Source organism: Cajanus cajan, chromosome 8 (genome assembly GCF_000230855.2).
Source record: "Cajanus cajan strain Asha chromosome 8, NIPB_CcT2T_4, whole genome shotgun sequence".
NCBI lineage: Eukaryota > Viridiplantae > Streptophyta > Magnoliopsida > Fabales > Fabaceae > Cajanus > Cajanus cajan.
Window position 1 is genome coordinate 10,096,475 of NC_138524.1, and position 57,253 is coordinate 10,153,727.

General features: G+C 32.9%; 6 protein-coding genes across 9 annotated transcripts in view; 4 read left to right on the top strand and 2 right to left on the bottom strand.

Moving 5' to 3' along the window:
* LOC109798271 (uncharacterized) overlaps positions 1-1,955 on the top strand; it is a 2,743-nt gene extending 788 nt beyond the window's left edge. The window contains exons 2-3 of one of the 2 annotated variants that reach the window (XM_020358479.3): positions 226-307; positions 1,265-1,955. In XM_020358479.3, the coding sequence (XP_020214068.2) occupies positions 276-307; positions 1,265-1,739 (507 nt within the window). In that variant the 5' untranslated portion in view covers positions 226-275 and the 3' untranslated portion in view covers positions 1,740-1,955. The remainder of the gene's footprint in view (positions 1-225; positions 308-1,264) is intronic. The other variant, XM_020358480.3, reaches the window with a different exon arrangement.
* Positions 1,956-10,232: 8,277 nt separating this feature from the next.
* On the top strand, positions 10,233-15,737 carry LOC109798347 (glucan endo-1,3-beta-glucosidase 14). Its single transcript, XM_020358575.3, has 4 exons — positions 10,233-10,455; positions 10,820-11,847; positions 12,006-12,151; positions 15,383-15,737. Exons 1-3 carry the CDS (start codon positions 10,269-10,271, stop codon positions 12,072-12,074), a joined length of 1,284 nt encoding a protein of 427 aa, XP_020214164.2. The 5' UTR covers positions 10,233-10,268; the 3' UTR covers positions 12,075-12,151; positions 15,383-15,737.
* Positions 15,738-17,592: 1,855 nt separating this feature from the next.
* NF-YB11 (nuclear factor Y, subunit B11) lies at positions 17,593-19,579 on the top strand. The gene is made up of 3 exons (XM_020358576.3): positions 17,593-17,866; positions 18,139-18,257; positions 19,162-19,579. The coding sequence occupies exons 1-3, from the start codon at positions 17,706-17,708 to the stop codon at positions 19,347-19,349; spliced, it is 468 nt and encodes a 155-aa protein (XP_020214165.1). The 5' UTR covers positions 17,593-17,705; the 3' UTR covers positions 19,350-19,579.
* A 1,118-nt stretch (positions 19,580-20,697) lies between these two features.
* On the bottom strand, positions 20,698-27,069 carry LOC109798435 (heterogeneous nuclear ribonucleoprotein Q). Of its 3 annotated transcripts, XM_020358717.3 has the most exons (10): positions 26,859-27,069; positions 26,654-26,669; positions 25,696-26,151; positions 25,499-25,615; positions 25,196-25,336; positions 24,896-25,069; positions 21,941-22,148; positions 21,676-21,854; positions 21,239-21,324; positions 20,698-21,067 (listed from the first exon to the last, which is right to left on the bottom strand). In XM_020358717.3, exons 3-10 carry the CDS (start codon positions 26,140-26,142, stop codon positions 20,914-20,916), a joined length of 1,506 nt encoding a protein of 501 aa, XP_020214306.1. In that variant the 5' UTR covers positions 26,143-26,151; positions 26,654-26,669; positions 26,859-27,069; the 3' UTR covers positions 20,698-20,913. The 3 variants fall into 3 exon arrangements, with proteins under 3 accessions (XP_020214306.1, XP_020214304.1, XP_020214305.1); XM_020358715.3 differs by lacking the exon at positions 26,654-26,669; XM_020358716.3 differs by lacking the exon at positions 26,654-26,669 and having other exon boundaries at positions 25,696-26,208.
* A 7,056-nt stretch (positions 27,070-34,125) lies between these two features.
* LOC109798705 (sec23/sec24 transport family protein) lies at positions 34,126-43,805 on the bottom strand. The gene is made up of 14 exons (XM_020359067.3): positions 43,342-43,805; positions 43,178-43,243; positions 42,091-42,144; positions 41,826-41,998; positions 41,535-41,721; positions 41,270-41,415; positions 41,042-41,196; positions 40,484-40,565; positions 40,283-40,398; positions 38,233-38,331; positions 36,648-36,771; positions 35,706-35,983; positions 34,733-34,947; positions 34,126-34,647 (listed from the first exon to the last, which is right to left on the bottom strand). Exons 1-14 carry the CDS (start codon positions 43,670-43,672, stop codon positions 34,436-34,438), a joined length of 2,238 nt encoding a protein of 745 aa, XP_020214656.1. The 5' UTR covers positions 43,673-43,805; the 3' UTR covers positions 34,126-34,435.
* A 7,642-nt stretch (positions 43,806-51,447) lies between these two features.
* On the top strand, positions 51,448-55,236 carry LOC109798318 (Rho GTPase activating protein with PAK-box/P21-Rho-binding domain-containing protein). The gene is made up of 5 exons (XM_020358536.3): positions 51,448-52,001; positions 53,215-53,335; positions 53,548-53,667; positions 53,779-54,009; positions 54,483-55,236. Exons 1-5 carry the CDS (start codon positions 51,640-51,642, stop codon positions 55,011-55,013), a joined length of 1,365 nt encoding a protein of 454 aa, XP_020214125.1. The 5' UTR covers positions 51,448-51,639; the 3' UTR covers positions 55,014-55,236.
* The last annotated feature ends 2,017 nt before the right edge of the window (positions 55,237-57,253 follow it).

A 57,253-nucleotide genomic window follows, 5' to 3' on the forward strand; every position in this document is an offset into this window, starting at 1 on the left:
CGTAGAACAGGAATTGAATTGGTTCCATTCTTGTTAAACTTTTATGGCATAAATTTATTCAAATGTTGTGGTGTGAACTGTGAAGTTACATTTACAATTTTCTTTAGGATTAAAACTATTTTACTGACTTACCTGCCTACCTTTGATGTAGTTGTGATAGTTCTGTTGTTCTCTTCTCTGGTTCTGTAATGTGAAATCTACAACTTTAATGTCATTGCCTACCAGATAGTTGAATATTCACTAGTAAAGGGGTCTTAGCATTATGACACAATGGGATGGGAAGAACTAAGCAAAAGGAAGTATCAAAGTTACTCTCCATTCAATCATTTTTGTGTGTTGAATGTGTGGGCTATTGATTGACATAATTGAGTGACATGAAATAATAAGAATAAACTATCAGATGTTTCTACAAAATGTGGTGCTGTGTCTTGCTGTGTTTTGTCGGTTGGTTGAGTATTGTGGGTCAAATCTCGAAGAGAAAATCCTTTGTTCCTACTATTAAGGGCTATTAACCTGTTTTGATATAAGTTAAAAACACTTTCAGAGTTTCTCTACTGAAAATAAAAAGTATTTTTCAGTAGAGAAGCTTTTAAAAGTGTTTATAAGATTGTATCCAAATAGGTTCTGAGGCCTAGGTCTCCTATAAACTTAAATTGATAGGTGAAGACATAGGATTGGTTTTACATCTCTAACGCATATATCATGATTAAGACATTTTTAACAATGTAGTGGCACAGTAAAAAATCTAAAGATTACTTGTGGAGATAAAAGATAGTTTATTGCACATTCCATTTCAACACTTGCACCATAATTTTATACTGTGTTTTTATCCATATCAATGATGCAAGGGTATTTCAAAATCGATGACACACCTAAATCTACACTAAATGGATACCTAAAGAACTCAAAAGTAACAACAATGTTAAAATTACCACATTCCACGTACTCATGTCGTACACAATTTCTGTACTTGTGCAACATAGATCAGCAATGATTCTTGTATAGTCTTTGTCCTTCATACAATTATAATCCAGGAAATTTTATTCTTTCAGTTTCTTCTGAAGGTTATTGTTATTTGATGAATGCATTTGCCAAGCAATGACAGTCTTGTAGAACTTTAATTGAATCCAGTTGGATTTGAAGTCTTAATTTTTATTCATTAGTAATAGTATATACAACATATCTTAACCGTCATTGCCCTTTGTGAAATAGATAATCACTTATCCCACAAAAGGTAAATTTTGAAGTGTTGATTTATTTTCAGGCTAATCATGGCAACCTTGTCAACTGTGAATCTCTCTCCCCATTGCATGTTTCAAACTCCAAGCAAAAATCAATCCACTATTTCCACCACAGTGAAGTGCCCTTCTTCTCTGGGTTCTGTGAGGAGCGTTTCCAGATCTTTTGGCCTGAAGTCATCCTCTTCATTCAGAGTCACTGCCATGGCGTCTTACAAGGTTAAGCTGATCGGCCCGGATGGAAAAGAGAACGAGTTTGAAGCTGCTGACGACACTTACATCTTGGATGCAGCAGAGAATGCTGGAATTGAACTTCCTTACTCTTGCCGTGCTGGAGCATGCTCCACTTGTGCTGGGAAGATTGTTGCTGGTGCAGTGGATCAGTCTGATGGCTCATTCCTTGATGACAACCAACTGAAGGAAGGATTTCTGCTTACCTGTGTCTCATATCCAACTGCAGACTGTGTTATTGAAACTCACAAGGAAGGAGATCTCTACTGAGTGACCAATGCTGGCCTTGAAGTTGGGAAGTGGGAATTTGAGGTAGACTTTGCAACTAGGTTGCTTGTTCTGCTTTAGAATCAATTTTTCTTTTGGGGTTATTCCTTATTAGTGATTTGGGGTAATGATTTTTGTTTGTGCAAGCAAGCACTGTGATCTTAAGTCGATAAGCACCTTCGGTTGGTTTTGAAATGTGATAGTTTTTACGTGTCTTTACTCATTGAGTATATTAAAAAACATGTTTGGTTACATTCTAATATTCTTAAAAATATATTTAAAATTTTAAATAAAAATAAAAGTTGCAAGGGTATTAAAAAAGATCTTCTCATATTTTCATGAGAATATTATTTTGAGTATATTAAAAAACATGTACCATATTTTCTTAAGTTGCGAAGCTTTAGAACATTAGTGAAATAAATAAAAAAAATTTGAGCATCTTTGAATAAATTAATGAATGTATGTTTCATACGGCGCATTTAAATAGTTATGTTACAGTTTTTGAATCCTTGAATAATTTAATAAACGTTAGTTCCATATGGCACATTTAAATAGTTAAAATACAATTTTTGTTTGATTAACATTTTGCTCGCCTAAGCATAAGGGATATCTATTGACACGTTCTCTATTCCTTTTGACTATAAAATATGTTAATCTAGATATGACTATGAAGCTGTTGACACATATATATATATATATATATATATATATATATATATATATATATGAAGAAGGTTATAATAATATCAGTATAACTTTTACTAAGTATTACACTGCTTAATAACTTGTATTAAATTTGAATTTTGTAAATTTAAACGTTAGATTGAAAGTTCTTTACTTTTAGATTATATATACAAAATTTTATATTAATACAAGATAATTTAATACTTCATTCTTATAAAATAAAATTGACGTAATATATATATTTTAAAATATATTAAAATATGAATATTTTGATTATCTTCAAGTTCTTGTTCAATTTTAACAAAATTTGATATACACGTATAAAGTGATATGAACTTTCAATCTAATGATTGAATTTATAAAATTCATATTTAATATAAAGTTATTGAGCGGTATAATACTTAGTAAAAATTACACTGGTGTTATTATAACCCTTCTCTTTATATATATATATATATATATATATATATATATATATATATATATATATATATATATATATATATATTAAACAATATATATGTATTAAACAATAGGCATTAACATGTTTTAATGACTTCTATCTACCTTATTGTTAAAGTATTTCGGATGTATTTTTTAACAATTATTCTCGTGTGAGCTTTATAGTTCCATACGTTTGTAGCTTTACTGATTCATATAATCATATCGTTATCATTTATATATAGGTGTAATTTTAAGAATGTTTCTATTTACTTACTTATTGAAATACTTAAAAAAAAGACTTGTGCAAAACACAGTTATCTTTCCTAGTAATGTAATAAAAATAACTAAAGCTCCTACAACGCAATTAATTAGTTATATTGCATCAACTTGTTTGATTAATTTTTGTTCACCTAAACAAAGGAGGGAGCCAGTGTTTATACTACTATAGTACCTATTCTCTTTTTATTATTTTTATTTTAAAATAAATAAATTAGGGGAAAAAATTCCCATTTATCCGTCCATACTCCATATCGAGTTTCAACTTGCGTGAACTTATAATAAAGTGTTCTTCGAAAGAAAAAGAAAACACTGCAAATTTCTGTTTTAAAACTTAAACTGCGAATTTCTGTATTTAAAACTTTAGTTCATCAAGTTTACTCAAATTCCATATGTCAATAGTGGATTTATAAAAAATTGTGAAATATTGGCTAGCCAATAACTATAACTTAATAAAGGGGATAACCTTTTTTTTTATATATATGATATTTTCTTTTCAATTTTATCCTTCTAATTTTTAAAAATCATTCTACAAATTATCCACATCAATCAATTAACTATTCATTAATATATAATTTTTACATTTTTTTTAAATAAAGAGACACGAAATACCTCTATTTCTTATTAGTAAATATAGAGACAATGATAAATTAAGTAAATTTAAATTTAACCAAATAAATATGATTGTTTAGCCAAACATGATTTATATTTAGAGTATGATTGTGTTGATTATAATTTTATTCCTATTTTTTTTTTTATTTACCTCTCTTAGGGATGTACTTTTTCACATGGATTTTAAATAAATTTGTTGGCAAGAGTTAGACCCTTCCATTTAAAAAAAATGATATATTTATTTGTTACAGAGCTAATAAAATCTAGTATATTCTGGGTCAAAAATATGTTTTCTTGACATAATTTTTTTAAAAGACTTGGTTAAACATATATAAAAGTGTAGCCTAGTTATAAGCTTGTTTAAAAACATACTCTATGATAAATTAACATAAAAAAAGGTAAAAATAAGTATGTTAGACTTTATGGGAATAAGTCTAACTTATTTATATGATATAAATATATTTTAAAATTTAATATGACATTCATGATAACTTATTTAAAAAATATTTTATAATAAAACTTCTAAATTGAAAATGAATTTCTTTCAATAAACTTAAGATTGACTCTTAATGTAGGTGGACATGCTTAATATTTAAAAAGATAAATAAATTATGATTTATATATATTATAAAAATTTTGATATAATAATAATACTAATAACAAATATTTTTATTTATTTAAATAGGTTAGTGTGTTAAGCTTTAAATAATTTTTTAAATGACTTAGAGTATGATTTTTTAAACTAAAAAAGTTTTACTTAAAGTTATAGCCTAATTTATTTTCCATGTAAGTCTGGTCTAGCTTGAACACAATATAGACTAGATAAAAAATCCTTATAAATGACCAGACATATTTCCACCCTATACATGAACGAAATGCTATACCAATTTTTGGGATGCATTATGCATAGCACAAGAAGATTTATAATAGCTTCATAGTTGAGTAATGGATCCATTGTTTGCAGAGGAAAATATTGACTTTACTCTAAATGGGTTCTCAGAGCCCAAATTCCATTCGTTCATTGTGTAATGACAAAGGCTGAGCTAGGAGGCATGGCCCAACTATAATAAACTGAACAAGAGGATTAAACCTTAGTTGAGGTATGAATTGAAGTGGAATATACATTGATGAAAAAAATTATAAAGAATTATGAATGCTCTAAATCACGTATATATCTTTTTTCCAACCAATGAAATCATGGTTGTCTCTCTTGATTATTTTAGGTGGGGTTCCATTATTTCTATTGTCTGATTAGGTGAAGCCAAGTTGAGAGTTTCAAAAGCTGTTTGTTACTACATAAGTTTTTGTATAGAGAGATTTGTAGGGTAGGGTAGAGGGTGCATGCATGATGGTTGATGGTAGTTGTTGCTACCCACCAACCCTTTCTAATGAATAGAAGGATTGGTAATTGGTAAGGGCACTAAGGTGAGTGAAAATGGGTCTCATAACATAACATAACATTTCACGTAGCTTTGGAAAAGCACAAGCTGAGATGCAACTTTTTGTTATTTTCCTACTTTTCCAAAGCAAACAAATTTTATCTTTTTTCTTCCCAAGTCATTATTACAAAAAATATCATATTGATACCACTCAGTAAGATTTAATAAGAATTATAAATGTATGCATTTTAAAACAGCACATTTTAAATGTAAAATCGGTTTAAAAAATTCAAATTAAAAATTGAAAGAAAAAAAACATTTTTACAGTATATAATATAATTTAAGTTGATATCATTAAAAATGAATGACACAGTTTTTATTTTTATTTTTACAAAACTTGGATACAATTTCTTATATATGGTTAGTGTTGTTCTCACTTTAACAATATGTACTTGCATTTAATGTAGGTCTCATTATTATACATTTATACGTATTAATAAGTTAAAATTTTAATTCTGATTGGAGAACAACACCAACTATACCTAAATTTAAGTTTTTCTTTTTCCTTTTTTGTATTCATATTAATTTGTAGGCACCATAAACTCACATGATGTTAGACAATTTATGTAGGGAGAAGTCATGTCCAATCTCTATCACAACAGTTACAGAATCATGAGCAAGATTAATTTTTAGTCCAATGAGTTCAAGATGCTCATGATAAGACAAAAACAATAGTAATATTTGAAAAGTTTGATTTGATTTATAAAATAAATTAAGATGAATTAAGTAATATTAGAATTTGTTTGGATAAAGTTTTTCATAAGTATTTCTTATGGAGAAAAATGAGAAGAAAGATTGAAATAAGTTTAACACTAACTTACTGTGGCAAACCTTTTAAGGGATAAGGGGGAGCCACGGCTCCCCCAAACTTTTTTTTAAATATTTTTATATATATTCATATATATATAGATTATTTTATAAAATGACTAATGATAGTATTTTTTTTAAAATTTTATTATCATGCATATTTATTTTGAGTAGAGAAAATAAAATAATTTGTTATTTTTTAATTAGTAAAAAAATTAATATATATAAAAAAATTAATTTGGCACCCTCAAATTTTTTATTGATGTTCCGTCACTGCTAACTTATGCATGAGTTAAAAATAAGATTTTGAAGAAGTTAATAAAAAAAGTACTTATGCATGAATTAATTTTAGCTCAATGCATCTGTAACGAGGATGCTTAATCCTCAGAGATGCTTACTTGTATCTCCCCTCCTTAGATCTACTATCGCATGGAGAATCATCTAAGATTAGTGGCTTTAAGCATTGCAACTTCAAATTTTTAATTAAAAATTAATATTATAATATATATTTTAAGTTAATAAATAAATTATTAATGATATGTAAAAATGTAAGATTTTTTGAGGGACTTAAATATATGCTAAATTGGAAAGGAGAACATTGATAAAGATGCTTGAATTAAAAAAAGTAAAAAATAAGTAATATGTACATGTAGGTTCCACTTAAGAACCTAAAAAATATCTCTAATGGAGATATCCTATAAAAAAAATGTCATCTATCCTTCTTAATTTTCTCTTCTAAAAGTGCTTTTGACAAATTTTACCAAATATATATATAGACCCTTAATCATTCATTAAAAAATCTAACGATTAATATTTAATCTCGTACATGATTTGTTATGTACACTATTCACTATCAATTTCTTATGAATGAGTTATATTATTTTCTTAACTTTCTAAACTCATTTTAGAGGAGCATGTTCCTTAAAAAAAAAATTGTATAAATTACAAATATTCTTCATAAAAAGTAATTTGTTCGAATTGAGTAAAATCATTATAAGTAAAAAGTTTTTTCTTCTAATATTCAATGCAATTATATTACATATCTAAAATTCAAATTTTCAATCACTGTTAAATTAGAATAATTTCACACTTAATTCATACATTTGATGGTAGATTTTTTTTGGAGTTTTAATAATGATACTGTATGATTTCATGTATGTTAGAAATTTTAATTTTATTAAATTATGAAATTATCACATTAATAATATATAGTTAGTAGCCTATAGAAGTTCTATAATGCAACTTTATATATATATATATAAAGTTTGCAACTAGGTTATTATAATTTATCATGTGTAATGTTATAATGCTCAAAGACTTATGATTATGCAAATGTTCTTTTTAAGACTTTATTGATCAATTGGTTATTAAATTACGAGTTATTTTATTAATTATTTAATTTAAAACGTTTGAATATCATAAAAAAAACAAATTAAAAAGAATCAAATCCAACTAAATTGAAACCTAAGAAGTTGGATTCATTCAATATTATACTCAAATGGAATCATATATTATTTTTTTAATGATTGAGAGATGCTTTTTAATGTAAAAATTGAACTAAAAATAGAAGTTGTTAACTTCAGAGATATAATACTTAAATTCCTTAATTAAAGATTGAGCTTGAATCCTCATTTTAGGTATAGAATACACCATTTTATTTCGATAGATGTGGATTCGATGATACATCTAAATCTTGAAAAGAAAAATAAAAAGAAAACCAAACCAAACTTCAAATGATGATAATTCATGCATTGCATCTTCTTTGTTGATCAATTCTGATGGGTATATAATTCGAATCCAATTATTATTCTCATTGATATTGTCATCATTAGCAATAACATAAGATAAGCAGCACAATTAAAAATGGAGTTATTTATAAAAGAAAATAAGTAATTGTTTGCATATTTTTGAGTTTTTATAACTGTTAATGATAGATCCAACAAGGTGAGTGATTCCGAAGATCGAAAATTCATTTTTGTGAAAACAGCAAGCACGTGCCATCTCAGAGGTTTATCAGCCGCCTTTCATGGAGGACTTCATGCACAACACGTGCGCTTCACTAACATCTCTGCAACCATTTTATTTTACTATAAAATTATTAATTATTTCATCATATTAATTATATTCATTAATTTATTTCTGCCCATTTTGGTGGCAGATTTACCGTTCAAAGTTTTCGGACTTTTCGTCTCTTCCCAGCTCATTTTTTTAATATAATATAATTAAAAACCTTGAGAGTTAATCATATAGTCATCATCATCATATTCAATAAAAGAAACTAACCCCTAAGTTTGAGTTAATCATATAGTCATCATCATCATATTCAAAATCTCAATTGTAAGTTAAGCACAGTTGATATCATATTATATTATGATTTATTTATCTATATACTGTGAGTATAAAATAGCAAGTGTCATGTTATTTATTTATTTAATTAAATAAAAATAAAATAAAATAATTTTAAAAATATAATTAGTTGTTGATAAAAAAACTTTATATTAAAATTGCATGAATGATTAGTTATTATATTATTTGATAATTAAAAAAGTATAAACTTACATGTTACCATCAAATCATTAAAAGTAATATATAATAATTCAGTATTAAGATTGTGCTGCTATCTACACCAAAGTTAGAGAGAGAATAAAATTAGAGGTGTTTAGCTAGGTTAGTATTAACATACTTAGAATATAGTGAATACTCTTTCTTTATGAAATGAGGAAGACAATAAATACATCACTATTCTTCACGATATCATGGTCCACATTACATCCAGGTCATGATTGTTTCAATGTGAGAGGGTATTTAATTTTGTATAACGCAATTTGTCATAAATAAATGAATGAATGAATAATAATCATAAATAAAATAAAATAAAAATATAGTCATAACAGATCATTAAAGATTTTGATGTGGCCAAATTAGTCTTAGCATATAAGCTTTCGTAATTAGTTAAAAGATGTAATTCAGGAGTACTATTTTTTTTTTTTTGAGAGCTGTAATAAATTTTCTTAAGAGGCCTGTTAATTTTTTTTCTTTCTTAAAAGACTATTTTATTCCAGTAGAAGGGTAAAATTGAGTTAATCTTTTTATTACAGAATTTTCATTAGTAAACCAGCTTAAACCAATTAAATAATTTTGAAGGCCTAAAATATTTAAATAAACTAATAAGCATACAATCTAAAAATATCATAGTAAAAATTATTGTTGTATATTTTATTTATTTCAATTAATTAACTTTTAAAGTTAATTTTTTTACTAAGATATAATATTTTTAATTATTAAGGAAGTATAACCTAATTGATTGAGTATGTTAAGATGCGTGAGTGTTTTAAACCTTTTTTTAGTATTATCTTTAATCCCCCACTTATCATACTTTTTAATTAAATATATTTTCTTAAAATTAACTTGTTTAATAAATAGATCTTACTATCAATATTGATTGATACAAGTGACAAGAATTTGTGTTTATTAATCGAGTTGTTCCTAATCTTATATATAAAATAAATTATCTTAAGGAAGAATACTCACCATGTAACATGGTTAAAAAAACTCACTTAACCTATGCCTAACCAGAAATGAGAAATAGACTCAAGGATAAAAAAATTACTAATATAGTGTCAATTAATTATTTATATACTTATTAATTACTTGAATAATAATTAGTTATTCCTTTTTTTTTGTGTAATCACTGTAACGATATTTCTAGATTAATCTTAGTGGATTTTAAAATTCTTTTTATTATGGTGTAAAAAAATATTTTTACTATCTAATTTTCTCTTAGTAAAGTCTATAATAATTCAAAAAATATAAAAAGTCAAATACCTTCTTTTACATAAAAGAAAAACTTGTGATATAATTAAAACGATGAATTTACAACACATTAAATAATCACTGTATGTGTGGTCCTCACATTTGGAATGAGTGGGATCAGCGATCAGGGGTCCACACTTACAATGAGAGTAGGCTTCACCAACAGAGTCTGTATTTTCATTTGTTTTGTTGTACTTTGTGTATAACTATAATGTATATATTATCTTTACAAGTCTTACATGAAAGCAAAATCATCTGTACATCATTTTTTTACATTACTTTTTACGTCATACTTATTCAGGGAAAAAAAAACAAAGAGGTAGTGTAATAAAATGCACATTTATTTTTGTTTTATTATCGATTTTAGTAACAGTACTTTCAGAATGATGTAAATAAACTGAAATAGTAATAATAGCATTGCTCTTGAAAACAGAGTTTCCCTGATCCTCACTGGACAATGATTAATATATATGTATATATACATCAAGGGTCACACGTTATGAAAAGTTTTATTAGGTGGCCAACTTTTGCATCATCTCAGTTTCTGTGCCTACAAGCGTGGTGCTCTCAGTTGTGGTCTATGGCCATCATGATCAGATCCTTCTCCTTCATGTCAATGCTTTTGTTTCTTCTCACCGTTTCGGGTTCGTTATCTACTTCTGCTTGATTCCATTTGATTCCTAGGAAAGTGGATGAATAAGAAAAGAAACAATATATGTTATCTAAGATAGTCTTATTCTATTCATACTCATCTTGGAAATGGAACATTCTAATTCTATCTATCTACCCTTGTTTAGTGTGATCAGAATAGCTTCACAAGAATGAAAAACCATGTTGATAAGAGGAATCAACTATCTCAACTTGGAAGTAGTATATATTCTCCTAATGATATGTATAATCTGACTTAAAGGACCATTTTGATTCAATGTTTGATCATTTGTGCAAGTTAAACTGCATTAACCAGATATTTCTCTTGAAAACGTGCTGATTTTTAAATTTTGGTTTCAGATATGTTTGTGCCAATCCATGGCGATGGCTTTGGAATCAACTATGGACAGATAGCCAACAATTTACCTCTTCCATCTCAAGTGGCTGTTCTTATAAAATCCATGAACGTGAGTAGGATCAAACTCTATGATGCTGATCCAAATGTTCTAGTAGCCTTCTCCCAATCCAATGTGGAATTCGTTATAGGACTTGGAAATGAGTTCCTACAGAACATGACAAATCTATCCAAAGCACAAACTTGGATTCAACAGCATGTTCAACCTTACCTCTCACAAACAAAAATCACTAGCATCACTGTGGGAAATGAGGTTTTCAATAGCAATGATACTCAACTAATGCTGAACCTCCTCCCAGCAATGCAAAATGTGCATGATGCCCTTGTTAATCTTGGACTAGACCAACAAGTTTCTGTCACCACTGCACATTCCTTCAACATAATATCCAATTCCTACCCTCCTTCATCTGGTGCTTTTAGGCAAGATCTTGTGCAATACATCCAACCCCTTCTAGATTTTCATGCTCAAATCAACACACCTTTCCTAATCAATGCATACCCTTTCTTTGCATACAAAGACAACCCAAATGAAGTGTCCTTAAACTACGTACTTTTTCAACCAAACCAAGGCTTGGTTGATCCAAACACTAACTTGCATTATGACAACATGTTGTATGCTCAAATTGATTCTGTCTATGCTGCCATCAAAGCAATGGGGCATAGTGATATTCAAGTGAGGATTTCTGAGACTGGTTGGCCTTCTAGTGGTGACCCAGAAGAGGTTGGAGCCACACCACAGAATGCAGCATTGTATAATGGTAACTTGCTCAAAAGAATAGAGCAGAGACAAGGCACTCCTGCAAATCCTTCTGTTCCAATTGACATATATGTCTTTGCACTTTTTAATGAGAATTTGAAGCCTGGTCCAGCATCAGAGAGAAACTATGGCCTTTACTATCCTAATGGTGTTCCAGTTTATAACATTGGATTGAAGGGTTATCTCCCACAGATGCCTATGGCAGCTAAATCCAATGTAAGTAGACACATGATGGAAGTTTCATATACTTTTTAAAATTCTCTCTATCTTTTTTCTTCCTTAATATTTGCCTATTTGGCTTGCAGATTATATATTTTGATCGAGTAGTTTTTAATATATATCTAATTAATGATTCCATCGCTCTTAATCTGCAGACTTTGTGTGTCAATTTTCTTGCATGTATAGTTACATGCTTGATCTTTGCTTTGGAGCTTTCAAGATGATGATCAGAAGAAGGAAGAACTCAAAGGAAACAGAGGAATTCCCATACTTATTCCCTTGCAATCGAAAGTTATTCGAGGTGAGGAAAAAATTAATTTTTCCATATATTTTTCTCCTTTTTAATAATTTTCCTTGCATTTTATCCGCAAGGTACTTGGTTTTTTCTGCGATTACTGTTTTCAGTCTTAGTGGGATACTTGAGTACCGAAACTATAATATGTTTAGATAAATTCCTCTAAAAGTATATAAGAGAAGACAATGAAAAGAAAAAAATAAAATAAGTTTATGTATTACTAATTTTAACTTAAGAAAAAGTTAACTTTATTTTTTCTTCTCTTATTTTTGGAAAAGTTTATTTAAACGGTTTGTTTAAAAAGCTAGAATGATAATATACAAGTAAAGGGATGTAGATTTTTCTTTTCCTTTATTCAAGTCTTATAGGACACATGTTAGATAAGAAGATGATTACTGAACATGTTATGGATTCATTCTACCATGTCACAGTAAATTAGAAATGATATGGTTGTGTTAGAAAGTTCTGTCAGAGGCTCAAAGAGGAAAGCCTTTTTTCATGTTACCACTTTAATCTTCACTTTCTAATAGTATTTTTCAAAATAGAACAGTTTAAAAATTGCCAATGGGAAAAGTTTTGGAACCATACTGTAGAAAGGTTCTGCCTAAATGTCAATTAAAGCAGAACCTGTCAAATGCTGTCCATTTTGTGCATGCCCCAAGTGGACTCTTGTGCCGACTTTAACCACCCCAACAAAACCTTCATTACTCTTTTGAATATTAAAATTTGGTAATGAGTCTCCATCTTCCTTATCTCCCACTTGCAATCATGCATATGAATCTTCCTGTGGATGAAATTCTTCTTGTCTTCAGCTATACAAAAGTCCAAATCAGTTGCATCACACTAAACAGAAAAGCCCTCAGAACCTCATTTCAGAAATTCAAACCCCACAAGTTTTTTCCATGGTTATGATTTGTGAACCTTATATCATATATATCTCCATCTTGTTCCAATAATTACCTCCTTTTAATTCCCAAAAAAAAAATTTAAAATTATTTTGAGATATTACACACTTTGAAACTGATATGTGATCATGATTTTATTCTTAAAAAATGTCTTGATGAGTTAATAAAAAAAATGCTTTTCTAAATTGATCTCCACTCTCAACTCTCAAGTAATATGAAATTTTTGGTACGCCGAAATATTATTTAATTAATGAAAGTGTGAAATAAGTAGTTAATGAGAAGGGTATTATAAAAGAGATGCTTGAAATGGTTAAGAATTTATACTATCTTTAACGGTGAGTCATGTTCATGCTCATGCAGTAGGAATTTCTAGCTGTGAATTATTCCGATGTCAAAAAACGTGTTGGAAAATTATGTGCTTGCGTATATGACATAATAAGTATAGTATATATCTCATAAAATGGAAAGGGTTATGAGCATATGAGTGGCTAAAACCTTTTATGAAGGAACCTGATTTAGAATTTTTGGTGCATCTTTTTAGGACAAAAACCACGTGTAATATATTGACATGAATATAGCATGGTCCATGCCCTTGAAACTTGAAAGTGAATTTTTGTATTCATTCATCACTTAAGTTAAAGGTCTAAACAGGATAAGATAATTGACAGGTAAAAAAGCATCCACTTGAAAATTTCTAGCTTAAAGAGTGATTTCATGATTCATAGGGGTGTTCATGGATCGGTTTTTTCAAAAAACCGATCCGAAAAAACCGATCCAAACCGAATCGAACCGTTTTATAAAAGTGGATCGGTTAACCGATCCATTTTTTATAAAGTGGATCGGTTTGGTTTTCTTAAAATATGGATCGGTTTTTTTTAAATTGGATCGGTTCGGTGCGGTGCAGTTATCCACTTTTTACTCATATATGGATCAGTTTTTTTAAAAAACCAAACCGAACCGAACCGATCCACTTTGTAAAAATGGATCGGATAACTGAACCGGTTTTATAAAATGGTTCGGTTCGGATTTTTTTTCAAAATGGATCGGATTTTTCAATATGGATCGGATCGGTTATGGATCGGTTCGGATCAATTTGGATTTTTTGCACACCCCTATTCCTACAGTACTGCATTAAAGAGGCACTTTTTTTTTCTTCCTGATTTAGTACTACATTGACAAACAAAATATTGTTATACCATGTTTTAATTAAATAGAGTTGAAATAAAAAATAAAAATAAAAATAAAAAAAAGCCACAAGAACGTGTTTTGAAAGTGTAGTTTTTCTTTTTTTCCCTTTTTTCCTTGCAAGTAAGCGACTGTGAAAGCATTATTATAATATGAGAAATTATATTTATGGTTAGCTCAAGAATAAGATTACTAAAACTCAAGTTTTAATTTTATGAACAAAGGTTTATTTGCTATTAAATATTACTTCCTTTATTCTTTATTATGAGAAAAATAATAATTTTATACTTATTAAAAAAATTAATTATTTGAATTAAATTTTACTAATTTCATAACATTATTTTTAAATAAGATAAAAGTAGTTAAAATTTACTTATATTTTAAAATAAAAAAGTTTATTTTTTATTTATAATAAAAAAAAGGAAGTAAAAATAAACAGGTCATATAATTTGACAGAAAAAACTCAACATATAATACCCGTTTAAAATAAATAAAATAAAATTATAATTACGTCTCAGTCATGGTATCATATTTAGAAAATTTAAGGATTTTTTAGTGTTGAATTCTCTCTTTTTGATTTCTCTATATTTAATTATTAATTAATTTAAAATATAATTGTACTAAAATTCATTAAAAAAAAGTATTAGCGTAGCAACTCACTTATGATATTAGTTGGTTCTTTTGTTTAAAGCAAATGAGATAAAATGAGATCCACAAAAAATAAATTAAAAACTTAAGTTGGATTCAAACATAGGAGTAAAAGTTAATGAATGTTTTTAAATCTTGTATAATAACAAAATATTAACTAAAAAAGTTAAAATTTCAAATTAAATTATTGCAAATGGAGTATAATAACCATTTAATTTATTAAACAAGGTTTAAGAGTAATATATATGGTGTAATAGTGACATTTCTATCAATTTTGAGATATCTTTCAAACTGTGCTTTCAGAATTTGAGTGGGAAAGGTGTGGACCTAAATCCAGAACTTTAAATCTATGCTTCAAATTTGATATATATTAAGATCAAAATTTAAACCATTCAAGTGCTGACTGCACTAAATGCATCATTTTCTACTGCATTGATATAAATCCCTAAATGTAATACTTATTTGATTGCATGTTATTGACTTTGATATATCCTTGCAGGGAGAAGGAAACTAAAACAGCACAACTTTCTCTTCATTTGTCTAAGGAAAATCCTCACTTTGAATGAAGAAGTTGGCGTTTGGTTCATATAATCTAAAACATATATCATCATTCATATAGACATTGATTTAACAGTTGTAGCAATGATCAAAATAAATCCCCGAAATTGGAGGTTTAACAACAAGGAGTATAGTAATATTATAAAATTTTAAATAAAAAAAAAAAAAGGACTACCGTGTTTTTTTGTAACATTTAAAAATTATCTTATTTTTTAATTTTCGGAAATTGTGAGAGCTATGATGTATATGAACAATTCCAAAGATTGTATCCATAAAAATATTGAATTTTGAGGTAATCGTCTTTTTTTTATTCGCTTAATCTCGATATTCAATACTGGTTAAGGTATCACATTATATATAAATTTATTAAAATAATTTTAATTGTGTTAGTTGAATAATTTATGAAATGGTGAATTAAAAAATATTATATTAAAAATGATAACATCATTTATTTATAATTTTTTTAAATATTAAAATTGTAGTTATTATGAAATTGATGAAGTATATAATATTACAAGAATACGCTTTTCATATGAAAGAGAGTATAACCACTTCACGGTATCAACAAACGCTTAGATCAATCAATATAAAGTTATTCCAACTTAATCAACTATATTAAATATTTGGGAAAAAATTGTTACCCGTAATGAATCTTGCTCGAAGTATCATACATGTGATCGATGCTAAATAAATTTTAGGTTTAAATATGTTTTGTTGTATCAGATTTAGAATAATTTTGTTTTTAATTTTTTAAATTTAAAAATTGATATTTTTAGTTTCATAATTTTAAAAGATCTTACTTTAATTCTTATACTCAAATTTTGTTAATAACTCTACCAAATTTTGTTGAACAAATATATTAGTATTCTTATAAGTGAAAACATTACATTAAATTTGTAATACTTTGCATTTTATTAATGATTGGTGTTTTTTATTAATTGTTTTATGTTGTGATTAGTTAATTAGTTGTAAAATTCTAAGGGTTTATAAATTGTAATGAATTTTTGTTGTTTAGGAGGTTAATATGAGCAAAGGTTAGATTGACCAATCTCAAAAAAGTATTTCATATTTTTTTCAAAATTTGAGATTCATAAATTCATTTTTTAAAGAAAACTAGAGAGAGAAGCTTTGAAGTAAAAAATTCTTCCTCTATCTTTCGAGTTTTCTAGAAAGTGCAGAAATCCTTCTCTTAAAATTAGTGAGTGACTGAACTAAGATTCAAGTCACTAGAGTTGAGATTTGGAGTCTTATAGTCATCGTATGAAGTTTTGAAGGAATCCATTTTCCTCCTTTTCTGATTGATTTTTAGGTAAGGGAGGCTTTTTGGTTGAACTGTTGTTGAATTTTTGTTTGATTTATTTCTCATTGTGGCTATGTTGTTGTGAATTTAAGAGTTGATTCCTTATTCGTAGGGTTTTTGGTGTTTTGAAGAAAAATTTGGTGAGCTTGATTTATTAGTAGTTGCATGTTGTGTTTTGTTGATGAAAATGGATTTGTAGTGATGCATAAATGTTATTTAGTATTTTGTATGTTGAAAATTTGTTAATTTTCAAGTGATTGAGTCAAAGTATCAAGTACAAAATTCATTATCATGTCAGATGTAACTTTAAGGCCTCAAACTTAATGTAGGTCAAAAACTCTCTATTATAAGCTAACAAATAATTAGTCATTAAAACCTCTTAATCAAATAATGTTAAAGATAAAAATATTATCCAACTAACATTAATAATTATTGTATCTTAGAAGAATTTTTAATGAAAATTATTTAAACTTATATATGAAATTCATGATAGAAAAATAATCATTTTATAAACTTCTATCATTTAAGTAAACTTAAAAGAAAAATTACTATTCAATTAATATTAAAAATTATTGCATGAGTTATAAAATTCTTATTTTTATTTAAAATCCTAAAAACCCTAAATGATTCTACTAATTAAATAATAAAAAAAAATGGCACTCAAACGTGAATTTCTTAACATATAAATATAAAGACCTGAATTTCTTAACACCACTAATTAATATTAATATGTTATGTTAAAATATTATATTAATCCAATCTGGTCCTACATATTTTTGATAAGTTTAGAATTAGATCGGATTATATGCCTTAGTCTCATTCGATGTGGCAATTGTAAAACTTTGTTTTCACTTTTGACGCGCTTACAAAATTGAAATAAAAGATTGGGTAATGGCGGGAAAATAAACCTAACTACAAAACCCTAACCCTAAATCCATTCCAATTCCAAGAATTGAAGAAGAGAATGGCGGCGGAGGCGGAGGAGCTGCCACGGGCCATCGTGCGGCGCGTGGTGAAGGATAAGCTGTCTCGTTGCTCCGAAGACGGAGACATTTCCGTCAGCAAAGACGGTCTTCTCGCATTCTCCGAAAGCGCCAGAATCTTCATCCACTACCTTTCTGCCACGTAAGCCCTCGAAATCTCGATTCAATTTCACTCAACAGTCTCAATTTTTAAGTTTGAAACCCTTCTCCCCTAATTACAAAAACTAGGATTCAGATCGGATGATCGGTTAATAGATGATGAAATTAATCCGTGGGAGGAAATAAAAATGTGAAATTATTTAGATAGAAGAAGCAGATCGGTAATGGGGTACATGTGTTATATTTGTATGTATATGTAATGTATACATATATGTGTGTGTATTGTATGGTATGTGATGTGATGGTGTGATGCAGGGCTAATGACATATGTAAGGAGTCAAAGAGGCAGATTATCAATGCTGAGGATGTTTTCAAAGCTCTTGAAGATACTGAGTTTCCCGAGTTTATTCGCCCTCTAAAAGCTTCTCTTGAAGGTTGGTCACTTTCACTTACAATCTTCAGTTCAGACCAAAGATCAGGGTCTACTAGCTCTGATTTATCTTTAGTAACATGTCAAGTTCTTGTGAAATCACCTTGTTCTAAAAGTTAGCAAGAAAACATTGTGACATTATGAAGAGAGTTAGAAGATTAAATCTAGATCATACGACCATATATAGATGGTTATGATTGAAAGTTTAATAATTGCATGACCACTTTAAAAAGCCGTTTGACTTTATGATTTAATATCAATCTATCGTGATTTGATTCAATGGTCATGATTCAGTCCTCTCTCTCTCATCATCTTGATATACCCCTTCTCTCTGTGTGTATCAGTGTATGCATATATATATATATATATATATATATATATATATATATATATATATATATATATATATATATATAGAGAGAGAGAGAGAGAGAGAGAGAGAGAGAGAGAGAGAGGCGTACAAGGTGAGAGGTGAGAGCATGTGATGAGTGAATCTCAAATGTATGTTCAACTCGGAGATGGCTATTGTTTTGATGCATTCATTGATTCTGCTGCTAAGACTGAGTTTGTTTTTTCATAAGACAATATATGATCCTGGTTTGTTAATTACTTTGTTCTTTGTTGTTGTGCTAACTGCTAAATAAACATGCATGATCAGCTAGTGTAGTGGGAAATATTTGGTTCAAAACTATAAACAGGAGCTGGAGGATCTCTTATTTTATTCATATTGAGTTACATATGTATAGTAGGAGACTAGAGGGAGAACATTTTTGAAGCAAACAAGCCATCACTTTGTAGTGTTTTGCATTAGTAAATCGGCACCTGGCAGACAGTTTGTTTTGGAAGAATTCATTTACAGTGTCTGCATAGTTTCTAGCCCACCTCACTCTTGCTTCATTGTCTAACAGAGTTTAGAAAGAAGAATGCTGGAAAGAAAGCAGCAGGGTCAAAGGGAAAGGAAGATGAGGCAAGAAAGAAAAGGAAGTTGGAAGGTGAGTCACCTGGTAAAGGTGAGGGTTCTAATAAAGGTGAGGATGCTGATAAAGATGAGTGTTCCGACAAAGGTGAGGGTGGTGATGACCAAATGGACGAATGATTCAAAGGGATGACTGAAGTTGCACTAGTTGTGACTGAGCCAGGGCTTTATATTTTGTTATGTTGATAATGTGCATGAGTCCTTGTTAATTGGATGATGTTCTTACTAGGTACTAACGTCGCAAATATAGCTTTTGATTGTTTGTCAGTAAAGCATATTCCTAACCCGTGATGTAAGGAGTATATTTGGAAAGAAATGATATTCCATCTTAAATATTGATTAGTTGCAAATTTGCAATCTTTCACGACGGGTGTGGAGAGTAAACAAAGAGGTTGTATACAAACTTACCTGTTAGATGAGATGCATTAAAAAGTCAGCAGTTTTACTGCATTTAGTTACGAATACCTGGATTGTATCTGAGTTAAATTAGGACCAAACTTATTTAAGACAAGAATGGATTGCTATAACCATGAGTAACATAACTTTTCACTTATTAATGAGATTGAAATTTGAAGAATAAATTAAATGATAGTTACTCGTAACAACCAAAATAGTTTTGGCATCGGTCCAAAAAAAATAGAAAAAAAAAGAAAGTTAACAGACTAGAGCTTTTTCGGTGAAACGAAACAAAATGAAATGTATTGTAAATATGTAACATTGACTAGTAGGTTAGACAAGCAAAATGATGAATTGAGTTGGCTTATATTTGATCCTAACTCGCCTCTAGATTTCCACCAGTTAATTTTTCAGATTTTCACTTGCCTCTTAACCCAAATGAATCTCGTTGTCTACTAGTTAAATTAGGATGAGTTAGTTCAAGTCATCAAGTTGGGTTTTGCACACTTTCCTGCATATCATCTTGTTAGGAGTATTCATGGACAGCTTTATTTTGTTACTCGCACCCAATAACTCTTGGGTCGATATGGATTAAATGAAATAATTGCCCCTACAATCGTAGGTCGTAGCCTTTCCAAATCCATGAGATTAGACTAGTTATAATCGCCATGGGTTGGTGAATTAAACCAAAATTCTTGAAGTTGACACTAATCAATCACTGAGCTTTGTGCATCATTTTAATAGTAATGATTTTGTATTTCAAGTCTTATAAGTCCATACGAGTGTAAAGTATAAATCCATGGGAAAATGAATAAGTGGGCTGGTTAGTGATATTTGTCGGTTACTTAAATAACAATGGGATGGGTGAGTTCCCTTTATTATCTCTATTATGGAACAGACAAAGGACTTCATGAGGTTTCCTCCGTTAAAAAAAGGTGAAAATATACTCCAAAACTTGTTCCAAATTATTAAAAATTTGATTTAAATAATAAAATATTAAATTAAATAATTATTTTATAATAAACTTATTAAAAAATGTTAATATTTTAATGATTCGGATGTTGATTCGGAATTTGTTTCGACTTATATAGCAATGCTCATATTATAAACATAGGAAGAATTCAACTTACACATAAAATACCCTGACAACATGAATGAAATCAGGACTGAATCTACAGAACAATTTTTTAATAAAAAAAATGTAGCATATTTTGATGCATTAAATGAGCTTGTAAAGCCTTAAGTACACATTTGAGAGAAGAGGATGCTACAATCTATAACAAGACCACTAATATGGACGGTATCTGCGCCCTTGACCACCATCATTGTTGTGCCTTCCCTTATTTGAAGGGCCACCACTCCTGTTACCACTCCAACTGCTACCACTCCTGCCACCTCTATGATGTGAGGGTGGGGCTTGTGGCTGCATTCCTGGTTGTTGCCTGCAGAATAAAATAAATTCTCAGCCTCTGGATTCAGGCAACTAGGGTTTCATATAAGGTCATTGGAATATTAATATTTTATATAAAACATCATTGCAGAATCTTCCAATTTACCAAATGTCAATGATAAAACAAGTTAAACATTTAGAGAAACAGTTCTGTTCTACTTACAAGACATAGCCAATCCGTCCATCAGCCAAAAGCATAGGCATCATGGCCATTCCAGCGGGAGTTTGACCTCCTCCATATAGCAAAGGCTGCAAAAGATACAATTCCAGCCATCAGAATCTCAGGTTAATAGATAGTGAATGTGATAGGGAATCAATAGCACATATATAGTACATAGATCACCTAGCAAGAAAATAAACTTCCTGTAGCAATTATAGTATATATGCATGATTTTAGTAAAATATAAAATATATAAAACATATCTAAATGTAATGCAATATGGATGTAGATTCTATAGAAGTTGGTAGCTCTAGAATTCCATTATTTAGCATCAACATAATGATTTATTTTCACAAAAGCTGAAGACCATACAAGAACAATTTTGGGTCTGGAAACAAGCTTAAAGGTATCAAGTGGAAATGGAAATACAAGCATGTCACCTGCGCAAGACCTGGAGCAGCATATCCTGCACCAAGTGCTCCATAGGCACCCCCAACCAAACCATAACCAACATTTGGTGGATAGCTTGGAAGCAATCCAGGTCCTGGCTTCTGTGTGTGTGATCCTCCGGACTTTTGATCAGACTGTGGTTTTGCCAGAGAGCACTCTAAAATTTGACCTGAAACATGAAAAAAGCCTAAATAATATCGACCACATTCAAATAAAATAATCATAAAAGGCTGGATATTTGGATAATATGCTTACCTTCTAATTCATATCTTTCAGGGCTTTTCAATGCTTTCATGGCATTTGACCTCTCTGCAAAATGTACAAATCCAATTCTGTTCTTTTCCTGTCCAGACTTTGTTGGTGGAAGAACCACCTTTGTAATCTTCCCATGGCGTTCAAAAAGCTTCTTTAACTGCTCTTGAGTTACATTCTTCGGCAGATTCTTCACATATACTGCCTTCACCTGTTCACATATGCAAAACAATTCACTAAATTCAATGTTTGTTTACAGAGTAATGCATCTAGGATAGAAATTGTTAAAATATGACTTACATTTAACAGCTTAGTAGTCATATATTCAGTAGCATATAATAGCATATGATAGAATATTAGTCACTTATACCTATTTTTAGTAACCATTAATTAGCGCATACACTTAATGTACTTGATAATATACACTAGCACCCCCTAAGATACTGCAAAATTACACAAAAAACCACGTGCTTTTATAACATCTACCTTATAAGGGAACATGGAGCAATGTTTTCCAAACAATTAATGGAGATTAATGTAATATCTAAGAGGCGTCAGTATCATGTTAATCTAACAATTAAGGAGAGTTAGCATAGGGGTAGAAAAAACCAAGGGATTTATCCGTAATCTCGCAAAACCTTGTCAGTGTAATTTACTCTAATATATATATTAGACAAAGCTCTTGCAAGCTAAACACACTATTTCAATATCCATTAACATAATTAGTTCATGTTAGGACATTAGTCAACTATAGTTTCAGACACAGTTTGTAGCTGTTAATTGGCTCTGTAATTAATCCTTGATTAGCTCTTGTACTTATTACTCGATGCATTCATTATATATATATATATATATATATATATATATATATAAACTGAGCCAAAAAAAAAGCATTTCTCTACCAAACAATATTTCTCTCTTTTGCCAACAAAGTATCAAAGCAGCCAGAGTCTCCATGACCATAACCTGTCACTATTTTGCTGCTAAGTTCCTAAAGTCTGGAACTCCTCTCCTATGGTGTCCCAGTTACTCTCTTCTTGTTGGCTGTGCATCAAAGCTAAAAGTTCTGGAGGAGGAAGATTTGACAGCATACATGAGATCCAAAGGTCACTCATCATTGATGATCCATTAGCCTGCTTGGGTGAGTCCAAGTCTCGGGATTTTGACAGTGGTGAGTTGATCAGACTGCATGAGACCCAAACCTCCATAGCTATCACTTGCTCCTTTCCCCTCTCTGATCCACCATTGCCCTGTCACTAGGGACGGTTTCCCTCTCCATTTTCTGTTGAAGATGGTCTTTTTAGCCCAAATTCTCCACTGAGTTTCTCCCTTTCCACTGGTTGGTGTTGATCTTCCTGAACTGTAAATATTTCAATATCTGTTTCTCAGACTGATTTGACTTCATTTGAGGTTGCTTCGCTGCTACAATGATTGTGGGTCTTGGTCAATGGTCATTGCATCAGATGCTGCATTTTTGTTTTCTGGCTCTAATGGTTGCAATGAGTAACAACCACACTGCTACCCTAGTTCTCCTCCACCCTCTTGGTTGAGTGCAGCATTGTATTCTTTTGTTGAGTTGCCTCTCCATCCTCAAGATAGACTCCTTGCTTTTTAAGAAACTTATGCCACATTTGCTTAAGTTCTTGAATTCCATCAACTCTCCCCTTCTTGATCTTCAAAACATTGGAATCCAATAACATTGATAGAAATTCGATTGACAAACCAATAAAATATGCCAAGCATAGAAATGACATAAAAACTTTTGCCTAATTCACACCATGCTGTTAAATAACTGATATCAGTTATTCTCTATGAATAATTGTCATCGTGGTAGTTTCTAATTCTAACACAACTGCCGATGCAGGATATGTATTTCCTATCACATATTCTAATAATGCATTATCATTCCCTAATTTCTACCCATAACTGCCATGACAGTTATTACACTGCCATATAAGAGTTATTATCAAATCCCATTTAAAGGTGGTTGTAATCCCCGATCACTGGTCACCTTTTTCAAGAAAACTATCATATCCGCCATTTCTTTCCCAATAAGCGAACCTTAATTTCCATATCTCCAACAACAATCCAGCACCAAATTATTATGAACCAAAAAATGGAAATCTGAATTCCAAAATTGATAAGAGTGCTAGCAACATATTCTTTAACACTTTTTTTTACCACATACCCTACTATTGGTTAAAATAAATTGAAAACTGTACAATTAGGAGAGACTCATTAAATGAGAAATGGGACAGCCAAAATTTGTGATTTCCAATAAATTATAGTCAATAGTAAAGAGTGTAAGAGTTAGAGTTAGAGAGTATATTGTTAGCATTTCTCTTGATAAAAATCTAAAAAAGAAACTAAAAAATTTTATTGAATGATTGGGAATATATCGAGTCACTTTCCACTTCAACATGCCTTTAAGCATGTTGCCAACACCCAGGCCCTCTTATCCAACCTCATCAAAAAATTTGCAAAGTTCTCCTCCTTCCTCAGGCTGCCAGACTCTATCTAGTCCTTCAAGTGCCACTCCAACAAGCCCCAAACTGGCTTCAGCATCATCAGCGATGAACACTACCTCAGGATGATGACGGTTTTGCCTTTTTTTTTTCCTTGATTGTCTTTTTTGTGGCAGTCGGATTTGTAGGGATTGGTCCTAATATGGTCGCTGATAGTTCAGTTGGGTGTTGTGTCATTGTGTGGTCAGTGTTGCTGGAGGGGGCAGGAAAAGAGGGATGCCAAAGTAGATAATGGCTGTTGTGGATGGAGAAAACTCATTTTAGGAACATTTCTTTTAGTTTTTTCTGTTATCCTTCCCTTTTTCCCCTTAATATAATGATACACAAAAGATAACTTGTGTACCAGATACGCCACCTAAATAGTTTCTTGGCACATTAACATAACTACCAATTATCAACTAAGCTTAAAATAGGAAGACACGTGAGTCAAAACCTGAGATGTAGCAGAGGAATCAGCATTTTTAGGATCAGCCCAGCTAACTGTAGGAGTATTGTCATCTAGCTTAAATGATGGGCTCATCATCTTTTGCTTTGAATACTCGGCACATGCATGATTATGATAGTCAATAAAAGCAAAGCCACGGTTATTGTTGGTGTTCTTCAAATCCTGAAACAAAGGATTGAACAAATATTAACATTGTTGTTGTAATACATCACTATAACAAAAAAAAAGAAACTAGACACTTTTATTAAAAGTGGAAAACTAAAGCAAGCACAACAGAAAAATACATACCCTGACTAGTTCTACACCAGTAACCCCAGGTCCAACCTCAGTTACAATCTTCCTCAGATCTTCCTCGCCCCAGCTTCTTGGAACATTGCCAATAAAAAGACGGTGTTTGGCTTGAGATGTCGAACATTTTATTTTTTTACCCTGGAGAGAATTGATAATTGACAAGGTCAGGATACAAAATTTCACTAAGAATTTCTGCATCTTCAATGTTTGTAATACTAGAGTAGCAATAAAAAAGCCACCAACTTAAAGGAGAATCAGTATTGACTTTTGAATGCAGAGTGACTGAGATTATCATATTACCCTAAATTCTGTATGATTCAGCTCTTCAATGGCTTTAGAAGCTAATTCCACACTTCTAAAGGTCACAAAACCAAAGCCCTTGTTCTCGGAAGAACCCTTTCCCTTCATTACTCGAACCTGTTTCCTCAAAATTCAAGTTAATAGATGACATTGTATATAAGCATAAGCACAGTACAATAACAATGACAGGGGTTTACCTCTGCAACTTCCCCAATACGCTCACAAAATGATTTCAAATCATCATTTGAGATACCATGAGGAATGCCACCAATGTATACTTCCGAACCATGAGGAGGAAGAGAAAGAAGTTTGGCATGCATTTTCTTTTCATCCTCATCTTCCACCTTTGCATCATCACTGCTATGGTTTTGAATGGAATCATCTTCTTCCACTTCTTCAACCTCTTCTTCTTCTTCCTCCTCGTCTTCCTCTTCTTCCTCCTCTTCTTCTTCTTCCACCTCCACCTCCTCGTCTATTTCTTCCACTTCCTCTTCTTCTTCTACTTCTTCATACTCAATTTCTTCTTCCATTGCTTCCTCGGTATCATTTGCCTCCTTAAAATCAACCTTCTCATCGGATTCAACCGGCTTTTCAGGCTTGGATGGCTTAGCAGCTGTCGAAGAATTTGCTTTTCCCCGGGGCATCTTATGAAACTAATGAAACAAGCTTGTGAGGCAACTGTGAAGAAGGCACAGAGGCCAGAAGAATTCCTGGGAAGAAGTATACACATATCGAAAGGAAAGAAAGAAAGGCCAAACAAGGGGGGTACAGTGAATGAATGAATCTCAGAAGAAGCCGTGCAATGAGATAAGACTTACAAGGCCGCACCGCCAAAGATGTTTATTAAAGGGAAAGTGATAACTTAATTAGCAGCATTGACAGGCAAGTCAAAAACAAGAACAAAAAATGATTAATGAAGGCAGAGAAACCCAAAGGGATCCGAGGTCAACTGGCATGTTGGCGAGCACAAGCTCTTATATAACACAAAGCGCCAATCGAGGGGCAATGAAAATCCATATTCACGGAACATGAAAATGTAAACATGAAAATTTTCCACTCAAATGCAAGGTGAACAAACAATTAGGCATGAAAGGAATGAGAAGGCAGAACAAAAAGGAGAATCTCAAGTGCCCAATCTCACAAAAATAAACGTACCAATCTGTGCACCTTCCTGCCACAAATTTACAGATACGCACTAAGATAGGGTTCGTTACACACTTCTAACAGCTAATCATAAAGCAACCGTAACCGTAACCACAACACGTTAAATTTCAGCAATAAAAAACCCAAAGACAGAAAAATAAATAAATAACAAATTGTCTTGGCGCGGTATTTTAGGGCGAGAAAGAAAGGAGAATACCTTAGGGTAAACGGTGGAAGCTAATGAAATTGGAGAGAAGGGGAGAAGAAGGGAGCAACACGATATCGAAAATTTGTGGTGCGAAAAGGAAATTAGAGGAAAGTTGGGAAGAAATTGAATGCGAATAACGAACCCTAGAGTGGTGTCTCAGTGCGCTCGCAAAAGCCAATTTTGGTGCCGCCGTTAATTAGAGTTTTGGATTTTTCTTGTTTGTTTATGCGACGAGCCGTTTCTCATTTTCCGTCCAATGCCATCCATACATAGAGAGAGTCATGTCTTAATATAAGGGTATTATGGTAAATGGAACATTTAGATTTTCAAAAATCTCTTTCTCTTTCTCCTCCTATATTATTCTTATTTTTTCTTTTAATTTTTCTATTTAAATTTTGTTCTACAAATTGAATGAGAATAATGAGAATGAGAATCTACGACAAACCATGTCTGAAAGTTACAATGCGTGTCATCCGACCAATTATAACCAAATAATTTAATATGAATCTAAATATAAAATAGTGCAAAAAGAATTGGGACTTTATTTCTTTTCTACATGACTTTGACCGAGAATATTCCACCTAAAGGCTTTGGACTAATAAATAGATTTCTCAAATCATGTTTGGAATATAAAAAAATTAATTGTCATGTTGAAAATTATATTATTAATTAAATAAAAATTATCTCTAAATACTTTTATAAAATAATTTCATTGTGATTTTCAAAATAATAATTTTTAAATATATATTCATTAATAATTAAATAATTATACAAAGATAATTTATTTCATAAATTTACTAATTTCATTGGTTCAATTAGGCATGGCAACGGGACGGGGCGCGGCTGGGCGGGGCGGGTTTTACGTTCCCCGCCCCCAACCCGCTGGAGATAAAATCTGAATACTTATTCTTGTTCCCGGCGGGGTTCGGGTTTTCCCTCCCCGCCCTGCCACGCCCCCGCTCTTACCTTTTTTATTTCTTTTTTCTTTAAATAAATATGAACAAATTTAAAAAAAAATAAAAGAAAAATAAAATAATACAAATTTTTACATATAAATATTTTTAATTTTAGTTTATATATATAAATAATTTTTTAATTATATTATTAAGCGGGGCGAGGGCGGGGCAAATGCGGGGACAGGAACGGGGCGGGTATTAACATCCTTGTCCCTGCCCCCGCTCCCGCCCCCGATTTTATCACTCAGAAAAAACTCAAACCCGAATCTAATAAACATGAGTTTTTTCGTCTAAATAGAGACGAGTTCTAGCATGTACCCACGGGGTGATTGCCATGCGTTCAACGTGACTTTTTGTGTTCCTTTCAAATAAATTACCAATCAAAGTTTTAAAACATTGAATAAGATGAAAAAAAAAATATATATATATATAGCAACAACAACGACAATTTCTTATACTATCAGTCAAAAAGAAAATTAATTTCTTATATTATCTAACATTCGATGCAAACTAGATAAACTCATATTTGATAAACTAGATAAACTAAATGTACCTGTCTAAAGGATACACCAATAATCCTTTCGTATTCTGAGGGCCGAACGAGTGCTCCGAACCAATATTCCGGTGTGGGGGAGGTACCTGCAAAAGGCACTCCGACGCTCAAGTCAGGACAAAGCGCAGATATCGATGGCAATTAATGAACAGTAACCTTACCTCGTGACAAGAGCTATTTATACTGACATTTATGGGCCCGGATTCCCATGGGCCTTGGGACGTGATTACCGGATTAGGTAATACGCCTCTAATCGGCTTACTGGTGTGCTTAACTCTTAATCCTTGATTATCTCCTTATTAGCGGGAACCCGGGGTTATGGATTATCTGGTGGCCGAATGCCAATCGGCTTCCTGGTTCGGACATTCGGGTGCCGATTGGGTTTCGGTTACCACGTGGCCGAATGGCCGAACCAGATAGCCGATTGGCCGAGCTAGGTGGCCGAATGGCCTTGCTAGTACACTTGCCCCCTAGCCTTGCGGAAGGTATACCTTTGGCAAGGGTACAAAAATAGGGTTCGAAGGGTGATGTGGGAAATCGAAGGGTCGGATGGATATCCATCGTTGGATCGCGAAGATCTGGCGGTTACACCATTTCAAATATTTTGAATTTTCCCGCCCCTCTCCCTTGCTATATATAGTGATGTGTGGTAGGGCCTCTCACGCTTACTACTCGCAGCCGAACAGTGTCATCCGAGCATGTTTAGCTTTCTTTGTTTTTTCAGGCCGCTCCTCATTGTTCTTTCGTTTCGGCCCTTCCTGAACCACCTCTTTTCCCTTCTTGACCTTCTTCCGCTTCCGTTCCGGAGTAGGGGGCACTCGGTTGTCTTGGTTCGGACCTGGTACGTGTGCAACGGCCGAGCTGCCTACGATCCCCGATGCTCGAGCTTGCTGAATCCGACCGGCCAGAAGGTCGCGGATGTTGAACTCATCGGCACCACTCGTCACCATGATTCCTGCACAAACAAACAAGTGAACATCAATATGATTTTACCTAAAGGCCGAAACAGGAAAGTCACGCACCTATCAAGTCATCTCCCCATCGGGAGGATTCGACCACATTTATTAGCGACCTAGTCGGCAAGCGCCTAGGGAGTCGAAGCAAAAACTGTAAATTCCGCTGCTCTTCGGCCGTGAGCAGCTCATTCGGCACCACATCATACGGCCGAGGGGCACGCGTCCAGTACAAGGGAAACAGGCTCCTCCCATCGGTCCCGAAGAAGAAACGTCTCCCATTAGGCCGAATGGTCACCCGAAAAAATCCAGCTTTGAAATTCTTGTAAGATGAGGTAAAACTATCCAAAAGCAGCCGATCCGCCACACGGCTAAGGGAAACCCATTTGGCTAAATCTGATGGTCGAGACGAATAAAACGAAAGAAAAAGTAGAGGAGAAGGTTTAATCGCCAAGCACATGCACAAGTGTTTGAACCCTTGCAGCTGGGCCCAGCTGTTCGGATGTAGCTGTGTTGGAGCCACGTTCAAGACTCTCAAAACCCCCATGGTGAATGTGTCGAACGGCAGTTTCACCTTCAAGTCTCGAAGAAGACAATCGTACACATAGAAAGATGCCATGCTCTCGGCCTCTTTGTTTAAGCACACCATGTCGGGATTCGGAAATGCGTCGTTTCGGCACGAACGAATCCCAATCGGATACGGGTCTTCTTCGGCACTAAATCGAAGGCATTTGGTATAAGATAACAAGTTGGTAATCATGTCTGTGTCTCGGTAGCGTGAATAATACGAGGTAACCTCCCCGTTCACCCATTCGTAATCAAGTACCTCAGACGGCCCATATCTTTGCCGATTCGAGATACGCTTAGTTTTAAAAGGCATCTCTGCACTCCCACTAGTTGAAACCTCTTCGGACGCACCTGTATTTCCATCAGACCTATCCGCGTTCGGCCCCGAATCTTCAGACGACGACCCCTCAGATGATGATGGCCGAGCCACACTAGCCGAAGAGCTTTCGGAGGAAATAGCCATGTGATGAGACTCACCAAAAATCTAAATTCAAGATGGTCACTCGGCGTACGTCGTTTAGCCCGTAAACTTGCTCGGATGACACTGTTCGGCTGCGAGTAGTAAGCGTGAGAGGCCCTACCACACATCACTATATATAGCAAGGGAGAGGGGCGGGAAAATTCAAAATATTTGAAATGGTGTAACCGCCAGATCTTCGCGATCCAACGATGGATATCCATCCGACCCTTCGATTTCCCACATCACCCTTCGAACCCTATTTTTGTACCCTTGCCAAAGGTATACCTTCCGCAAGGCTAGGGGGCAAGTGTACTAGCAAGGCCATTCGGCCACCTAGCTCGGCCAATCGGCTATCTGGTTCGGCCATTCGGCCACGTGGTAACCGAAACCCAATCGGCACCCGAATGTCCGAACCAGGAAGCCGATTGGCATTCGGCCACCAGATAATCCATAACCCCGGGTTCCCGCTAATAAGGAGATAATCAAGGATTAAGAGTTAAGCACACCAGTAAGCCGATTAGAGGCGTATTACCTAATCCGGTAATCACGTCCCAAGGCCCATGGGAATCCGGGCCCATAAATGTCAGTATAAATAGCTCTTGTCACGAGGTAAGGTTACTGTTCATTAATTGCCATCGATATCTGCGCTTTGTCCTGACTTGAGCGTCGGAGTGCCTTTTGCAGGTACCTCCCCCACACCGGAATATTGGTTCGGAGCACTCGTTCGGCCCTCAGAATACGAAAGGATTATTGGTGTATCCTTTAGACGTGATTACCGGATTAGGTAATACGCCTCTAATCGGCTTACTGGTGTGCTTAACTCTTAATCCTTGATTATCTCCTTATTAGCGGGAACCCGGGGTTATGGATTATCTGGTGGCCGAATGCCAATCGGCTTCCTGGTTCGGACATTCGGGTGCCGATTGGGTTTCGGTTACCACGTGGCCGAATGGCCGAACCAGATAGCCGATTGGCCGAGCTAGGTGGCCGAATGGCCTTGCTAGTACACTAAATAAGAAAGACTTAATAGGATTGACTAAAATAATGGCTATAACTTTTTTTGATCCAGTGGAAATAACAGCTATAACTAGTGAATTGATTGTAATTAAAATGAAATTGGTATAATAAATAGAATAGAAAAATGTATTTGGTTACTTCTCGGTTAAAAGGTGGTTAGAGAGAGGATGGGCTCTCGAACATTTTCATTGGTGTCATTTCAATTCTTTTGTAATTTCCCTGCTTTTACTTTAGAGAACTCATTGTTCCTTGAAGAATTCATCACTAAGGCTTTGTTTGGATTTGAGGATGGAAAAGAGGGAGTGAAAAATGAGAGATTTAAAGGGAAAGTGAGTAAAAAATGAGGTTGTTTGAATTAAGGGAAAGTGAGTGGAAAGTGTAGAGAAAGTATGTGAAAATTTGTGAGTGAATTGATTGATGTGATAGATAAAAATAAATTTTTTAATTAATAATTATATAAGATTACTATTTTGCCCTTAAAAAATTTATAATTATTATAGTTAAAAGATAAATATATAAATTTTAATTAAAAAAATTATAAAATATTAAATATTAAATATATATATATATATTAAATATTAAATATAGATATATATATTAAATATTAAATATTAAATATTAAATATTTAATATATATATATAAATTAAATATTAATATTAAATAATTATATTTAATTTAAAATATTATATATTAAATATTAATATTATATATATATATATATAACATAATCGATTATGCTGTATATATATATATACAGCATAATCGATTATGTTGTATATATATATACAGCATAATCGATTATATTGTATATATATATACAGCATAATCGATTATGCAAGGCTACATAATCGATTATGCCCTTGCATAATCGATTATGCTTCAACATAATCGATTATGTAAAGTCATAATCGATTATGTATTCTTGCATAATCGATTATGTTTCTTTCGTATATACTTTTTTCACTGCATGGCACACTATGCATGCATGCGAAAGAGTATTTCTGGGTTTTTATAAATCTTACGTGGCTTTCTTCTCCTTTCTTTGCACAAAAGCGAGGACGCGAATCACGTTTCTTTCTCCTTTTCGTCGTCGCAAATCACCGGAAACGAACAATAAGTTTCTTCGCCTTTCTTTGCTCATGAATAGTAAATCCCTGGAAACAAACACTACCTAAAAGAGTTATTTAGAAGGGATTTTTCTTGGTTAGATTTATTCAGTTTTAACACATACCCACTATGACTTTCTGTAGATTTGTCCAAGAAGTTGATCACAAGCTAGATGCACATGGTTTGTAGTCGCAAATGCTCACCTTTTTAAGCCAAGATACAATATGTGATGACCAGTATTTTAAAAGTAATCAGCAATGGCATATAAATTCCAAACGAAAGACTATTGATATCCCTCTATCCTCAGAGAACAACCCAAACGTAGAGGATTGAATTCTCAACACATCACTATCATCCACATTCCAACTCAGTAGGTCATTAATATAAACATTTTCTATTGGTGAATTAGCAAATCATGAGAGAGAATGTAGAGAGAGGGGTAAGGAAAGTAGGGTGGGGAATCAAAGAAAAAAAAATGAATCACTATCTTTTTCTTCTCAAATTTTTTGATGAACTACAAAGAACTAGACCTTTGAAAAATCTTCAAAAGGTGGGGAAGGGTGTGGGGAGTATTTGTCTCAAACATGAAGTATGTGAAAGAACAAAGTTACAGATTTGTGAGGTTTTTAGAGGTCCAAATCATTAAACAACTTGAGAGACAGCTTAACATTTTCTGTATATAAGGTTGTGAATATTGGATTGATAGACCACAATTCTCTCTCTCTTTATATAAAAAAAATAAAATAAAATAAATATATATATATATATATATATATATATATATATATATATTGTCACATGTGAAAAATTAAATTATCACCCAAAGTAAATATCTTTATGTGGAGATTGATGAATGACGTGCTACCAACAATAGAATGTGAGTACAAAATACTGACCTCTTGTATCCTTTTTGTAAGAATATGGAAGAAACAACATTCCACAGCTTGTTCAACTGCAAATTTGTTGAGAACATATGAAAGTTTTTCTCAAGTAGTCTTAGTATGATAATTGTTTTCCCTAGTAACATTGAGACTTATTATTGGTTACATGATATTCCACATGAGACTGCTGAAGCAAATACAAGATGAAGATACATTTGGTGTGCTGCTACTTGGATACTTTAGAACACTTGGAACCATACTATTTTCAGGGATAAAATCTTCAACCAAACTGTTATACATGATATTTTGATACACAAGTGGTCTTGGTTGAGAACATGCGAGCCTTATTTCTGTTACACGCTTGCACAATGGAATATCACCTTCACTGCATGCATATCTGCGCAATCTGAGGCCCAAGGAAAACTCGGTGGCTTTTTGCTTTGTAGATTGGTGATATGGTTTAGATCATCTATATGGGTAATGTATTTTGGTTTTAGTTGGTATAAAAAGTTGTATGTAGTTCAGGTAAAATTTGATAGGAACACAATGAGTATATAATATTTTCTTCATGTGACAATATATTGTATAACCGTTTTGGTGCTTTCCAACAAGGAGTAGTGACAGATTTCAAAGTGGAATATGTTGGGTATGTCTTATACTTTTGTGGCACCCACACACACACACACACATACATACATATATATATATATATATATATATATATATATTTCTAGTTTGCTGATTAAGAAAAAAAATAATCATTTTCTCCACTAACAGGAAATTGAATTAGCAGCAACCATATATAAATCTAGAAGATTAGTCGGTGTCTAAAAAGATTAACATCCGGCGCTAACTCCATACAAACAGAGGAAAGGGTTTTACAAAAAAAATAAGAACTATAATGTACATTGACTAGCACTTCAAAAAAGGGTATAAATGATTAAAACAGGTACAACAAAAGCAACCAACCACTGGCTTGACTCCATAGTTGGTTCTTAACGAACTAGAACGCATCCTTACAAAATGGAAGCACCTATAATGTATGTAATTCCTGTATCTGTAAGTAGACATTGTACCCCAAAGGGATATCCCTATTTCATGAATTCTAAAACTTTCTGTGTAATATCTTCAAGGAAGGAAACAAAACCCATCACACTTGTAAGGCCACTTCCATCAACATCCTGCTCTTCAATCAGAAAGTTCTCAAAAATTGAGGCATCATCCTGCCCTCCTCGAATAAAAATGAGTTTGGGAGTGATGCATCTCTCTTGCTTCAGTTTGTTGATTGTAGTCCTTAACAAACCTGACAAGGTATTTTGCATAAAATTTAGGCAGAGAAACAACATATTTAATGCAGTGAGGACAGAAGGTAAAGAAAGAAGGTTTACAATCATGGGGCGGAGGAAAAGGAAGTGTTGGGTCTGCAGTCGAAGAATAAAACACGATAAGAATTGTGAATGCATCAAGGAAAAATATCGGACTGCCACTTGTAATCAGTGCTGCACGACTCAATGAATGGCGAGGATATGCTTGTTTATCTGGAGTAGCATATGATGTCAACACAGGATACACCGCACGATGAAGGGAGCTGGGTTCCAACATGCTAAAAAAACAAATGACGAGAAACACAATTAATTCTTGAATATATATAAATTCAAAGCTAGAAATACACAACTACAAACCAGGTTGCCGAAGCTTTGCATTTTCAAAAATTAGTTTTGCGATAACCTTATCTTTCATTCAAGGTACTTAGTTTTGCAGTCAATTCTTGTGAAAAGTATTCTAAATTTCCTCATCTTAAGTTCTTAACCTAGACACAGGACATATATTTTACACCTATATATTTATTAGGCTTGATTTCCAAAGATACATACACATACGCTTGCTTCTAAATCCACGATGAATATGATTTTGTATTACATTCAAAGTCAAATGTGCTTTCTCGTAACAAATTGTAACCAAACCAACTAGTTATATCGGGTAAAAAATTTGTCATACTATATTTCTTTATTAAATGCTACTACTTTTCATTTACACTGTGCTTAGAGGTTGAGGAGATTTAGGTGTTTGCGAGAATGAATTCGAGTGAATCTGTGGAATTGAAGGTGGGTCCCACCAGTAATAAAATTACCCTCTATGATGGAAGGGTTGTCATGAAATTCACTGGAAAGAAAAATATAACTCTCAGCATAATGCAGTATGTTAAGTGGGTAATGCACTATTTTGCTAACTATTTATGAAAATGAATATCTGGGACACAATTTCACTCAGCTTTATGTTTGTCTGTTTAATTCCTTCCACCAGACACTCGTGGCATAATTATGCAACCATTTTACAAATAAACCTGAGAGCATCAATTACCTGAAAAGGCATTGAAGATAGATGCGATAGTCCGGGTGAACACCTTCTTCATGAAAGCGGAGAAGAGGATTTCGAAGGAGAGCAAAAATTAGGCGTGGTAGGGGCTGCAACTGAGGACATTGAGAAAATGCTACATCAATCTGAGACCTTACGGAACTTCCATTATTATACTGAATAAGTCTATATGCATCGTTGTACTGAGCTGCGAGGATCACTAGCCACTCTTGAAGCAAAATTCTACCCTCCCGAACTCCTTCCTCCAATGAGGCTAATATAACCTGCAGAATACAATGAGGTATTAATCAGAAAATTAAGTTGAAGAAAGACAACAGAAAACTCACAAATTAAAAAACAAAAAGATAAAGACAAGAGAATAATATTACTGTGGTAATTTATACCAGTAACAATAGTAGGCAAGTGTTAGGAAACTGATAGCTAAAACAGAAATCAAAGAGAGAATTCTAAGGGAATAGACTGAAAGAACACGAGACTATTATTCAACAATGTAAAATCAACTTCAGTGATTCTCATTTCCCAGAGCTTAGAGCTTTTACAGAAAGGGCACTCCTCTCTGCCCATGGTATTGCACCATGGTTCCCCAAAGTTTTTCCTAGCCTATCCTCCTCAACATCAACTCCTAATAACCAACTAACCACGCATTCTCACTCCTCTAACCAACTCCCCACCACACATTTCCGCCTCTCACCTTGCTGCCACCTGTCCTCTATTTTTTCTCCTTGTGTAAACTTCTAATATCATAGGCCATTAACCCCTTGGCCCAATATTACATTTTTTCTTTGCATTATGAATCCTATCAGCAAGATAAAAAACTAAAACCTAAAAAAAATGAAGCAAGCATACCACAGAGAATTAAGTTTGAAGAATGGGACCAAAAACAAACATCAATCCAAGCATAGAAGTTAGGTTGATTTTATAGTTCACCTTGTGAACAAGCAAAGACAGAACAACTTCAGGATCACAGCTATCATAAAGTTCATGAATGTTCTGAGCAACACCAAACTGCAACGTTCGGATCCTTAGCCGACGCTGAAGAGAATGCTTGGTTCTGTATCAATAGTCAGCACAACAAACTGAGCCCCAAAATCCTTCACTCCATCATTAAGCAATTTTTGGATGATGGAAGAAAATAAGAAATTTAAACATAATTATCAGGAAAACTAGGGACTCAGTATAGTAGTCAAACAAAAAAAAAACAAAATGAAATACAACTGATATTCCAAAAGACAGTGGTATTCTAACAAAACAAACCCAAACCAAAATTTAGAATGTAAAAACAAGTGTAAATATTATTTGTTGCAAAATTGAGCATTAGCAAATAAATTCATGATTGCATATTGTTCTCAAATTAAAAATAACAATTGAGATTGTGAAACACTGATACTCTTTACTTAGATAATAAATTTCCTAATGCATCAAGAAAGCCTCTTAAGATATCACATATTGATAAGGATACACTATAGAGCGAGTTCCAAGCAACGAGTAGCAGGCAGAAGGAAAGAAATAAAGATCATCCAACAAACACATCTACTCAACATTATTTATCAGAAAAGTTTGTATGGATTTTCATAATAACCATCATCTGCATCAAAAATTGGGTCCCTAGGATGAGAGAAATAAAAATATATTCCCTAGAAAATAGGCTGAAATATTAATTAGAACTTGCTTCAAATGTTCAAACAGCAAAGTCTTTCATTTAAAAAAATGACATACTCATGCGTATGTTCACCATATGATTTATAATTTCGTGGAGATTAAACAAAAGAGTAAACACTCATTCTAGTCCTTGACATTGTAAGTGTGTCAACCACTTTAATCCATAATTTAGTAAAAAAATCATTCATTGTTGTCTTTTCTACTAAATGTTCACTCTTGTTTGGCACCAAAAAGGATTAAAGTGAATACCATTTTGTAAAATCAAGGAATAAAATGAGAATTTTGTAAAATCAAGGGCTAAAGCAATTGATGCTTACAAGTTACAATTTTGGGGGACTAAAATGAGGATTTGCTCTCATGTTTAAACAAAACCTAGAAACATCACTCACAACCAGTAAAACGCTCCATCTTCAATACCACTTCTACTAGATAACAGAAAAAGTGGTATAAAATCCATCAATAATTTGTTAGGTTGTTAGCTAGAGCTACTAGACCTCAGGTCCCATCTTGCATGCAATAATGTCATGGAAGATATACAAAACCAGCAGAAATATAGTCTTGGAATTTGAAACCAGAGAATATACAGAAGCTCCAGTTGCATAAGAAAAGTCATGGTCAAGGAACAAGCTCCAAACTTTGGAAGAGACAGTGTTTGTTCCCATTGATAAAAAAATAAAAAAAATAGATAGAACTGTAGAAGTTAATAAAAAATAATAATTAACCAGTTCAATTGAAAGAGTTGACCATGGATTGGACTTCACCTACCATAGACAATATTTAAAACACTCGAACACCACCAATAGGAGAACATGAATTCAAACAATCTAATTTAGTTCTCTGCTGATGACCATACCTATTTGTAGAAACCCCTCCTGAATTAGAAAGTTCCTGAGGTGGAACTACAACTGCATACTGAAATGCAATCTGAATTGTAGGAACATCTGATTTAGATCTGTCAAAAAAAGTAACAATATATCTTATCAGATTATCAGAATGCGAAATGGAAATTAACCGTATTATTTTTAATGATGGGGTGTTGGATATAATGGAAATTGTGGAGGCCATTAAATATCGATCTTGGAAATGGTTGTCTGTGGATTTGAAGAGAGATCAATTATTGTATGTTAATTGGCTTATGGATCCTATTTCTTGTATCAAGTGTGTATCCTAGTTCTGTAATTTGTAAACAGGGTGGAGTAGCATAACACTATTCGTAACTTTTTCTATTTCTCAACATTTCTGTATTTGGGTTTGGCACCCCTAGTGCCTCCTTAATACAAATTTCTCTTAGCTGATCAAAAAAAAAAAAGAATGCGAAATGTATTATACAAGAAATTATATCAAAATATAGAAGATAAGTTATGTTATTTAAGATCAAAATTTATTCAGCTAATCTTAGTTTCAAAAACTGTTTTGCATTCAGTTCACATGCTAACAAGAGTATTTTATTTATATCATCTTAAGCCCCGTAGTCAAAGAGAGTATTATTTTTTCAAGTAGAGGAATGTTTATTTTAATATTTGAGGGAATTCACCTTATTTAACAGTTTTCTCATTCCAATCCCTCCTTCATGAGAATTATGGGACTACGGAAAGGCCTAACCGGTGTTAGCAGCTTCTCAATGCCATTCTTTCTCTTACTCAGAAAAGTAAGCATCTAAATCCGAGGTTGGAAATAGCATTTTTTGATGAAATCCGGTTATCAAGATAATGAGAGAAACCGCATTTCTAAAAGGAGAGGAGGGAGAATGCTATCCTGATTTCGAAATACAGATTGTTGTGGCCGAAATCAATACCTTAATTGCGTAAGAGATTAGTGATTTGTCTGTCAGTGATCTCATTGAGAAGCTGTGATTGATAAAGCGGGAGGCCCAATGAGCACTACTGTAGTGCCCTATTTATATGGGGTCGTAGAGCCGGTCAACCAGTTCGCCTAAGATCCGATTCTTGCTCACAGATTGTTGGAATTATGGGGTTTTAGGTATAGAGATAAAAGAGAATGAAATACTGAATTGATATTTGATATTAACTAAGATGTATTACAATGTGTTGAGATGTTTATAAAATCTAAAGTACCAACCCTTATTTTTACTAATCATAATTATAATTACTTAGAAAAACAAATCATAATAAGATAAAAAAAATATGGTAATTAATCTTGAGAGATAATGAGGAAATAGAGAAATTAATCCTAGAGGATAATGTAAGTTCTGATAAGATATTTTGGAAATTTCCATAAATTCTAACACTCCCCCTTAAGCTTACAAAAAACCCTTTAAATAAAATAAAAAATAAATAAACAACGTAAATTTGAGACAGTGGAATGAAGGGACTTGGTTGGTCCACATTCTCTGGGACGTGTGTGGCCAAGCTCATATCACAAGGAAAGCTGTGAAGGCAAGTTGATGTCTTTGGAAAAGTCAAGAGATCAATTAACAATTCTGGTAAAGCCACAAGACCAGCCTGATTTCTATGAAAAGCCACGGAGCCAGACTCATCTTTGGGGAAGTTACGGGGCTAGACAGCTAGACAGATGTCTGTTAGGAGTGTAGGTCAAGCTGAGAGAGGCCCAACCCAGGAAAAGTAGTGGTAGGTGAATACTAGGAGAAAGAAATAATAGTATGGCTAGTATTAGGACTATTAAATACCTTCTATATCTTTCTCCTACTATATACCTTCCACTCCTTTTTCCTGGATTAATGGAAAAAGTGAGAAACTAGTAACCCAAAGTTTACTGTGTGAATTACCTGATTGCCTCCTAATAAAAAGTATTAAGTGTAACTAACACAAGTACCGTAACATGACATTACAACTTCTTAATTCACCTCACTTAAATAAAACAATAAAAAAATGTATAAGCATTGAAGCTTGTAAGACATGATTGTAATCAGTAGTATTTTATACCTTGAAAATCCAACGTTGTTCTCAAACACAAAATCATAAGCATATGTAGCATAAGAATCACAACATATGATGTGTTGAACATTTTCATACTGTGGATCTGGGAAGAAGTGACCATACTGCAATAAAATAGTAAGTTATTCTATAGGCTATAAGTAGATGCAAATTTATGAATTACAAATCCATCCCATACAACACACTTACGGAATTTCCCGGTTTAAATTCAGTTGAGGTTCTTAACCGCAGGACACAACCAAAAGCATATGGTCGACTTAGCATTCGATACCTGCAAAGGGAACATATCACAATATAGTCACCCAAAGTGATATATGCAAAAGTGTGTAAACAAATATTCATATGTAACGTGCTATTGGTAACATTTATTATTTCAAGTTTCAACGACATTTGAGTTTAGTTACCAAATTAGAGCTCATGTTTATCACTTAAAGTAGGTGATTAATAAAACAATATGTGGTCAATTCAATTGCACTTAATTATCTTAAGTAAAAAATAGTTAAACAAAATAATACACATTTATTTTGATATGGTTAATATTAAAAATATATTGCTTTAATTTATATTTATTGTGGTTAAGGGAAAAAGCGGTATAATACCACCTCAAGTTGAGATTGTATTGAACATGGCCGCACAGACTATCAATAATTACTGAATAACTATCCCTTGCTGATCTATATCAAACAATTGAAATGATTTTACCAGTAAAGCAAGTCTAGGGATATCAAGTAAACACATGATACTTACATATCCTGAGGCAAAGTTGAGTCCTCAGTGCTTGTGTATAAAAATAAGGAACCCCCACTTTCAATACTCAGAAATTTTAGGGATGCCAAATCAGTGTACTCATTTGTTACAGCAAATATGTCAACACATACACCTGCTTGAACAGCAACAGCAGCCTGTAAAACACGTGTCAATTCTTCCACTTCTGATAAATGGGAGACAGAAGTAACAATAACATAAGTTAAATACCAGATCTTTATAAAATGGTGTCTGCTCCGGGAGTAAAGCACGATCTGCATCCTCTCCTTTGCTTGCATATTGTTCACCATATCTTCTTGTGTCCAATTGTCCAGTTCCATAATCAGGGGGACCAGATAAGAAGGCAAAGACTCTAGCTGCAGTTAAGAATAGAAATAATATCAGCTTTAAGCTTTTCTTAAGTATGGAAGATTGAACATTAAAAAAACACTAACAGAAGCAATAAACTGTGAGTTTTGTATTTGTTCATTCAAACCTAAAGCGAAGGTGTTCCCATATTCAGATCCAAGGTAATTGCAAAGGGCTTCCATTGCCATCCCAAAACCACGCCCACCTATCAGAACACCATCCAATCCCTGACCTGCTGCCGTGGTTCTCTCCCATGAAGATGCTGGTCTAAGTGTTTCAAGCGCAGATGCAATACGGTCCTTACAAGTTTCCACCTGCAATAAAATATATGCAATTTAGATCTGACACATTTTTCCACGTGATGTGTGATCTTTGCTCCTCAACATGAATACACATTTCCTAAATATGCTTAACATACAGGAGCCAGAAACTGTAACAAAGGCATGACATCTTCAAGCTCAATAGGTAAGGTTCCCTCTGCTTCAGGAGGGATAAAAACATTTTTCACAACAGGTATTGGACCTTGAACATCATACAATCCTAGTTTGTGGCTGAATGTAGCAAGCCCAAAAAGTGAACCAGGAGCAAGAGCTGCAATAGAACCGAAAAAATGATAATAAGAGCAGCATTCAAAAGATCAACCTTAGGCAGGAACTAAATATATAGTATGGTCAACATAATACCTTCCAGTGCTGCCAGCAATGCACTTTTGGTAAGTTCTAGAAACTCCTCTGAAGCTGCAGAGAAACCAAAAACATTTTTTTAAGTCAAATAACAATAATATAAAATTAAAAAAAAAAAAAAAAAAAAGACACATCTGCATATATAGGAAATGAATTGAGGCTATAAACAAGATGGGCGAAGGAAAATACAATGCAAGAATTGAATAACAAATATAGTAAACTAGGCACAATTATCTTCACCTTGGTCATTGCATCCTTATATACAGATTGAGAAGACCAGAAATATGCAAAATGGTATAGAAAGATTTGATATGGGATAAAGATCAAAATTGAGGCTATTTTTTGCAATCTTGGCCTTCCCGTTCTACAGAAGTTAGGCCAACGAACAACACAGTCCCCATAACAGTTCCAAATCCTATCTAACTTGCAACAATCATGGCTTGTAAAAGAGAAAAAGCATGGCCACATAATGTAACAATCATTGTCATGTTAATTTTTCGTCTTAATACTCAACCATATGTAGACACAAGATGTCATGTGTTTCGTTTCCATGGTCTCACCCTCCAGTCTCAACTTTTAAATAAGAGAAAAAATGATATTATAGCCAAATCACAAACGATCCATATAAAAGCTCAAATTACCATAATCAACATAACCTACAGAATTATAACTGAAACGCCACTCTGCTCTCACACACTAAAACTTCCTAGTCAGGAACCAAGTCCTAATAAGAGAACCAAAAGCATAATGCACAACCAGCACCAAATTCCTAACCAATTAACCTCACAAATCATCCAATCGGTAAAATCCAGTTCCAATTATCAAAATTAACACGTCAATAGGCCATATAAAAGCTCAAATCACCATAATCAACATAACCTACAGAATTATAACTGAAACGCCACACTGCTCTCACACACTAAAACTTCCTAGTCAGGAACCAAGTCCTATCAGAGAACCAAAAGCAAAACTCACAACCAGCACCAAATTCCTAAGCAATTAACCTCACCGAACCATCCAATTGTAAAAATCCAGTTCCAATTATCAGAATTAGCACATCAATGAGCCGCGACGTGAGGAACCTTACCGGACAAGTCAACAGCGGCGACATAAACCGGACACGCCTGCATTGCCGCTTCCTCCGACGAGTCCTCTGCAAAAATTCCGATTCAAAACGGTCAAATCTGAAAACCGCGCTAAATCTAATCACGCAATTCAACAGTGAGGAAGCAAAAGCGATAGGATAATTACGCGAAGGCAATTCGAGATCTACGAAGGAGGACATCATCTCGGCGCAGGATTGAGAGCGAGAGTAGCGTTCGACGGCGTCGGAGGTGAGGCCGTTGAGGTTGCCGCAGAGGGAGCAGGACCACGACCACTGCTCCAGCTCGCAGTAGGTGTTGAAGTAGGCCCAGCAATTCTCGCAGCGGGGCAAGAGGTCGCCGGAGGAGCCGTACGACGGAGCACGGCCGTTTTCGTCAGCGGCGGCGAAGGGCGTGACGGTGACTCCCCAGAGGAGGCCGGAACCCTCGCGCGCGTCGGCGTCCATCGGGAAACGCGACACTGTTGCCCTCACCGCCATGCTTCCTTCTTCTTCTTCCTCGGTGGTGTTGTGAGATCACAGTGTGTGTGTGGAGACCGAGTTAGACTCGCTCCCGCACTTGACTCACTTGATTTTGCTTTTCTCTTCTATTTTTCTTTATTACCTTTGGAAATTAAAATTAACCTAATTAAATTTTTAAGTGCAATACCAAAGTTTTTTTATCTAGGATTTATGGAGCAATATTTATTCTTACTTAATCTTTTGTCCTGTATAGAAGATTCTTATGGGAGAGAAACAAAGTTTGTCTGCGTGGATAGAGATTAGTTTTCAGACTATTGATAGGAAATATCTTTTTTTATGTATTATACATGAAAATAAAAGAAAATATGTATGATACTACGTAAGCTTAAATTTTAATATTTAATTAAGATATCTCAATATAATAAAATAATAATAAAAAATACAAAATTAAATTTAATATTCTCAAAAATACTTTATTAAATATTAATTTTAATATTTCAAAAAATACATTCTAAATAATAAAATTAATATTCTAAAAAATATTTTTTTAAATTATATTTTTTTACATGTTTGAGACAGTAAATTCATTGTTACAAAAAATATTTTATTGAATTGTGTAACACCAATTTTATTATTTTAAAAAATACTTTTCGGAAGATTCTAAAATTCTTTTTCCAAAAATGTGAAGAAAAAAAATTAATTTTTCTATCATCCTTTGAATACATTACCGACTCACAAAAAAAATCAACAAATTATTTATTTATGTTATGTATGAGTAATATTAAATAAATTACATAAAAATTATAAATAAAAAAATGCAATTTAAAACATTAATTTATATAAGTAATAATAAAAATTGAGTGAAAATTTAGAAGTTAAAAAATGATAGAGTTGAAAGTAAAAAAAAATACAAAAATAGAGTATAGTTATCTTGATTATAAGAAAGAGAATCAAGAACTAAAAAAATTCAATAAATAGTGATTAAGAGATGAACTAAAAGAAGAAAAAAAAAAAGATAGCTAGGTATGAATGAAAAAATAATACTTAAAATAGAAAATTAATTAGAAGGATATTCTAAAAAAAATTAGAAAAAAAATGAAGAAGAAGAAGAGAGAAGGTGTATTTATAAAAAGTTATAGAGTATTTGTATTGGGAGTTGCTTATAAGCAACTTCCTATGCCATATCATGTCACATCAACTCTTTTGTACTTTATGAATTGCTTAAATTTTAGCAAAGTTGTTTGTAGGAATTCCTCTACTAAAATTTAAGCGACCCATAAAATGAAAAAGATATAACTAAGGGAGTTGCTTATAACTTATAAGTTAGCCCCACCAAAAATGTCGTAAGAAGTAAATAATTTTCGGCATATGGTACCTGACCAATAACCACAGATGGATTGTTTAACTCGCATGAAAAAAAGCCCAAACCATATTGTTTAGCAAAAAGGATTGGCAGATGATAAACACACCTCCACTCTCGTATAAATATACCCCCTTTTTAAAACAAATATATAAAATGTCTAAATTACCCTTAAAAAAAATAAAATTCATAAATTTACACCTCTCTTCCCCGTATCCTCGTTCCCTGCACCCCCCTTCCACTTGTGATTTGTGGTGGTTATTTTGGCAGTTTCTGGCGGTTAAAAACCGCCACAAATTGCATTACCCGCGTCATTAATAAAAGAAAATTCAATCTCTTTGTGGCAGTTTGAAACCTCCACAAAATGCATTTTTATTTGACATGTTCGGTTGGAAACCGCCACAAAATTGCAGTTCCATTTGACTTGTTTGTCATTTTGTGGGGGTTTTACACCGCCACAAAATTCATTTTAATTCTGTCCAACTCAAAGTTCTGACGAGAAAATATGCACAACTTAACCAACGAGAAAATAAGATTCAACCACCTCTCTTAGCTCCTCCCTGTAATTCACTGCCATAAAAGGGGATATACAAGTAACACTAACTCAGGCAATTAGTAGCTTATCAAGGATATACAAGGAAAAGGATTGTAATACAGACTTCAGTAAACTGACAAAGTAAAACATGAGGAATGTCAGCATTATATACTTTAGTCTTGTCAGTTACTATTATTACAAAATTGCAATATGATGTGCATTCTAAATATTCATGCCCCACATAGAAAATGATTAGAACATGTAGAACCCACAACATATTGATGATAATGGATTCCATAATTACATCCTTTAATAATGAACAAGCAGGAGTGATACAACATGATGGCTATTAAATAAAACTATAATAATGGTAATCAGCATATACAACATCTTATCTATCTTCTATCTCTCTCTCCCCTCCTTCTCCCTCTCTGCGGGCTCTCCTTTCTTCACATGTTGATTTAAATCGTTTAGTTACAAACCAAAATCCCATAAATGCACAAATCAGTACACTCAACAATGTAAATTAGGAAATATGTCTCTGCATTCTGTTCTAATAATTCAAAGGCATAGTTATTTTGAGTTCAACAAATCAACAAAAAAGGCCATAAATATCATGCAAACAAAAATAAACTCCCAAGCATATAAAAGTAGTCTCAGTCTCTTGATTGACGAGTCCAGAGTATATGTTCTGAAGTGCAAAAAATTTTAAGAAAAAATTATCCATCAATGCTTATATGTTTCATTTTTGATAAAACATTAACCTTGCATCAGGATCTTGATGCTATTGCTATCACATTTCTCCATAAAGAAACTATCAGGATCATCTATAATCTGGATTGCTAGGGTGACAGCCAAACAGGTGAGCATGTTGGATACAGACTTTTCTATTTTGTAAAGATGCAAGCATATGCTTGTTGTCATGGCTCATTCAGATTAATTAAATAATAAATATACCATCAATCAAGGCATCAACAATTAACAATAGGTTTGACATCCACAAATATCATATACTTCAAATATGATAAAAGTATTGTGATACATACCTGCTGACGAGCTGCTGCAAGCTGTAAGAGCTCATCTGCTTCCGAGAAATTTGTAAACCATTGACTTAAGGAATGATCTTTGGTATCACCTTTTCTTCTTTTACTTGCATCCTCAACAGGTACTGCATTTACAAGTTCTTTCAACTCAAGCATGGAAAAAGGAAAGTTGCAGATAACAGGGGTAATTGATACATAACATACTAGGAGGAGGTAAGGTGAGCCCAGCAGGTAATCTTGGCAAGTTCACAGCTGGATGACCTTGCATACGAGCTAAGAAAGCCTCGGAAGGATCAGGGAAAACTTTCATCATAAAACTCCACAACAACAGGCTTCTTTGTGGACATGGAACTGTTTTCATCCTCTGGATACAACTTCAAGTGATGATATCTGTATATATATTACACTTCAATAAAATACAAGATTCAGAAATTATTTTGACTTTTACAGAAAATGGTTTGCAAGCTGCATGATTAATAACAATGAATACTGGTTGTATGGTTATATAGTATATCATTAGATATTATCCAAGCACTTGAGCAATATATAACTGAATACTCTTACCAAGCTTAGCAGTTTGCAAAATAGATATTTGCATACTCATCCAAGCTTATCATTAATAATAAAATGAAGCACCCAAGCCAAGTTGTTAAATCTATCTAACTAACCTTAGCAGGGCATAGAGTTGCACTCCTACAGTATTTCAGAATCATAACTACATCGCTAATGAATGATTGAAACGTGCTAAGAATTAAGTTGATATTTTGCCAATCCTTGGTACTTTCAGGCATATTTTGAACCTCTATAATGAATCAAGAAATCTTATTTCAACAAAAGGCTCAATATTTTTTTTTTCCTCCGGAATCAACAACTAAATTCAAAGCAGTACCCAACAACTCACAAGTTCAAAGGTTTGTCACAAACATCACTATGGAAATAAAGTGTGATGGCAACTTCAAATTCCCCCCATCCAGCCTCCGACAATTCAAAAGGTGGCGCCTCCACAACACGGGTGGGATTATTGAAACTAGAATGCAACTGAAAAACAGCACGCTTTATTATCGCCCCAAGATCTTCATTGGATGCTCCACGGACATATACTGTCCATTTTCGTGACTTTCTTACTCTCTTTGTTAAAAAAAACACATTTTCGTGACTTCAAACTACACATTAGACTGGGTGGTGGCGACGTAGGATACTTACTCGCTGGCCTTTTTGCCAAGCCAAAATGCTATGTTCCCATACACGATTGGAATGCTTATTTCTACATCTTTGAGTTTCTTACCCAAGTTTTACACAAAACCAAGAAATGGTTATACTCGTACAATCAGTACTTTAGTAAAATATAGAGGAATTTATTTTGACGTTGTATGACATTTTAAAATCATATTTGACGTTATGCAGTGGTTTTTAATATCTTTGTAGTGCTATATGATGGTTCCTATTCAAAGTTTCGAATTTGAATCGATAAGGCAAACAAGCTGCAATCTTTACTCAGTCCCAAAAGCGCAGGGTTCGGGGGAAATCGTCATTTTGGCGAATTGGAAAATGGGGTTGCGGGTTTTATCCGAATTTGAACGGAGAATACCTAACAGAGAAGGAGGTGTGGCGAGGGAGTGTTGAAACGGAAGGTTCAAAACAAATAAAAAGCGCTATGTTGTTAGCATTCTTCCAATATTTTAAGGGAGGTGTAGGGTGTGGAGGTGCGGGGAAGGGGTGTAGGGTGCGAAGAAGGGGTGCGGGGAAGGGGGGTGTGGGGTGTGGGGTTGCGGAGAAGGGAGGGTGTGGAGTGCGGGGGAGGGGGGTGTAAATTTAGGAATTTTATTTTTTTTAAGGATAATTTAGACATTTTATATATATTTTTTTAAAAAGGAGGTGTATTTATATGAGAGTGGAGGTGTGTTTATCATCTGCCAAAAGGATTTTGCTCGTGTGGGCCATGGTCCAGCGTCCACATCAAGCCCACTATAGCATAGCACTTCGTAAGAAACGGCCTACTTACATGTCACGTTAGGAACACGCATTTACATTTTTTAGTTAAAAATATCATTTAACTGCTATTTTTTATTAATAATCTGTAAATACTTTCTTATATTTAATATTCATGGAGAATAATAAATATTGTTTAAAAAATTAAATAATATTTTCTTTCTTTCTTTAGAATGGTTTCAGTTTATGTATATATTCTTTCCTTCTGATCCTTAACAATAAAAACCATCTACTTTTATAGCTCTTGCTAAGAATACCGATTAAGAAAATTACTAAAATCTAAAAATCATGTTGAAATATATTGAAAATTACACTGAGAATTGATTAATTATAAGCTTTAAAAAAATGTCACTTTTTATCCATGTCTTTAGGAAATCAGTTACTAGTATTGAATATTTTTCTAAAATCTCACCGTTGACTTTTTAATTTTTATACAAATCTCAAAACCAATTTAATGGTGTAAGTCTTCGTTAGACCACACTTTGTTTATTTGGATTTGTGACGTCTTAATCATTGCACGGTCAACTGTATGGTACCAATTTGTATCCTAATCAATAATCAATTTATGAGACATCGATTTTAACATCAAATTATAGAAATAGAAAGAGACATTTTGCGTGTTAGCCTCTAAATAAAACTAAGAAAGAGTCAAAGGCAAAAAAGAAAAAAAAATAAAAATAAGAGGCAAATTATGGCACCAAGGAATTCGAGGCAAAGATCATTGCCACAAAGGAACAATGAGAGAGTTTTCATATCATGAATCATACATTCAATTAATGATTTGAATGCCTAACAAATGTTTTTGTCGGTAATAAAATGCCATTTTGTTGCACTTTTATTTGACTCTTTGGATCAACTACACCAAAATAGTCATCCATAAGCAAAGACCAAGTCAATGTGGTCACAAAGTAATAAGAATAGAAATGAAAAAAAAAAAAGTAGTACTAACTTGTAAGCTATAATTAAGTTAGTTTAAGTAACTTATAAAATTGAGTTAAAGATCAAAATTTATAAAAATGAGTTAAAAATTGTTAAAGGTCACATCTTAGATAAACTTAATCAATCAAACTTTTTGGTTAAAATATTTTTTGTTCTTATAATTTAGTAAATTTTATCTTTTAATTTTTATAATTAAAAATATTTCAATTTTTTATTTATATATTATTTTTGTTTCATTTACTTTCTATAATTTTATAAAATTCATCTTTTAGTATTTATAATAAATAGATAAAAAGTAAAATTTATAAAATTATAAAGACTAAACAAATATTTATACTAAATTTATTTATTCTCGAAGTTTATCTTATATCAAATTATCTGATTGGTAAGCAGATTTTATTTTTTGGTAGAACCTAACCTAAGTTGATTTGATTTGATTTAATTTTAGTGTACTCATGATCATGTCAAATCCAACCTAAAATATATATTTAATATGATTATGACTGAAGTGAGTTAGATTAACACATTGTAACCCCTTGTGTAATTACCCTATAACTGAATCCTAACATCTCAAATCCTTTTAAATCCACAACTTGAAGTCCTTGTCAATTATAATACACTGTACCTTACTGCCACTTAATTTTCATACTTTGTGAATTAAATTTTCCATATGCATTTCCTTTGTAAGTTGTAAGCTTCATATTTCCAATAAAAAGTGCCATAATCACATAAACCAACAGCTGCCAAGTTGATTCAACATAACTATTAAGGTTTTAAGCAAATTACACTCACAGTTGCTTAAGTTTTATGAAATTAAATAATATTTCTTACTTAAAGTTTATTTTTTGCTTAAAATGTGATTGGATAGTAGATTTTAATAATGGTTAAAGTGTGTCTTAGAGCATCTGCAGTGGGGGTTGCTTATAAGCAATCCTTTGTGCCACATCAACTCTTTTTCACTTTTTTTTAAGTACTGGAGTTTTTACAAACAACTTTGTTAAAAGTTAAACAACCCATAAACACTGAAAAGAGTTGATATGACATGATGTGGCACAAGAAATTACTTATAAGCAACCCTCACTGCAGATGTTCTTAGACACACGTTAAAAAAGTCGATAAAATAATATGATTAGTAACTTTAAACTTGGAAGTGTCATGTTTGTTTTTTTTATAAAAAAATATTAAAAAAAAGACGCAGAAAAGAAATTAATGGATAAATTAAGCAATGTCATAGAACACCTGTCGATCCTGGCTGTAGATACGAAAATAGTACGGAAAATGCAATAAATGTTTAACTAAAAGAATTTACTTAGCGTGCAATATGACAACCAACGAGGTCCTATCACTTTCATAGCTATTATTCCTTCATAAATCATTATTTTTATTTATTTTAATACAAACTTTTTAATGCTAAAATTAATTTGAAAAGTTGAATTGAGTTAAAATTAATTTTCTAAATCACTATTAAAAAATAGCAACAACACTCTTCTTATTTAATAGACTAATTATTTTTATTAATTTTTTGTGTGTGATTAAATTAGTATCTAATTATTAATTAAAAACATTTTTATTTACAAAAAAATAACATAGGTTTCTGTTTAACTATGTATTAATTAAACCTATGAGTCATTCCTTTTGTTGATTCAATTCAATAGTTAAATTTTAACCAATAACATGAGTAGTCAACAAATAAACAATGGTTGATATTTAAGCATGGATCATCTGTTTTATGAGCATGGAGCAGTTAAATTTGGAAAAGATTGACTAAAAAAGCAAGCTGCATTGAAAATGAGAGTAAAATATTGGAGTAAATCAATAATTCATGAAATGAATGAAAGCATGATGAGAAATTGGTGAGGGAAATTTGCATGAACTTTGGATTCTTGTGAAATGGAAGTTGGATAAATGACACAAGTCCACCAAACACTATTATTGCTCTTAACCACTACCTGGCTGTAAAATTTCACACTATCTCCTTCTTCCCCAACATAACATTAAAAAACGCAGTTAATGATTCTCACGTTCTTCCACATTTGTTGGGGACCCTTTTCTTGGATCCAACTCCTCGTAAAAAAATAGCCACTACCCTCTCATCAAAACCAAATTTTTCCTTTATTTTATGACAAGGGTCCCTCTCCCGTTTTCTTTTACAGTGCCAGCCATGACCGAGGTGCTCCATTTCTCTTCCTCTTCGTCTCCTTCCACTTCATCCGACGGCATTCTCCAGGAACCGCCCTCTCAAGCGCCGGTCGCCGCCACCACGCAGCAAGACCTCTCTCTTCTCGCCATTCTCGTCACCCTTTTCAGGAAATCCTTGATTGCTTGCAAGAGTGAGGGGAGGAGGGGCCTCTGCGCCATGGACATTGGTTGGCCCACTAACGTGCGCCATGTTGCGCATGTCACCTTCGACAGGTTCAATGGCTTCTTGGGCTTGCCTCGTGAGTTCGAACCTGAAGTCTCCACGAGGCCTCCCAGTGCTAGGTGGGTAGTGGCTACCCACTAGCTAACACATCGTTTGCTAACTCATCACATTCTTTTTCCTTTTATGTGTCTCATCATGTCATGATCTTACTTTCTTACTTTCCTTGCAATTTCATTATCAACAAAACTCAGGTATAGGATCATAGCGTGTCGGTGTTACTACAATTATCTGATCAGAATTGGAGTTTTATCGTTGCATTTAATGGAAACCTCGATAATATACAATTTACTCATAAATTCATGTTAACTAAGTGAAACATACATGTTACTAATATGAAACTTTGATTCTAATAAGAGAACAATAATTCTGTAGGTAGATTTTTTTTTGCTTGAATTATACTTATCTGCCAAATTTGATAATACTCATGAGCCAAATTCTAGTTAGAGGGATTATGCTCCTCAAGTCAGTGTTTTCGGAATATGAGCATAATGTTACTTTATTTCTTTGGGTGTAATTATAAGTTTGCAATTTGATTATACACTCATGAGACAAATTTGAGGTAGAAGGATTCGGATGCTCAAGTCGGTGTCTATAGAATGTGAGTATAATGTAAAAATTAGAGAGATACCTTAGGCATTTTTTTTGGCCCATTTATACGGTTCTCAGTTAAGTTATTTTGGTGTTTCCTGTGTGAGGTGGAGTGGAAATTGTCTCTCAGGTGAATATTGCAGGAATGGTTGCCTCTAATGGATTTTCGGGGCTATGATCAGGTGTTTTGCAGTTACATTGAAGCTTATCTTCTATTAGAAGGTTCATGATGTAGGGTTTTTTTTTAATAACTATGATATTGGTACGAAGTATGTATCATCAAAAATAATGACTAATTTATTCTGGTATAAGTTTTTAGAGCTTAGTTATTGGGTTTTGGTTATTCGGCTGGCTTAATTTGTCAAACTAGACCCAAATTCTCTGGAGAGTGGTCCAGAAGACTATTTAATGATTTTGAGTCACATTAAAAGCCTTTTGATTTGTGGGTTGCCTGTTTTATGAAGACTCTTGCGTGTTACTTTCAAATGTTATATGACACAGTCACCATGTATAAATGGTTTTCTTTGAAAATTTTAATGTTCTTTCAACCTTGTACGATGTTTGTAGATAGCTGACTTTATCGTGAATAAAGATGTTATTTTTCTTTAGCATGATTCATGATGGAAATAAGTAATCTTATTTTGGTTTTTGGTGTATTCTTTTTGCTTAAATTATCACGTGTAGTGCAACTGTTTTTGGAGTTTCAACAGAATCCATGCAGTTATCATATGACACAAGAGGGAACAGTGTGCCGACCATACTTCTACTTATGCAAAGGCACTTGTATGCTCTCGGAGGGTTGCAGGTTGATCACCTAATTTTTTCTCAGCTTTGCTTCTCCTTTACCCAATTTCTCATGGCGTTGAATTGAACAACTGAACACAATTTAAAATATGCCAAAAAGAAAAATGAAAGTCCTGCTTTATATATAATTCACCACTCTATATGATCTTGAAAGTTAAATTTACACTACTTGTATGCTCTTGCTTGGTTAAACAGTTAAATTTATCCATGCAGGCAGAGGGGATTTTCAGAATTAATGCAGACAATAGCCAAGAGGAGTATGTTAGGGATCAATTAAATAGGGGATTGGTCCCAGAAGATGTTGATATACATTGTTTGGCAGGACTAATTAAGGTATAACAATGAAAAGAAACATGGTACACGCTAAATTCTGTTTTGGTGTGAGGAGAGAGATGTATACACTATATATGATAATTTGATTTTGATATTCTTGTGCATTTCAAGGCTTGGTTTAGGGAACTACCTACTGGTATTCTGGATTCTTTATCACCAGAGCATGTTATGCAATGCCAGACCGAAGAGGATTGTGCTGAACTGGCGAGGCAGCTACCTCACACGGAATCTTCCCTCTTGGACTGGGCTATCAATCTCATGGCTGATGTGGTCCAAGAAGAACACCTGAATAAGATGAATGCTCGCAACATTGCCATGGTTTTTGCACCAAACATGACTCATGTGAGTTCCAATTAATCTTTATTCTTTGATTCATTGATCAAAATCAAGTTTTATTCTTGAACCAAAGTATTTTGTGCACTACTTGTTTGAAAGGAGAAAATAAGTGATACACTAACAGTATAAAATAATTTTATACTGTCATTCAATCACAAATCACTATTTATAATAATTTGTTAACTTTTATAATAAATAAAAGGTCATATCAACAATGATATCCGATTGGTTGATAGTGTAGTGCATAATCATTAAACTATTATTTGAAATTGATCATGCATATTGGTGAAGTTGTAAAAGCTTTAGTTCTTCCTTTTGTGTCTTGACACATTACTTGATCATTGTGACGGTACTTTTACCTCTAGGGAGGTCCTGATAGTGTCATTTTTGTCCATAAGAGTAGTAAAGATACCAATGTCATATAGTTTATCTATCTTATGGTAGGTTTCAGTTACAGAATTTAGTCTTAATGATTGCAGATGGCAGACCCTTTGACTGCATTGATGTATGCAGTTCAAGTCATGAACTTCCTGAAGACACTGACATTAAGGACACTGCGAGAAAGAAAGGATTGTGTGGCAGAATTATCTCCTGGATCTTGTTTAGAGCCTTCTGATGAAAACGGGGACCACAGTCTTTTGGAGTCCTGCCAGCAAGATGATGTAGACACAGAAAATGAAGAAGAAGCAGGGGAAACCTTTGCTGAGAAAACTGTGTTAGAATGTTCCCCTGAGTCCCTCCAAAACAAAAGCTCAACTGAAGGAGAATGTGGCAGTGTGATAGGCTCTTGTGAGAATCTGGTATGTGATGAGGACTTGTATTGTGAATTTCCACGCAAAGGAAACACTGGAAAGAGTAAGAGTGGCCAATCAAGTAATTCCAATGCTAAAAAGGGGACCAAAAAAGGCAGAGGCTTGCAACCTGTGATCCATGTGGCTGTTGAGAAAAAGGGTATTAGCAATCTGAGCTATATAGATTCAAGATCAGAAAGGATAGAAGCCTGGAGGTGAAAGAAGCATCACTCTGATGTATTGGAGTGTAATTTGATTCTGACATTGTGGCATTGTAATTGTAAGTTTGTTTTAAGAACAAGTTTGTGAAGTGGTTCAGATTTTTTTTTTTAATTTCCTCGGTTTGTTTAACTTGTCTGATTTGTAGAATGACACTATGATCAACACTGACATTGTACTGAAATAACATTTCATATGTGTGGGGTTACTTGTGTTCTCATTATTATTCCCGAAGCTGGCCGTTCACTTGCCAATGTTGCAGTGTATAAATTAATCACTTCTGGATTCTGTACCAATTTGCGAAATGCTAGGATGATAATAATATGGTATGCTAACTAATACCTAAACTCAGGTAGATGTAGCTTTTATTACATTTTATTTGCTGTAGGTAAAGAACCTCTATTATCTATATCACCACCATTAATGAAAATCTCTAACTTGTATGGTTGTTGGTTCCACAAAAGGAAAAACAAATTTGAGTAATTTCGTGCGAGGTGGCAAATATATAATAGATAAAAATAATAATTTTTTATACATAAATATAATAATAATACAAACGTTTTGAAAAGTTTATATAGTCTACAGTACAGTGTACAGCACCATTCACCAAGCAGATGCTTATCCAATCATCCATTTTTTTTTTATTTCTGTTATCATTTTCATACTTATACCCTTTCCTTTTCCTATCATCTAACATTGATGATACACTGATTTCCTTGACATTAGTGGTGAAGGCTGAACCTCAACTTTTTTTGGAAATAATGCTATGATTGCATGTTGCAGCTCGCGGCCTCGTGGGAATAGATTATCATGTAAGATGACACATTAGCCTCCTAAAAGGTGACAGGAGTATTTTGAATTATCTTGAGTCATGATTTTTCCCCTTTCAACTTATATTAGGTCATCAACATACAAGTGTCAACTTAAATTCCCATTTTGATAGAGGGGTAGGACCTACCGAAGTAAAAGGTTTTTGCTTTTACTGCAGATACAATTTTTACTAACTTTTAATACATGAGTGAGTAGGATTTACTATATGTCAATCAAGAAGTTAGATACAAATGGTTAATATCTCAAATATAATGTTAAATTGTTTGAACAAATGTTTGAATTCGATTTTTGACAAAAAAAATAATTATTTACCAAATTTTATTTCCTTCTAAGTCAAGTGAGAAAGCAAAAAAAGATTGTGTTGTATGTCATGTTCTTATTCATTGACCTTTTAGACATTAAAAAACAAATTTATTCAACACGTTTCTCAACAATATATATATATATGTATATCCACATGATTTTTTCATGAATTAATAAAAATAATGAATTAAAATCGTTATAATTTTATTAAAAATTAATCTTTGCAATTTTATGTAAAATTACTAATTAAATTATTAAGTTTTTATTGAAATTGAAACATTATCATTTTTACGTATGATTCAAGCAATCTGCATAACTATTTACAAATAGTAATCAAGTTCCATAATTATACCAGTTTGTGTTAGAACTTGTAAGAGTGTCTATTAAGATACAAATGATTAATTAAGGACTTGATTCCAAAATGTTCCAAGATAGTCAACAAAAATTCTTACTATCTTATCTTTCGAAAATGATCTACGATGTAAAAATGAGACAGTTACAAGAGGTACCATCATTCTAATAGGCTAATTAATTCAACATGTTCAGAATATTTCTTTATGGGTGTTTAATGTGCAACCAAGAATATCCATAATCTGTGTAACTCAATAAGTTCAATTTCTATTGTGTGTGATAACTTGTTGGATCAACGATAGTCTTTCACCCAGAGAGTTGGAGATATTTGTGGCAAGACCAAAAATAGCACGTGCTAGATCATTGAGAAAACCAAACCCATAATGCATCCAATTCCAATTCATCCATTTTTCCACCACATAAAACCAGCAAAAGTCCTTGGTCATAAAATAAATGTTGAACAATGGTTTGATGACAACGATCAAGTGCTTTTCGAAGTTCATCATCATGTACTGAAATTATAAAAGATTAAGAGTCTTTTGTTCAAACTTAGAAGTGCTTTAAAGAATTTTTTTATTAAAAAAAATCTTTATTTTTAATTGAGAAATTTTCAAGAGTATTTTTTTAACTTGTATACAAAGAGGCTCTAAAATGAATTTGAATAATATACAATTTGAGGTGATAGCTTGTGAACAAGCTTCTCTAACAACTTCCGACCAGCTTTTTGAGCAATGAAAAACATTAGATATATAATT

Coding starts and splice junctions, on each gene's coding strand:
- NF-YB11 (XM_020358576.3), top strand. CDS start 17,706: ATGGCGGCGGAGGCGGAGGAGCTGCCACGGGCCATCGTGCGGCGCGTG. Junction 17,867..18,138: donor ATCCACTACCTTTCTGCCAC/GTAAGCCCTCGA, acceptor GGTGTGATGCAG/GGCTAATGACATATGTAAGG. Junction 18,258..19,161: donor TCTAAAAGCTTCTCTTGAAG/GTTGGTCACTTT, acceptor ATTGTCTAACAG/AGTTTAGAAAGAAGAATGCT.
- LOC109798435 (XM_020358715.3), bottom strand. CDS start 26,142: ATGCCCCGGGGAAAAGCAAATTCTTCGACAGCTGCTAAGCCATCCAAG. Junction 22,149..24,895: donor ATTCCTCTGCTACATCTCAG/GTTTTGACTCAC, acceptor ATATGTGAACAG/GTGAAGGCAGTATATGTGAA. Junction 21,325..21,675: donor CTGCTCCAGGTCTTGCGCAG/GTGACATGCTTG, acceptor TATCTTTTGCAG/CCTTTGCTATATGGAGGAGG.
- LOC109798318 (XM_020358536.3), top strand. CDS start 51,640: ATGACAAGGGTCCCTCTCCCGTTTTCTTTTACAGTGCCAGCCATGACC. Junction 53,668..53,778: donor GTTTGGCAGGACTAATTAAG/GTATAACAATGA, acceptor GTGCATTTCAAG/GCTTGGTTTAGGGAACTACC. Junction 54,010..54,482: donor TTGCACCAAACATGACTCAT/GTGAGTTCCAAT, acceptor TAATGATTGCAG/ATGGCAGACCCTTTGACTGC.
- LOC109798705 (XM_020359067.3), bottom strand. CDS start 43,672: ATGGCGGTGAGGGCAACAGTGTCGCGTTTCCCGATGGACGCCGACGCG. Junction 41,197..41,269: donor CACCATTTTATAAAGATCTG/GTATTTAACTTA, acceptor CGTGTTTTACAG/GCTGCTGTTGCTGTTCAAGC. Junction 34,648..34,732: donor TTTTCCTCCGCCCCATGATT/GTAAACCTTCTT, acceptor ATACCTTGTCAG/GTTTGTTAAGGACTACAATC.
- LOC109798347 (XM_020358575.3), top strand. CDS start 10,269: ATGATTAATATATATGTATATATACATCAAGGGTCACACGTTATGAAA. Junction 10,456..10,819: donor GTTTCTTCTCACCGTTTCGG/GTTCGTTATCTA, acceptor TTTTGGTTTCAG/ATATGTTTGTGCCAATCCAT. Junction 11,848..12,005: donor CTATGGCAGCTAAATCCAAT/GTAAGTAGACAC, acceptor CTTAATCTGCAG/ACTTTGTGTGTCAATTTTCT.